This window comes from Ammospiza caudacuta, chromosome 10 (genome assembly GCF_027887145.1).
Source record: "Ammospiza caudacuta isolate bAmmCau1 chromosome 10, bAmmCau1.pri, whole genome shotgun sequence".
Taxonomy (NCBI): Eukaryota; Metazoa; Chordata; class Aves; order Passeriformes; family Passerellidae; genus Ammospiza; species Ammospiza caudacuta.
The window spans coordinates 17396035-17456982 of NC_080602.1; the positions used below are offsets into that span (position 1 = coordinate 17396035).

The following is a 60948-nucleotide window of genomic DNA, read 5'->3' on the forward strand; positions in this document are numbered from 1 at the left end:
TATTAAAGCCAGCATGTTATAAAATCAAGCACAGTATCATCTTTACAATATAAAACGTGTGAATCATTTTTACATTTTTTGCTGTGAAATGTTGTTTGACAATCATTGCATGATAATGAAATGTATAATTAATAATAAAAATGCCAACATCTGTTAGATTGCTATTACAGACTGATTCTAAGTGTACTACTTGGAATATGTCATCATTAACTTAATTAATATTAAAATCCTTTAAATACAATTTGTTTTCATTAGTTGCTAATGTAGGAAGATACAAGGCATACAGAGTAGGTTCTGTTTTTTCACTTTGTCAATAACCAAACTTCACTAATTATTTTCAAACTGTTTAATTAATGTAAATGTCCTATTAGCAGATGAATCCAGCTAGATGAATGTGGTGTGATTGACTCAGCCTTTGCCTTAGCCAGGTTTGTCCTTTTAAGGGGACCCTCTCTCTGGGGGATGTTGTTTTGCCTGATGTGTCCTGCCCAGTAACCTCTCTAATTGCTCTTTTTGCTGCCAAAAGCAGACACGTTTAGGTGCTCGTTCCACTCCTACTGCAATATGCAGGCCCTTGAGCTAATATTATGCAGTTATACAATGCATGTTTATAGCCCTGAGACATTCTGCTCATTGAAGAGAAAAGGTTCTGAGGTCAGGCTCCCCTGGAGGTCTGATCAGCAACTGAAGGAAAAAAAACTCCCCCTAAATGTATGTATGTTACGCGTGTGCGTGTGTACATACATATATATGCACTTACCTGTGTATGTATGTGTCTATCTGCTTGACAAGAGAGTTACTGGGCACTTGGAAGATGGTATGGTGAACAAACAGAGGCTGTTGTGGACAAGAAATTCCCATTTCTTCTATCTTGCCATCTGCAGGGAGGATCTTATCTCTGGGACAAACTGTGAGGGACTGCAGAAAAACAACCCATAAAGCAAGCCTGCCTATCTTTTAACATGCAAATTAAAGTCATCCTCCAGTAGTCTGAGGGCGACCTAGGGATTTGCTGAGGCCATCTGAAAGCTGCAAAGCTGCTCAGTAAAGGGGGTGAAAACATCTGGCCATGGATGAAGATCTCCCAGAAACATCCCATTCTTCTGGTCACAGCTGAGCTGGGAGGCATTTTGTAATTTTTGTGCTTGGAGTCTGATGGTCATGTGTGTCCCTATCATCTCTCTCTGAAAAGCTTCTAAGGCTACTGAAAGCAGTAGATCCACATAGACACATTTCATTTTGATTTATGAAACTGATATCTAAATATTTGTGGTGAGTGATAATTATGTTTAAATAATCCCTACATTTTTGCACTGTTGCAAATTTTCATAGGAACAATGCATACAACAGAGACTGACCACATTGTTCACGTCATGCAATTAAAGCTGTCCACAAAAAATGCCCAGATCTCCATTTCCTGCCTGAGAAAGGATCAAGCTGGAATAAGTGAGAAAATACTTTTTTTCCACATCCTTTTCCTCTTCATCAAATTTTCCATCCACCATTTTGTAGTGATTGCAACAGAAAGCAACTATTGCTGGTTTTGTGGAGTTAAAATAAATATTCATGAGTTGGAATTAACAGATTGTGAAAATACACTAGTTAGGAAATGAAAAAAAGAAAAAAAAGGAAAACCAGCACTTATGCTGACCACAAAGATAAGACAGCTTTCTTCAGTTCACAGTGATGTTACGGAAATTAAAATCATCAGTGAGGCTTTGTTCATAATTTAGCAAGAGTGATGCCATATTTCAATATCAGCTGTAATACTTCAGTCTCCTGGAGTCCCTTCACTTTTGTAGCACTCCTCCATCTGCAGGAAAAAGAGGCACCTTCTCAAATGAACCTTTCCCAGCTAAGCTGGTTCACTAAGATTGGCAGCTGTGTCTGGGAGCTCCCAGGCACAGCTGAGCTGGCTGACCTGAAGGAGCCTCCAGGAGGGGGAAGGAGTGACCTTGGTGATTTGTGCTCAGGGCACCCATCTCTTCCACCAGGACTGGGCTCTGTGTTTCTGTAAAATCCCTGCAGCTGCATGTACCAGTCCAATGCCTGTGGCTGGAGTTTGGTACCTGAGTCACACCTTTTGTCTTCATCACTCATGGGAAGAGTGACTAATTTCTCCTAACCACACTCGGGAGCCAAGAGAATTTTAAGATGCAAGTAATTTGTCACAGCTTTAGTGAACAATAGAGCAAGCAAAATAAGCCAATACTAAGAGCAAACAATAGAAAGGGATGCAAGCAGGAGTTTGCTCTGAGGCTCTGTTTTCACGTGAACAGCTTCCCTGTTGTATGATCTGTGTGGAGCAGTAGGATGGAATAATATTTTCAGGCAGGCTATTAGCAGTGGGTCAGAGATTTGGGGTTGGTTCCACTCCAGAAATTTTTAATAGTGAATTGTAATTCAGCTCTGGATATAAAGACTGCCTGAGTCAATGATTATTGAAGCTATTTACTGTAATGAACTTCAGACTGGATTTTTATGTGAAAATCTGGAGAAGAAAAAAAGTTTTTTGCATTTAGTTTGTTTTTCCATCCTGATTTTTAAAAAGTCACAGTTCTGGGCTCACATTCTCTATAGACTCAGCCTTCTGTTCCAACCCAATTGCAAGTGCTCCAGTGTGCCAGTGGAGCTGCTGTGACAGTGCCTCCCCCTTCCTCTCAGGCAAAGCAAATCCTTGCTGTGCAAAATGTGCAGACTTGGGGGGTTAGAGGTGTGAGCTGACTGTGGAAGAAGCTTAGCTGGTTGATCAGAGTAAGCCATTACCTCTGGAAGCAGGAGTGGAAGCTTGTCCATGTCTAAGTGACCAGACCAGAAGCATGCTGAGGATGTGTGATTCCCCCTGTGCCTAACCCTGTTATTCCCTTTTCCCTCAGTCTCCCCTTCCATCAGTTTATTCAACAGGAGCAGCTTGCTTTGCAGCAGTTGATGTTGGCATTGCTGCTGTTACAGTATATGTGTGCTTTCATTTTAAAAAATGAGAAACTAAGAAATTTGTAAAATCTCTGATGCTGCTAAATGCATGTTTGACGTATTTGAATATATTACCCTTTAAATAGTTCAGCCAATAAGTATGCTCATTTCTAAATAAAGATGAGCACCCTTTAGCTGGCCACATGTTTTATGCAGAGGAGATCAATAGTATTTACTAGCCTGCAAAAATTGGATAAATACAGTATTCTGCAAGCAGAGTGTGCTGGGTCTGCACTCTGATACCACTGAAACCAAAATTAAAATGTACTGATTTTAGTGGGAACAAGTTTCGACTTTGAAAAACAGAAATAAGGACAAAGCCAAATCAATTAGGTATTCTTCAAAGAATAACACTTAATGTAAAGGAAAAAAAATAATATTCCTGCCACAACTGGTCTGTAGTAAGTGTAATATACTAATGCAAATATAATATTTGCATTGGCTCATGTATCCACTTTGTTTCACACATACAAGAATTGCATATGCCTAATAATCTGTGCTTTTAGCATGAGAGAAGCTGGGTGTGGTCTGGCTTCTTTCTTGCAGAAGTGAATCTCTCCACTACACTTCTGCCACTATCATTATTATTTGTCTATCTAATTCCCATCATTAAAAAATGCAAACAAAAGGGCCTCTGATTTCTGCACTCTGTGTACAGAACTGTGTACCCTCTACCCTTTCCCTAGTCCAGGTAAGATTGTTATCTTAGATTGTATTGTTTAATCAGTGATTGAAATGTAAACAAATCCCATTTTCTCTTTGTGCTGGTAATGCTTTTAGTGCATCCTTGCAGCCTGCCTGGGCTTTAGAAGACAATGAGTAGTTTCTGTGCAGAGGGTGAATCTTGCACTTTGTGCACGTACCATTAGCCATTTGAGGGTCTTTTATAAAGCATCCACAAGGTCTGAAGGAGAGAGCCCATCACATGAGGGACTGTAACCAATCAGGTTTCATTTCTGGGTGTTTTGCAAACCTCCTCAAATCCTCAGATTTCAGTTTTGTGGCAGTTCCAGAGTACCTGTATTATCATTTTATTGAAAATAAAATAAAACAGTAACACAATCACTTATACAGTTCTATTATTTGATATTCTCTTCATACATTCTCAAATAACAGAAAAAGTTCAGAAAGCATGCATTTACTAAGAATTCTCCAGATGTCTGATGTTTTGCTAAGAAAATAAACATTCAGGTGAGAAGGGCAAAGTGGACAACAGTGCTATTTAGATACCTGAATTGCTTATTGAGACCAGATTTGATCAGTGCTAGCGAAATACAAACCATTATAGCTGTATAACTCTTCCGTGATCATAGTGATTCCCAATCAATGCTGTAGAATAAAACATACCAATGGGCTTGCAGCTAAAATTAGTAATTTTGAGCGTTCCTTCACCCTGCAGATTGTTTCTGTAAGATTTTCAGGTCTGTCTCCTTTGGAGGCAGGTTTGTATCATGACTTTGGTTCTCCAGCTAAAAGCTGCACAATATTAAAATAAAAGGACCCTAAGTGACCCATTCCTCTCTGGGAATGCCCCATCACCCTATTCCCTTTTTTCCCTCCCAAAGTAGATGTAGTTCATATATTTCTAATGCTGAATATATTTAAAATTATGGCAGCAGTTTTCTAGGGCTTTTAGGATTACCTCTGCTCTGAAAGGAGTCAGATCACTTGCTTAAGTGGCAAAGGTGCAGCTGTTTTGGGAGATGACACCAAGTCCTATAGAGAGGTGGATATGAACACAATCAAGCAAAGAATAGGTACCTCAGTGAGATACACCAGTGCCAAAGTTTCTGTCTGGCATCAGCAGCATGTTTTGCCCCTCAGTATCGGGACTCAATGAATGAATCTTAATTCATCTGGTAACTGAAAGAACCCTCTGATCAAATTTTGAAAACCACAAGCCAGTAACAGCTGTGTGGGTAGATGAGAGGTCAGATGTGCATCAGTGTAAGACTTCTGAGTGTTTTGATACTTCATAACAAAAGCAGCAAGTGTAGCAAACCACATCAAACTCGTACTGTTGAACCAATTAAAAACATCAGCAAGTCATCTGTGCACTGAAGTCCATAAAGGTTAGTGAGATGAATTATTTCCTGCTTAAGGACCACCACGAAGTAGGGGAAACTGCTCAATCTTCCTAAACAGGACACATAATATTTTCTGTCTGACTTGGCATGGCAGCATGGAGCTGAAAGCAGAGGCAGGGAAAAAGGAGTAAAGAGTGTCAGTATTCATCACTGTGGATTTATTTATATTTTTGCTAGGCCAGTGCACACCTTTCTCTTGAAGGTGGTATTAACTGAGGCATGTATTCGTTATCTCCTTTGTTTGACATAAGATATAAAATCTGATCTCAAGATGCTTAAAGGAAATTAATTTTGAGGATTGTGTAAAAAAACCATATTGGTTTGGTTTTCATCAAGGCTGCAGTTCTGGCCACAAATAGCTTAGCAGAAGACCCTTTAATTGGGCTGTAGCTGGCAGCATGTTACACTCCCCTTGCTCCAAAGCTGTCTCGAGCCACTCTCTCCTGATTCTGTCACACATGTTTAGCTCGTGATGGCTGCTGAAAGAGCACATAAAACAGTTACCATCACTGCATTTTTTGACTCTAAACTTTGTGCTTACAGTTTTCCTTGAGAGTAATATTTTCTACGAAAAGTATACTTTACAATGTATTGGAATTTAACTACAAAGATATACACCTTCATAAGTAGAGGCTATTAAAACAATTTACTGGTATGTCAACAAGTAGCGATATGTACATAAAACCAGAATAATTTGGTTTGTTTTAATGCACTGAGCCAATCCAGCAGTGTGCTGTCAAGTGCTATTGAGAATCACTTTGCACTAACAGAATGACATGACTGGAATCACATTCACTGCACATCTTAGTTCTATTGAATGATGCAGAGCTGAAATGAATGACTGACACTTTGTGAATAAAAGAATAAAGCAATTGTGCCGTTCACACTGCATTAAGGGTGAAAATTTACTTTCATTATATTGGGTGTTAAGATTCACTATGTTAGAGTTCATTAAAGTAAATGGGAGAATGGGACTCAGTGAATAATTAACAATAAGTCATTTATCAAGGAAACTAGTTTTTCCTTCCGTTTGTAGAAAATCCATAAATAAATCACAGCTGCTTAAGTGTTTGCTATGCAAACTTATTTTTTTTTAAATTATTTCCCCCCCCCCCCCCCCCCAATTCTTGGCTGTTTGGATTGATTGTAATTTTTTGGTGAGGCTATAAGGTACTTGCTAGTCGTATAGCATTGATTAGCTAGTTTGTCAGAATTCTACATGATTAGCTGTCTTCCTCCTACTTGGATGTGTTTGCCTACTTCTCTAGAGCAAATACCAGCGTGTGCACATGCAAATGTAAATTTTTTCTTCATCACAATCTCAACAATGACACTTTGAAGGCTATTTGCCATGAATGCTGGTGCCAAAAAAGTGACATTTCTTGAATTTCTTTAAAATGTAAACAAAAAAATCTGATGTAGAAGTAAATCAATTTGAATAATGTCAATATTTGCAAAGTACTTATACAATATTTCACTTTCTTTACAAAGTTGTATCTCTGTATATTCAAATTTGAAAGAAACTAGACAAAGAAGACAAATAGTCAAAAATAATTAGTCTGACATACAATATAAGCATCAAATAGCAAACATCTGCATTACAGTGTGCAGTGCTTTGTTACAAAAGGCATATTTTGAATACAGAGACTGTGACAATATTTTTGCCGAAGCTTTTTTGTGTTTATGGCTCCACTGAAGTAATTTTGCCATTAAGTGCAGTGAGATCAGCATGTTACCCAAAACAATTGACCATTGTCCTTTCTAACAGCCCAGTGCACATTTTCTGCAGGCTTCCTCCTTCAAATGATAGGATCCCTCATGTCACAAATTTAACTTTCCTCTAGTAGTAAGTGCCAGTATCTGGTTGAGATCAGTGGATTAAAAGCTTTACAGGAGTGCTGAGAATTATTATTATCTTAGTTATCACTATTTTTCAGAAGTATTCCCCAGGACTGGAGACACTCTAGGCCTCTAGATTGCAGGGTCAGACAATGCTGAGTGCCTGACACTATAATAACAAGAGAATTCATTCAAATAGAAACGGTGGTTTTCTCCTACTAGATCTGATAGCTGTCAGGTAAAGGAAAGATGTCAAAGGATGCATATGGGAGGAGATCTATCTACAACCCAAAGCCATCCATAAAGTCAATAAAATCATTTCTTATTCATGGCTTTTAGAGAAAAAGGTGCATTTACAGTAAAATATAGGTACTGAATCCCATTAGCAAAATAGCACATCTCTTACACTTAAGTATATATAAAGCCCTCTTTGAGTCCCTTTTCAGAGCTCATGTTGCCAGCAGTTATGTCTCAAGTCTTTCATGTGACAAACTTGCCTGCACACCTGGCAGGCAGCGGGCTGTGCTCCCTGATGGGGGAGGATTGGGTTACAGGGGGGCAGTGCCAGGAAAGTCTCAGGAGGGGTGGCTGAATTATTTTTTAAGAAGAAAAGCTTCAAATGGAAAGTGTAACCCAATGCTTTCTAAATGTGGAGGCATGCCTAAAGAGCAGCGCTATTTAGTTTCTCTCTACTTTGGAGAAATTTAAATCCTCGGTAAATAAATCCTGCTCTTCAAGTAGTGAACAAATGAAATTGCCCGATTAAAATTTAGAGAAGCTCCTGCTGCATGTTCTAAAAGCAGGAGGGATGACAAGAGAGTCAGACTTGCTAAAAGGGAGCAAAAGCTCAGCCTCTAGCCCCCAGAGCTAAATTCTGTCCTTGGGTCAACTCAGTGGAGCTGGGATAGCCTGGGTGTAAGCTGAGAGCCCAGCCTCACCTTCCTGGAGGAAGATCACAGCCAAAGTGAAGGCACTCCTGTAGTAGAAACAGCTGCTTTCAGAATAAAAGTCTTGCTCAGTTTGAAGCCTGCAGGCATGACAAGCACAGGTTTAGCAAAAATAGACAAGGGGAGAAAGGCTGGAAAACAGAAGATTATAGGAATTTCTTTAAAGCACCTAATGTACGTGGAGAAATTCTTTCATGTTGGTGTGCGGTTGTGATCTGCAGGCACAGGTGTGAGCACAAACACATTCCCCCACAGAGGAGGCTGCCAGCACGGGAGAGCAGCTAAAGCTGCTCCTGCTGCTGAAATGCTCTTTGATAACACGTGCCTGAGACGTGCTCTCATAATATTTGTGCATGAGTATGAACAGGTCTGTGGCCAGAGAGCAGTGGGGATGTGGTGGGGCTCATTCAGAGCTCACCTGCCCTCTTTCAACAAACAGTTTGGTTTAGAGTTTCTTTTTTTCATAGAAAAATGTCAATCAAGCAAAAGCAATCCCCATGCAGCAATTCAGCTGTGCCTGTTCACTCTGATGAGTCACTGGAGCAGAGACTCAAACCTGCATCATCGACACCAAAGGTGAATGCTCAAACTTGCTGGATTGTAGAATCCATCTCTCATTAAATTGGATAATATTTAATTATTCCTACAAATTGGAACAGCTCAAGAGTGACAGAAAAATCTCCTTTCAAGTGACCAGCTCTTAGTATTTAGAACAGGTATGTGGGATGTAAAAGTTCATGGTTTGAGTCTTTGCTTTGACCCATTCTGAGCAGATTTGAGACCGTGAAGTGAAAGATCCTAACCATGAACTTACTGGGTAACTCATTGTGAGGCCTTCTCTATACTCTTCTAAAAGTGAGAGAAGATGTAGTTCCTCCTTATATAATAGAGAATAATTGGGAATCTCCCTCCCAAACACCTGAGAGAAAACCTTTTATGCTCCCCTTGCTCTAGGCAGGAGCACAAGTACATATTTATATGAGGTACAAGAGGTCCTTCAGGTGCAGGGTAGCTTGGACAAACACAAGGTCCCATCTTGCAGAAGCCACGTTTACACATCTGTGAGGAACTCAGCCTCATGTGGAAAGCTCAGAAAAGGGCTTCTATAGTATTTGTTTCATCTTTTAAGCCAAGTAGGGCATTAACTTTTCACAGTTAGATCTTTTCACCCTATTCCATGACCTATTCTACCTTCACTAGCGATTTTCTTAATTATTTTATCTGCTGTCATTGTTCACGATGAGAGTAGTTGGTATTAAAGCCAGGGAAGAAGATGCAGATGTTTGTAACAGTGGTACAAAACACATGCAAACTAAACCTATTCTGCATCCTCTTATGGCCCTTAAAAGAGTACTGAAAAAGGGCCAAGAGAGGTCCCACAAGACTGAGGGGCCTTCGGTGTATTGTTCATGTTTTTCCCACAGATAATTTGGAAGAAATACAATGTATTTTGCATGCCCCCAAAGTAAAATTACAACCAGCTGATAGAACTATCTCAGCAGCTATGAGAGTCAACTCAGAAAGGCAGGTTTTGTTGCCAAATAACACAGATTGTTTATAATGAATATAAACAATTACACTGCTGACCAGATTCCCAGTACACTTCCATCTACAGAATATACAAAATACTGCTCTGGCACTGGTCTCTCAAATATTTGCCATATATTGAGCACTTTCAATGAATGAAATTCAGTGAAAATGACAAAGAGGGAATTCCACACCACACTATTCTCATTCCCCAGCGTTTTTCATTCCACACATTTATTTTTGCTTATCATATCATAATCCTCCAAAACAAAATGCTTCTTGATACACCATGATCTCCCCCCTGATTCTTTGGTCCCACATTGATTTTCCTCGTCTTCTCATGTAACAGGTTTAACATTTGGCACCAACTGGAAGACAAGGGGAATTGTTGTGGTAACTCTTGCAGGTTTTTTTCTTACCTGTTTCTGTGTCACATCTTGGTGCAGATCTTGACAATATGACCTGTCTTTCCAAAGCTGAGACCAAATGTAAATTGGTGATAGTACAGAAAAAAGGCTTTCCACTGTAGCACCCATACAAGTGTACTGAGCATGGACACTGTCAAGCTTTTATCTGAAAGCAGAAACTTCAGAGGTCTCTAGTGTACTGTAGAATTTTAAACCCTCCTATGGGACAGTATTGAGGGAATAAAGTATTTCCAACAAACAAGAAGAATCTTGCAAAAGAAAACTCTTTCCAAAGGTATAGTGATAGAAATACATTACATATGATGTTAACACAGGTAATTTGCAAGAAAGTTCCATAAATCATAATTTCAATGGATCATGAACTTCAAACTGAGCATTCACCTCAGCAATTTCATTAGAGCAGAATAACCTTATTTCCATACAAAGAGCAGTCATGGTGCTAATTCTAAAGTAACAAATTGTCCTTTTGTTTCAAAACTTATTAGTACTGTCAGTGACAGATACAGGGAAGAAAAAGGAACCAAAACAACTGAGAAAAGCTGGCCTTTTCAATGTTGTCCACAGAGGGGAAGTTGGAGAATGATGAAGACCACAGCACACTCATTGCAGTTTTCTGTTGGAAAGAAATGTGTTTTTCTGGCAGGAGATAAGTTGCTTTAGTTATTACTGGAGTCAAAAGCCAACTTTGTGTATACCAATTTGGAAAACAACTTCTAGCAACTGCTTTCAGATCTCAGTACTGTAGTCCCACATCTTTGGGGGGGTTTTTTCCTGTAGAAAGCCACTAGTCTCCACAATGTTTTTCTTGTAGGAAACAAGAATTACTGTTACACACTTATGCAAGAGATAAAAAAAGGCGTTTTCCTCAAACCACTCCCACCAACTTTATCATGAGTGTTGGGAAGACATCTGGATTGAAGCTGCATCTGACTTTCCAGCAAGCTGTACCTGTGCTGCTGCCCCATTGCCTTATTGCTACCTCTCTCCTTGCCCATTCCCACCTGCCCCCCCCATTGGCAGTCAGCAGCAGGCTTTGAATTTCTGACTCTCATCTCAGCTAAATGCACTCTTAATACTGAACTCACTCTTCATATGTTCAGTTGTGAACTTAGTAAAGCTCATGGCGCTGACATTGACTATCAAAAACAGGGCTGGGTCTGTGATGCTGTGAATGAAGTTTCAGGTGAAAATACAAACTCTCTTGAAAACAATGAACTGCCATATAGTATTAAGTGCCAACAGACAAGTTATTTTCTTGGCTTCCTATAAAATTGCAGGGCCTTGAGTGTAGCAAGTACGAGAAAAATAATGATAAAGTATGATACATTTCAGTCTGGCCTTGAAAAGCTGCAGTTACTGCAGCTGTGGTGCCTTACACTAACTACATCCTGTTTATAAACAGCCAGCACAAAAATGTCACTTTTCTGATTTGAAGCCATTTGCTGTAGCCAAATATGCATTTCATGAAAACAAAAGTGTCTTAGCCAGTTAGAACTCATTTCTCTCCCCTCAAATAAACAGCAATCAGCTCACCCATTGGTGGTGGTGGCTCAGTTTGTGTGTGCTGCTCCTGCTCTCAATACGCAGATCTCCCCACTCTCATTAGTTACTGAAGTGCCTCTGTTCACCCTTCCTGCTGTAGCTGGTGTTTCTGAGCTGATTGGATGACAATACCACAGCTAAAGACAAGGATAACTTTAAAATGTATATAAAAGTATAAAAGCATACTGTCACAAATCAAACTGACTGGTGAATAATACTGAGAAATACTAAGAAAGAGTGGTAGGAAAACCGCTCTTGCAGATGGAAGGACCTTATCTGTAAGGACTGGATCAGGCAGGATCTTTCTGCCATGCCAGTAAACCTGGTGGGAGCGTGTTTGCAGGGCTAGGTCTGAGTATGGCACATCTCAGAAATGAAGTTTATTCAACGTATATGCTCTTGCTCTGAATATAATAGTCTGCCTTCTCAGCACTGGCTGGTGCTATGCTTTCAATGTTGTTCTAGTTTATTTTTTAATAAAAGAGAGTTTAGAAGGCTGCATCATGTTCCAAAACTTAAATTCCAAAAAATATGATTTTGTTATTAAGAAAACCCTGAATCAGCAACTCCTTGTAGGCTTATACACAAGCTGCATGAGCAGGTTTGTGAAGGGTGTGTACATGCTGATCTTGCAGAGATTTACATCTGAGGGTAACCCATCTCTCTCTTCCCCCCCCTTGCCCAGTAGTCTCAGAAAAGTGGTTGTGAACCCACAATATCAGTTAACAAACCCTTCCTGTGGTTAAGGCATCACTGCTTCACTTTTCCCAGCTACCAGTCGAGTGTCAGAAATTCCCCCACTTTTATTCAGCAGAATGGTCTCCAAGACCATCCCTGTTTTTCTGCTAGGCTGTTATGGCTTTGAAACTACATGAGGTTTAAATAGTTTAGCAGGTGGTTAAGCTGCCTGCCTGATTTTGCCCAGAGAGCACAGGGAAGAGGCACGTGCTGTGTTCTGCCAGCAGTTATGGGGAGCAATTGCTTGGCAGAGGGGCAGTAAAAAGCAGCTGGGCCTGGAAATGAGCATCAGCACGTGGGAGGGAATGTGTGTGCTCAGCCTGAGCACCTGGGCCTGCCCTGGTTCTGGCAGACTCCTCTGCCCCAGCAGAACCTCAGGGCTGCCCAGCACACTTGGGGAAGTCTTGTGGCTCATGTGAAAACTGCTCACTCTGTGTCAGTGGTCCTTGAGTGCATGTTCATGGCACAGCCACCTGCAGATGGAAGGGAACATCCAGGGAATTCAGCTAAGCCACAGCACATCACCCTGAAGCAGCTACCAAGGGCTCACACACCCTGCTCCATCCACCCCTTGGTGGGACACAGTGTGTGACAAGCAGGTGGTAACAAACAGCTTGAGGAAAGCTGCATCTGCTTTGTTAAGTGAGCATGTGTCTGAGCCCTGAACCCATCTTTCAATCAAGTCTTTAATAGGCAACTGTAATCCTGAAAGTTATATTTCTGAATAGGACCCAGTAAGGAATAGATGCACGTTTATATATGGTTTTGAGTGAGATCAAACCAAAATATTCAAGTGCTATTAACAGGTCCCATGGTGCTGAAAGCAATCACAGTTACACCAATCAATTATGAAGTTTGAAACTGGCCAATCTCCTTGGGGAGAAAAATCTTGGGGAATCATGTATCCAGTGTTTGCATTTCCAGCCCTTGCACTGGGCTATGATAAAGGAGAGACTAGAAAAATACGGATTGTAAAATACAATCTTATCTTGCTACTCCCCTTTTAAGATTGATGAGTTATAAAAGCAATTATCCAGAAATGTTTTTAAAACTTGTCAAATACATTATTTGACAAATATATTAATAAATCATGTATCTAGTAACAAACTGCATGAGCTCTGAAAACTACCTCATCATTTTAAAACAACTTGAAAATCTCATTTCATCCATTGATGAATCACCTGCCCACATTAGCAATAAACTGGCACAAGTAGGACAGAGACATTTTTATCTTTCAAATCATATTAAGTGCATTTCAGGACACTTTACTAAATTTAAGCAAAAGCAAAAGAAGGCACATGTGTATGTGTTTTGAGATAGTGGAGGCACACACATAGATTTGGGGCAATTCTGCACACCTGTGCAAACTGCCACTCTGGTTTCTCTGCAGGGACTCTCATCTGCACAGGGAGTGGTGGAGGTCCACAGCTCAATCTCTCTGAAATGATCCCCAGCCCACCTGCAACTTCTGAACTGGGAAAAAAACCCAGTCCATTAGGCACTCAGAAAAAGAAGTTACTGTAGGTCAAACTTTACATTCTTATCAGCAACTTCAGTCTCAAGCAGTCAGGTAGCTCCATGCAGACAGCTCGTGCAAAGATTCTGTGTCACCTCCAGTATAAACCATGGGATGTCCCCTTCCTCCCTCTGGCTGAGGTCTTGCCAACAGCTGAATTTGATAAAAATGAGAAATTTAAAATCCATATTTATTTAACTGTGTGTGTAATTGCAAAAGTTCTTGTCCTGCATGTTTAACTTGCAGTGGCTTTCATACCTGGATGCTTCATCTGGCAACTCTTTTTTGCCTCGTACACTGCTCAGGATGCATTGTCCCTTAATTGGGTTGAAATAAAATTAGCAGAACCAATCCAATTTTCCAAGGTTACGGACTCCTAGCTGTGTCCTGGACTGTAGCACCAGGTTGCTTTGAACTGCCAGGGGAGGTACATTGTGTGCTTGGTTTGCTGCCTGAGCAGTGTGCACTGAGCTCCTGCTGGCTTCTCAGGGAGTTCCTCAGCTGTGGCCAAAGCCAGCTTCACCAGGTACCTCTCCAAAAGAAAAGATAAATTCTCAGTTCCTTGCTAAAATACAGCCATTCATGGTGCATCTCCAAATCATGGTCAGCTCATTTTGCTCCTGTTTTCCACTGTGAGTAAGCTCATCATACTGCTGTGCTCTTTTTCTGCCATGTACTCAGACATTTGCAGATGGGATGGCTGCAAGTATGATGTCTTGGTGAGGGAGAAACAGTTCAGAGGGCCACAGTGGTTATCACAAAAGTTTCATCTGGAAAAGATTTGAACTAGTAAGAAGGGAAAGAGTAAAAGAAAAAAAGAAAAAGTCCTTTATTCAAAATTAAATACCCAAAAGCATGGCTTTTGGTGAAGAGATGAGTGGGAACCCACTACTTAGTTTCTCAGAAGTTTCTGCAAAATAGAAGTATTGCCTGCTGGATCATTTTCTCCATTTCAGTCCGAATGTCAGCTCTTACCTGAAAAAGGAGCACAAATCTTGGGGTCAAGGTGCATATTCTCTTGCTTTTCCCTGAGCATTGTTCCAGCTCATCTCTAGTCACTCACAAGAAGCCATACCATATATTAATAGACAACTTGGCCTTGGAATTTATTTTGCAGGTTGCGTTATTGTCTCATAAACACAGAGATTCTTTAAATTGTATTCTAATTGTAATTGTGTTCTTCTTTAAAATATATTCATCAAAATACATCACGGTAAAATTACTGAAGCAATAGAAGAAAAAACCTACACAACTGCTACCCCAGATTCTACTTTAAGTATTGTGCTGCTCTTCTGTGAAATTCAGTGTTCTTGCAGGGATTTAACAGCTTTTCCATATTCTTTCACTGATGTAGGTAGTCCAAAAGAAGCAATCACACCTTTAGTAAAAGTTGATTTAATTTCCATGGGACCGTGGGCTCCAATCTGCTAGGACCATCTTAACTCTTTTTAGTGCAGCCAGCACTAACTGCTGTTCTTTGCTACTTTTCACCTTAGACAGACATTTCTAGCTGAGTAAAGTGGCTGTAATTTATATCTGAGCAAAGCAGGCCTCTCTTGATTTGGAGCACTTTCCATGGGTGTAAATGACAAGCCCAAGGCAGCAGCAAATCCAGCCCAGGAGATACAGTTAGTCCTTTCCAGGGAGCTGGGGGAATGAAACCTTGATTACTGGGATGTGTGCTGGGTAGATGTTGCAGGCTGTGTGACACTTTGCAGGAGAGGAGAAGTTTGGTTTTGCTGAGCCATTCAGTGCCTCATTTCCCACACCTGGCGTGTGACAGGGACACCAGGCAGGGATCCCTGTGCTGCCCTGCCCTGGGTGGGAGCCTTTCCACAAGACTTCCTGCACCTCACTTTGGGGAGGGCTTTGGGAACCCCCAGATGTACAGACACAGATGATGTTAGGATACAATCACTGTGGAGCTCGGTAAATAAACTCCTGGGAAATGGCAGTACCCAATTCGATGGCAGTAAAGATTTTGTTGTTTCAGTTTTATGCGTGTTTTAAGACAAAATCTGTGATGAACTGCATTGTGTATGCTTGCACCAAAATGAAGAGGATAGCACGGCATATAAATAAGTTTAGCATTAGACCGGTATCTTTTTCAAATTATGACTCACTAACAGAATTTTACAGCAATTTGATTACAATTTTACTGCATGGAGGACTCTTTTGCATCTGTTTCACTGATATCCACCTTTTAAATTTTATTTAATTTGTACTGATTTTTCCTGCACTTTCATAAGCAGGCATCACACATCTGAGCACACACAAAAATGATTACTTAAGTGATGATTTTTAAAAAATGGATGTACATTAGCACATGAATGATTAATTCTTTTTTGTGAGTACAAGCATCCAGGCTATGGCTGAGTAAAATATTGATGGTACAAAGGAAATGAGCTGTTTCTTAATTTAGTTTTGTTCTGGTAATGTGTAACTAATGTTGTTCCCTTCTAGCAGTATGCATTTAGTGACCCTTTTAAATTTTAATACCAAGTGATAGCTAAACTAATAGTTTCATGGGACATATAAGACGAGATTTTGAAAAGATGCAGATAGAGTTTACATGCTTTAATTTGAGACTCTGTGAGACATATAACACAAACAGGTACCACAGAAGAACCTAGATAAAGTCTCCACACACAGGCTGGCATTTCACTAGAAAGAAGAGGCTTTTTCTGGTACAAGACACATTGAAAGGTAGAGACTTCATTGTCATATCAGTCTCACGAGGCTGTGGCATATGAATCCCAGTTCATCGAGGCCAGATGCTCTTGTGAGGCACTTGAGAGTGTGGGGATTTCTGAGGCTGGAACAGAGTGAGACTGCAGCACTGCTCTCTCCACCTGGCACGTGGGCACCTGTTTACTCTAAATGTAGGGGCACTGGAGCACTGTGATTAACCTCTGCTGGACTCCTGCAGCTCCACTCAGAGGTACCTGCATTGTGGTTTTTCACTGTTCCACACCTGTTGAGGTCTTTCTGGAAGTTTTTGCCTTGACTACAGCACCCTGAGGTGTTCTCCCATGTATTTGCTACTAAATGCCACAGTGGGGAGAAAGGCACTGAAAGCCAAGCACTGCTCAGATGGTCCTGCCCACACCTTCATTGCAGAGCATGGCAGGCCAGGCTCACCCGTCCCAAACCTAAACCTGGTGCCAGTGAACAGAGCAAGATGGGCTGCAAATCAAACAGAAACCTTTCAAATACTGCATAGATGTGTGTGAGCAGCAAGGTGTGTAAGGACACAGGTTAAGGTAGAGCACAGCTCCAGGCTTCGACATCCTCAGATGGGAATACAACCTTGTTACTCAAGGTTGATATCCAGACTGGATTGCTGGCACTGCCTACCCCTGCCCATCTGCTGGAATGGCACTTTGCCCACAGCGTGGTGACATGCCAGGTTTCATCTGAAGTAGGTGTCTTCTAACAATGGGTTTAGAAAGCAGCCTGTTGAAGACAGCAACTGACACTTCTTTCTTCAGCAGGCTATTTTTGGAGTGGGAACACTTGCTGGCAGCAAGTGCAAAGGGCCTAAATCAGTTTCTGCTAGTCAGCTGCAAAAAAGAAAAATCTCATTTGCTACAGTAACAGAAGGTTTGGGCTAAAAAGTAAAGTGATTGCTTCCATTTGCTCTTGCTGGCCTCACATGGGAGTGTTTATTGTGGATACCTAATCCCACTTTATCAAACTGCATGGCAATTGCAAGTGAGAAGGGAAAAAGAGGAAGAGGAATAGTATTGCTTTTGAGACAAGAAAGGGTGCTGCTTTGTTTAATTTTAAGCCATGATCCTTTGATATTTTCCACTGCTGCAATGGATATTATATGGTAATCCTGCCAGGACATTTTATATGTGAGGAAGAGTTTGAGGGTTGGCTTCCCAGGATGACATTTGAAAAGTACAGTTCATATTTTTTTTCTTTTGGCATCTGAGAGAACAGAGGGATCTTCACTCAGTCCCAACAAAAAAATCAAGAGGCTTTCTGTCATCAGGTCTGTTTGAAAGGTTTTTGAAGATCCTAGGGAAAACACAGACTTAGTCACTGTCAAAAGTTCATGAAGGGGTGTAGATCAGAGAGCAAGTTAACACATGCAGCTCTCCCGAGTGCCATTCTGGATACAGGATGCCTGAAACGTGGGCAGGGTGTAAAACCACATGGCTTTAAGAGCAGCCCAGATGGCCAACAACCCCAGGAACACATGCACATGTGCTATCCTGATCCTTCTAGGAAGGATTTGGAATCTAAATTGTCAGCCTGATATCAGTGCCATGACATTACTGATGGGCAGGACTGATAGATGATTCACCTTGCAGAGAGCTCCTTGCTTGGGTCTGTAGTAAGAAGTCATATGGCCTCTTCTGACATGTCCAAAGCTCATCTGAGCCTGAGTCCTGGCAGTGTGATGTGATGGGAGGCCAGGGCTGGCCATGGCCCTGATCTGCTCTGCAAATCCCCAGTCAGCTGGCTGAGCATAGACAGCCTGCTCTCTCCCCTTTCCTGTCTCCCCCTCTCTCCACTCCCCTCCTGCCCTGGCAGTGCCTGGGGCAGAGCAGGGGCTGGCCAGGTGGCAGGGAGCCTGCTAAGCCTGTGCCTCATGCAGCTGGTCTCACATATGGAGGGTGTTTCTGCATGGTCTGGCTACACTCAGGGGGAGACCTTTCCATCCCTCTCTGGTTTGGTGCTGAGCTCTTGGCCTGGTGCACATTCATGGGTAATAATGGCAGGGAGAGAAATTACCAGCTAGGCATTCTCTGCCAGCATGCAAAGTACATATGCACAAAATAAACAATCACTGAGATTTTTCTCAACGTGGGAAGCTGTTCAGGCAGCATCTGAAGTACTCAGATAAAATATCCAAGTCTGAAACAGCTTTTGATAAGAAAGATGAGAATAACCTGTAGTTATCTTTGGCCAGTGGACAGACTTTATTATAAAATTATTTATTTGCTGTAACATGGCTGCTAAATCCTGGCACCCTGTTATGCAACTAATAAAAAAAAAAGTCAAATCTATAAAAGGAGCTGGAAAACTTCGACTGGAACCACAAATACTGTTTCTTCCATTGCTTCCCAAGTAGTGAACCACTTTTCATGCCCTCCTCTTCCCCACAAAGACACAGAAGAGAGGAGATCTGTAGCTAACAGCGACAGCAGCTACGACTGCATCACTCCAAGCAGCAGAGGGAACAGAGTGCCTGCAGCAGTCTCTGTGATTTGCCAAGAATGGAGATGTCACAGCTTACTCTTTTTTCCAGCTATGTCAGATAATAGTGTTGGCATTCCTACCTGAGCCTGTTTTTCCAAGTCAAGCACCATCCAGAGTATTTAGTTATAACTTGATTATTACTGGCTGTTGTTTTGTTGTATGGTTTTGCAATGTTAATTCTTCCAGCATGTGATGCAAATAGGAGATTTTGTAGGATAGAATAGGTGCCATGGCTAATTTATATTGCCTTGGATCCAAAGTGCTTTCTACACTTTTGACCCCACACACCCCCCTCTCCTAGAGCAAGCCTCCTCCCTTGACAGCTCCTTTGCATGACTGTTTCCTGCATGAGTTGTCACAGACAATGGTATTTCCCCAGACTCTGTGGAGCTTTGCATCACTCAAGATTAGTGGGCTGACATGCACAGTCATACAAGCAGCTGGCATACTGTGATCAGTGAGACAATGTGGGGCTGAAATGGGCCACCTATCTCATTGTCACCTGCTGTCACCTCAAAGGTGAAAATGTGTCATCTTGCATTCTCCAAAGGAAAGCAGTAGGATATGTCCCTGGATCAGTGACTTTAGACACTGTGAACATTTCAAATGTTGATGGGGGGAAGGAGCAACTCCAAAGGATCAAACAATCTGCACTCACTTCTGCCTCTTACTATAGAGAATAGCAGCACAGAGAACATATAGAGAGAATATATAACATACAGAGAATAGTATGAGAATATATACAGAGAATAGTGTGTGTGCTCACCTTCCATAAGTGGAAATTTTTCTTCTGCAGAAACATGCAGCACAGAACAGAAGAAAGGAAAGGTTTCATGGATGGCTCTGTTACAGCTACTCAACAGAAAGGATTTTGCAGCCCACAGCCAGCACACTAGAAGGAACACTGAGGTACATCAAAGCTAGGAGTCATTTTTTTCAAACAAACAGTAATGTTAGACAAGGCTGTAAGTGTCGAAAGACTAATTAAAGGTAATCACCTATGTCTCAAGAACAAAATATCCTGGGCTGAAGTCAGATACTGAGATGTCAAGGGGCACACACTAAGCAGAAACTCAGAGTAATATGCCACAGGCAGCAGCTCCTGTCATTACTGAATGGGGGCCATGGACTTTACTGTGGATCACAGAGGTAAAAGTAAAGAGTTTGATCATCTTTCTTATTACCTAGGATAAGAGTCTACCCTCTTGCTGGATAGGAATACCATGTGGTAAGGCTTTATTTCAGAATTCATTCAGATACAAATTTGCAAGCAGTTTGTTTACCTTTCTATTCTTAGTAATTACTGGTATTAACTATTTTCTAAGCACCCTCCCTACCTCATCCAAGGATAATGTCTGTCTGATCCCTTACAACTGTTTCACTGCCACCCAAATGAGGCAGGGTTTTGGCTCCTGAGTCAGTGCTAGGCTGGACAGCTGCTGAGCTGTGACAGCCCAAGGAGCTCCCTCAGGCTTGCCCAAGGGGGACTCAGACTGTACTAAATTACATTCTTAGAGGCTTATTTAAGGCCTTAATCCATGGAGTTATATTTGGTGGGACAGTGAAGGAGCAAGGTTTATGTGTGTCTGTGTGTGTCTGTCTGCACATGCACACATGTCCAATTACTTGTTTTCTGTAATACTAAAACCTCCATGACTATAAAATGTCATGAGCTGCTGCTACCTGTGGACTCACCTTTGTGTAGGATGTGATTGTTTGTGTATGAAGTCAAGCTGATTCATGTTGGATTTTATGGACTCTGGAATGAGTAACATGATACAGATCTATAGATAAACTAATCTGCTGGTATTTATAACCAGTGAGCAATTGCTTCATACCTTTGCAAGTTTTGAGATGTGACAGTTACAGTAGAAAGTAGCTTTACTGTAGCTCTGAGCTGTTTGAGAACGTGTATGATTGGCTACATTTCTGTGGGAATATTTGATTTACCTTAAAGAAAACATCAATCATGTCTTTGGTCATTCTTACTGATAGGGAGTAATTCTTCTTCTTCTTCTTGGTCAAGTCATAAAACACTTAGAATTCTGAGCCCAGTGAAGTAAATAAACAGATAAAAACATCTGCTCTCATCCTATATATTCTTGTAATTTACACATTAAAAAAACAGTGAAATAATGGAATGTTTTCAGGCCTGTGCCTGTTCTGAAGGTCAATGGGTCTCCACAGGACAACAGGGACTCATCACACAGAATCAATTACAGGATTAGGTAATCCCCTAAAATGGGAATGAAGAGTGATTTTGTGTAACAGAAGTTGCTATACATAATATATAAATAGATAACATTAAGTGTCTTGTCATCTTGTGATTATATGCCATGAACACAGATTTGTTACTAATACATCTTTTCATCTGTCTATGCCTGGAAAAGACAGCACATTTTACTACTAGTGAGGAAAAGTGTAGGTAAACACTGGGATGGTGAATCTGTACTGAGTAGCAGTATGACAAATGAAATTTTGGAAATTAAAATTGTAGGCTGTGAGGAAGATCACCTATTAATCCTGGAAGTGTGCCATTAAATCTAATTACAGTATTTTGATGATATTACCTTAGATGTTTTGAATTAATTCCCCATCAAGAGATGGGTGCTGTAATACACCAAACTGAAAAGCTAATAATTGTACAGAAAATGGAGTTTGTTTTGCTTTCAATCATTCCTGCAGACATTTAAAGTGCTGAGGGGAGTGAGCAATACACAGCTCTGTACCTGGACCCAAAGGGCACCATGGCAATGCCTTCAGCTTGGCTTTGGTGTTGGCAGCTCTCTGCCCTGTACAGCTGCCCCTCACTGGGATTATTTTACAAAATGATTCTTTTGCAAGGACCAGGAATTAATCATGTTTTACTATTGCAGTGATCCTTGCAAGAACCACTGGCCTGAAAGAGTTGGTTTTTCAAAGTTAAGCCTGATGGGGAGCTTACAGGCAGGAATGACCAGTTTTACAGGACTGTGCCCAGTTATGTTTATTGCTTGAATCCCTTTTATTGGCTTTGACATACGGTCATCCAGATTTCACTCCAAGCACATTTCATCCAGATTTCACTCTAGGCACATTTCAAGTTGTGAAATACACAGGACAACACGTTGCAAACATTGGGTCTGTGTCTCTTCTGCCTTTGCTGACATGGGGTTCTCTCCACAGCCTCAGCAGAGGAGGAGTCTCTGGCTTTCCACTGTCTCAGGTTCATCTGCACAGGACCCTGCAGGATCCCTGCTGGCTGACCCATGCAGCATACTGACAAGGCTTTAAAAAAATTATTTGTTTTCCAGTTATTTTTATTCATTGCTGGCACATCTCCCCTGCCTCCCCAGAGTACAGATGGGGGAATTGGAGAGCCAACACACTGAATTTGAGGTGGACCTTTGCCTGAGAGCAGCTATTAGATTTATCACTTAAATATTCAATATAGAGGTAGTTCTGTGGGCTTCTCAAGGCAAACTGATGTCAGATCATGGTGGGTGGTCATGAATAACAGTGTGAGCCCATTTCTTCCACCAGCCAGGAAGCTAAATCACAGGAATGAAAGCACATGCACATGCTGGTCCTTTACAGAGACAGGACAAAGTTGCCAAGTTGGGGTGCACAGCCCAGTATCAGTGTTGGCAAAAAAATTATCACTACACCTTCAAGTGACAGGCATACAGCCTGAGATTTCTGCACATCCCTCTAAATGAGGAGGAAGATTAGAAAAATATTTAAAAGGGAACAATGATGTTGCTAATGGTTGGACTCAGTGATCTTAAAGGTCTTTTCTAACCTAAATGATTCTATGTTAAAGTGAATTCTTGACAGTCAGAAATGTTTTAAACATGACTCTCAATACAGCACCCAATAAGATGCTATAAAAAAGTGCTGGAGTTGTTTTCTCTCCTCCCTATATTTTACAAAATGGTAATTGCTTAAAAGCACCTCCTATAATTTTCTGACAGCTGTCAAGGGTGAAAAGAGGGGTCTCCCATCATTTGGAAAATATGAGAAAATTATCTTCTCTCTTTTAAGCATTATAAAGAACTACCCTCATGTGATACCTTGGATACTATTTACACTATTTAATAAATTTATTACATCTTTTCTTAAACTTACCCCTCTTTAAATAAAACTTGACTTATGAACAATTATTTGTCTGTATCAACACAGCACAGGCTTGTTATATTAGCAATTTGCTATTTTTAGCCACTTGGTGTAAATCATGAGCAACAGTGTTCTGAAATGTCTCACTTCTGACTTGCATTGATACTGCTACAAGCTCAGGACTCAGAGAAGGAAAATGGTTGGCTCAGCTATATTGCTTTGCCAGCCAAACACTGGGATTTTCACCAATATCCCCCCTGGCAACAAGGTTTAGGGTGATTGAACAGGGATATGATTTAAATGCACTCGAGGCAGATCAAAGACCCTTCTCAGGATCTAAGCCATGGGGAATGAGTGGCTAAAGAAGGGCAAAACCTACAGAAAGGGTTCATGGAGATGGGGTGCTAAAGCCAGGAATGGTTGGCATCCCTCTCACAGAGGTGAGCAATAGGAAACATGGAATTCTGCATTGTGCAGGCTGACACCATAATGGGTTATCAGTTTCAGCTTATGTGGCTTTAACCCTGTTCTGGTCATGAGCTGTGAGGCATTAAAGCTTGATCTTCCTATTTTCTTCATTTATGTTCTTAAAAGTCCAAAGGAGAGAATTCTCCACCAATCAATAGAGATAAAAAGCCTGTTTTTCTTGGAAATTGTCTTACATTTATTCACGTATTATACATGCCTGCCCTGCCCCATGCAATGGCTCCCAGGATATTGAGAAGACAAGAAGACGCATAAAACCAGAGCTGCATGAAAATAACTTTTCTAGGCTGTTAATACGAACAACTATTATCAGGCAGACAAATGTTTACCCTTTCTATGGGAGCATTACTCATTGAATGGCACCTTAAATTGTCCAACTAATTTTATTCACTCATAATAAATAAATTCTATTCTCTTTTACTATCAAACTTAATTACAGTAAAGGTAAGTCATAACATCGCACTTTGCAATTGAGATTTAAGGATAGTGAATATAAAAACTGCATGTCTACTTCATCAGGAATTATGTATCGATCCATATTAAATTACCTCCCAGTTCCTCTATGCAATGCCTTGCAGTAGGCAGATGTCTGTATGCGCTGGCAAAAAAGGGAGGAAGAAAATATTTAGCTAAAACAAAATGACTCTTAGGGTAAAACATCATCACTTCTTGGCACTGCTGTGATTTGACCATCCCCCTGTAAATGACATTTGCTGTTTTTATTGGAAATGACGCAGCTTAAATGAACGTGTCCTCAAAATATGAGTTTGATATTTCATTCAGAAACCATTGTGTCCGTGCGTTTGCATGCTGAGTCACTGATGGAGCTCTGGCTCGGCCAGGGGTAAATTGTCAATTCCATTTCCCTCAGTACTTGGTATTTCCTGGGGATGTGCCATTTGAGCTAACTCTTCCTGAGCTACCATGATCTGAAGGTGTTTTCCCAAACTTGCTAACTGCCCTGCACTGTGCACTGGCACTTCCTCACCAAATCACCATGTGGCTGAATTGGTGATGTCAATCAACACACCTGCTTGCTGAAATCAGTTCACCTTTGGTTATGAACCCAGTGGACGCATTCAAACAGAATGACATGCCTGATTTAAAACCAGTTTAGTATTATCCATATTTTAATAAATAAAAAAATAGGAATGTTGTTCTAACACAGGGTGCTTCTGTTACCAGTAGGTAAATTATTAACACTTTGCTTATATTTTCAAATTCATGAATAAGAGTGGCTCAAGTCTGTAAAGCACTTAGAGGGTGAAAAGTCCTTTGGACAGTAGGAATCACCTGTACACCCTACCCATGAGACCAGGTGGGTCAGTGCTCTGTTGCCACCTGGGACACAGGGACAGTCTCATTGAAGCCAAAGCTGGTCCCTGGGCATTCCAGGCTCTTGGGCTAACACTCAGTCCATTTTATTCTGCCTCTGTACTTTCAGATCCTGCTGATGTGTTTCTTTTGCAAATCAATCATTCTAGGGGTAATTAACATTTAAAAGCCAGGTTTCTTTTAATTCCATTAGTATATTTGTGACAAGAAATGTGTTGGCAGAATCTAAAGGTTAAGAGTTACAATGAAGAACAAGTTTTAGGATAAATGAAAGTTAAGGCCTAAAATAGCCTGACAATACCCCATTAATCTGCACACTATTGACACAATAGTGGTCTGTGGTGTCAATGAGGATTTAAGAAGCTTTGCAGCACATGTTACTGATAGTTTATCATATCAATAGGAGCCTGCATATATTTGTGTTTAAAAACCTGTGGCTGTGTAATTCCCTGACTGCAAACATATTGTAAATGCACATACTTTAAATCCTTACATAAAGTGGTTCCTAGCCATGCAGCAAATTTTGAAATTATAATAAACTACCATATATAAGTGTAGACACAAGGTATTAGTCTTGGCTGTACCAAAATCCTCTAAAATGCTGTACTTCTAGCTGAAACCCTTTGCCCTACGGGAATGCGATCTCACTCTCAACATTGTGTCACCTGCCTAATTGAAGCAGAAGGAGATTTAAACCATATTAATCTTTCATCCTGATATATGGAAACCTTGAGTGAGCTTGTGGCTCGGAGGTATGGCAGGGAAGAAAGGTCCCTTCCCACAGGCTGCCCTTGTCAGAGCAGAGGGGAGCACACAGCCACAGCCCCAGCAGTGCCAAGGGCTGGGCACGCGATACCTCCCCAGCAGGGACAGCAGAACAACATCGAGGAGTAATTTCTACACAGCAGTCACAAAAGGGGTGCATTGAATGAAAATATGAGTGGCTCTTCCAGCACTGCAGTTTTCCTGGCTAACACTACCATCAGGAGTTTCAAAAGCCAGGGAGCAAATTCCACATTTTTAATGTCCTGGTGTGGGTAGCTTACACCTAGGCACCCATCCATACCCAGCACAAATCCCCACCACAATGGGTCTGCTCTGGGTATCTCACTTCCAGTGCAAAGGCCACAGAGCTATTCTGTGAAACAAATCCTTCTTTTGGAAGCACTTTCAGCTTTGTTCTCCTGAGGTTGTGATTCAATTCTTAACCAAGCGAGTGGTCTCTATCATGGCATTTTCATGCACTGTGCAAATTTTTATGCTTTTCAGATTAGGGCTGTTCATCAGAAAGAGAAAATAATGTCCTTACACCTTTAACCAGGCAGCAGCTCCTGGGGTGCCACATAGCTGTGCTGTGTTCGCTGTGAGGAAGCCCATAATGATCTTGCCTTTAGCCTGTCACCACTAGGAAACATCAGAGAGAGACAGCCAAGGGGGACTGAGTTGCCAAAAACGTCCTATTCCCATGGCTGGGAGATTTTGTTGGCACCATCTCTAAAGAGAATTTACTATGGGCCAAATCCTGGCACCCTTACTTAGATGAATCAGTTCTCAAGAGGCAACGCTCCTGCTGTGAGTGGTGCGCGTGTAAAAACCTGCCAGATCAACCCAAATGCTGCTTGGGAGTATCAGTGCTTGTCTTCCAGAGGGCTAGGAGAGCTGTGGGAAGCAACCAGCCCAAGGCTTTACTGTGGAGCCAGTGCTCAGCTAAGGGACAGGAATTTGGGAAATGCACGTATATATTCCCCAGCAAAAATCTCTGAATTACTTTTACTTGGATTTTTTTCTTATTTTCCATTAAAAAAACATAGATGAAACAGTTTGGCAAGTAATCCTTTTTTTTTTCCCTTGCAGGGGCATCCAAAATACTCCATGGTACTTTAAGCCTTAATTAATTTATCTTTCATGTGAAGAAAAATGAATTAGTGACAGCTATTTCCTGGACTTCATTTCTGGGATTAAACCCTTTGTTTCTGGAATATCTGAGGGGATTTTGGACAGGCATTTAAAAAGATGTCATTTCAAGGACATCCCCCCAGCACCACACGCAAAGTACTCGTTTGCAAAATCGAGTCTCATTAGCTCGCAAAATTGCATTGCTCGCAATGACTTTTTCTTCCCAAATAGAAATGAAAATTTCTGTCTTAAGAAGCGAAGGTGGCGTCGACGATGAACAAAACAAATTCTCGATGGCTTCGCTCCAGCTGTTTACCTCGGCGGCCTCGGGGCGGGGGCAGGTTTGCCGAGGTGGGCTGGGAGGGGTAAAACTACGGCCGAAGTTTGCCGGAGCCCCGCACAGCCGGCGGGGCCGGCGTCGGTGTCGGGGCGGCGCCCGGCGCTGCCCGCGGCGGGGGAGGCGGAGGCGGAGGGCAGCGGCCGGGGCGGTGCCGGTCCCGCCCGCCATGGCGCGACTGGCCGAGCTCCGCCGGCGGCCGCGGGCCGCGCTCCCGCTGCGGTGAGCCCGAAAAGTTGTGCGCTGCCGGGGCGCGGGCCGGGGGCCGCCGCGGTGCGAGGCGCGGGCGAGAATAAATCCATTGGCGGGAGGTGGAGCGGGGGTGGGCTCTGCCGGGCGCGCCTCCCCCGCGCCGCCCCGGCTCCCAGCGCAGCGCCGGGATGGGGCGCCCGGCGGGGGACGGCGGGCGGAGCGGGCCCCGCCGGCGGGCGGCGGCCGCGGGCAGCGGCGCGGCGGCTGCAGGTACCGGGGAGAGCGGCCGGAGCGCGGCGGCGCTGCCGAGCGGAGCGGGCGGGAGCCGGCGCCGGCCGCAGACGGGGCAGCCGAAGCGGAGCTGTCGGGTTTATCCCCGGCGAAGTCGCCCCGGGGCGCTTGGGGTGAGTCGGGGCTGGCGCCGCGTCGGGGGCTGAGCCGGGCCGGGCCGGGGCTCGGCGCTGCCGGCGGGGCGGGGAGCCTGGCGAGCCGTGATTTACGGGCTCCCCGGCAGCAGCCGGGCGCTGGGAGGCAGAGGGAGCCGCGTTTCCAGCTCCCCATCAATAATGGATGGAAACAAATACTGGAGTCAGTTCTGAATTATCCCCGTGCCGCGGCAGGGGCAGCTCCGCGCCCGCCCTCCTGTCGAAAACAATGCTCAGGTGCCGAGCGGGGAAACTTTGGTTTTTTTTTTTTCTGGGGGGGTGGGGGCGTTTCATCTGCAGAAACCGATACAGCTGCTTTCAAGGAGTAATTAGAAAGGGTTTAAAGCCTTCTTTATTATTTATAAGGATGAATGGAAATGAAAGGTCACACAGATATATCTAGGTGGCTATTACGCCTGTATTTTAAAGGGCTGTGGGGTGGTTGTGGAGGGTTGTTTTTTTTTTTTTTTTTTTATGGTTGTTGTGTTTTTATCTTGTGAGTTGAAAAATTGGATTAACTGCTTTAGGTTGATGTGTTGAAAAAATTGTAGTTCCGGTGGAAATCCCACTTGTTAGCATGAATATAACTGGTCTTAAATTAGTGGGCTTCTGCCAATCTCACGGTTTTTAATTACTTCTGGTCAAGATTATGTCTGTAGCACAAGCATTAGCCTGTGAGTAATTTGAGCAAAATTCAGCCCTCAGTGTGTAAAGTCATTTGTATTTGTATTTGTGTGTGGCTTAGAATACATTTACTTTTGAGCATAGCAGCAGCAATGATGGTTCATAATGCTCACATATGTGGCACTTGCTGTACAGATGGTATTGTAGCTTATCCATGTACACACACACACACGCTTCACACATAATGTGCAGGAATTGCAGCAAACTTCCTCCAGAATACTGTTCAGTGCTCTGTAAATGTGTGGCATTTTTTTCTCCTGGTTATTCCCTTTGGGGGAAAAAAAAAACATGCATCTTTACTGGGATACCTTTGTGCTTCAAGTTGTTGGTCTTACTAATGTTCCCTAAATATTATTTGAAGAAACAGCTTCCTACTGTCTTAGAGGCATTTACTGCTGGTCTGTTGCTCTCACATACAAATACTTTCACAGAGAATTTTCTGAGGTTCTCTCCTTTTCCCAAGTCCAACAGGAAGCTCATTGTAAAGCTTTGCAATTACTTTTGTGGCAAAAGAGAATAGACGTTTTCCCTGCTTTATTCACACTATAAAATTCTGTGCACCTCTGAAGTCTACTTGAGTTCCTTTCAGTAAATTAAGCTGTATGGAATCATGTTTAATGTTGTAAGTGACGGGCATATTTTGTTATGTTGGCAGATATTGTATAAACATTTACTCTGGCTTAGATAAAAACAAATTGCCAGCTTAGTGCTCTGATTTCTTCTCTATATAATTATGAACTTCAGCAGTTTTTGTGTTAACTAATATAAAGCTCAGGGTTTTTTTAAATCGGGAAGGAAAAGTTTGTAGTAAGAATTTATTAGGATTCTGAATTATGTAGCTCAGATTTGTTTTCAGAAAGGCAGCCAAAAAAGTATAACCCAGAGGCTCTACGTTGGTTTATTTAACCAGCTTCTCACTTTCATCTGCACCTTTCGTTACAGTGAACCTTCCTCCCCCATATCCTGCAGTCTGTCACTACCTGCTCTCCTTTATGGTGAGATGCAACAGAGATAACATCATTTTCTAAATGTGCTTTGTGTGATGCAGGAGTGTGTGCCAGGAATACAGTGATGGCCCTGTCAGAGCTCCACAAACCAGCTGTGTGGCTGCGGGTTTTCCCCCCAGCCTCCCGCGCCCTTTGAGCTGGACCATCTGAACGTTTCTGGGAATGCCTGAGCTGAGCTGACTGTTAGAGCAGATATTTCAGCCCCTGGAACCGCCATAACTTTGCTGTCTATTTATGAAGAGCACATTTACATGGAATGCTTAATTATAGATGCAATTCACTCGCAGTTGATCTTTGAGCCAGTCAGTCCTGTCATGAGAGGACAGGACCGACTGTGTGAAGGAAAAGTCCACCTTGGAAGTTCAGTTCAAAGTGTATATTAGGCATTTGTAATAGTGTATCTTCTGGTCTAAGTACAGTTGGTCACATTCAGATTTCAGTTCTGAATTTTTATAGGTTTTTAATTCTTTCAAAACATTAGTGCACTTAACACAGGACTCAGTGTCCCCTGAAGTCAGCTGTAGCCACTTAGATGGACAGAACCTGCATGGAAATGTTGAAATGCTATGCTTGTTTGTCCTTCTGAAAAATAAAAAGCAGTTTGAAATCTGAAGTCAAGTAGAGATTAGGGGTGAATATGGTCAGTTTTCATCAGGTGTGGAAAAGTGGTATGACGGAGACTCTTTCAGTTCTAGTCTTTTTTGGTAAGACAAAGGAAACAGGTACTTCAACAGCTTCTGTGCCTGTATAAGCTTATGTGGAGCTTACTTATGTTGCAGTCTCTGATATTTTTCAAGGTTTAGTCTGTGTGTTTGCTAACTGAACAGAGGAGATGATGGTTGATTACATACTCATATGTTAAACATACCTCCAATTCCAGATTGATAAAATCAGATACCTTTCCACTTGATAAAGTAACAATTTGCTCCACAAGTAATTAAGAAAAGATGGAATAAGGCATATTACTGGCATTGAGTAGCACAAGTTATTTTCAGTCTTAGCAACTCTGTATGTAATTAAAACAGTTCAAATGTTGCTTTCGTCAAAACTGCTGCTCGAACAGATGATCCCTTCTTATGCATCCGATAAGCTACTGCAGTTACTGTTAAAATCCATCTAAGCCATTTTATTAAGCTGTTATTTGTTCTGTGAATAGCTGCCAGCCTTGAGTTCAAAAGAAAGTGGGTTGTGATTTGTTCCCATGTCACATGGAAGAGGTGTGCAGTGAGAACAGTGTTACTGCCCTTTCCATGCTGTTTGTGGAGCTCCGTGTGTTGTTGCCATAGCCTGATTTCCCTCGTCGTGGCTTGACAGTAATTACAGTACAGCTAATATCAGAAGTTGGTTCAGTTTATTCAGACAGGATGACTGTTGAATTGTCCCACTTCCAAAGTCAAATGTTTGTGTTAACCACAGAAATCAAATCTGCCGTGCATATATACAACATATGAGTAGTATTGATTTCCCTAACTTTTCTTTTCCATTCAGCTTTTGTTAAGTAGCCCAGATTAGCATTTTAACAACCCTGAAGTGAACTTCTGCCATTCTCCCTGCTTGGACAGTGTGTGTAGACCATCCATCATCCTGTCCTTGGCCACAACAGGCTACTGGCTCCATAACCATTTGGAGCTACACAGAAACCACCCGACTGTGAACAGCACAGCTGGCTACAGCAATTTTTTCTTCCACGCCACTGGCAGCATTGTCTGGCTCTGGTAACTAAAGTTAACATCCAGAACGTGAAGTTTCTTTCATTCTGGTGCCCCTGCCCAGCCCCACTGCAGCTCGGTGTGCACACCTGCAGAAGGAAGGGCTGGAGAATAGCTGGGAGGAGTGAGGCAACTGCTGGACTCTTGCTTTTCAAGGCTCCAGTTTGGAGACAGCAACCTGTTGTTTGGAGTGGGACGACATTAACTCTGTCCATACTCGAGAGGGAGCTTGCTGGCTGCATCCTGTGTGTGCTCAGTGTGCAGGCTGGGGTGAGCTTGGGAAGTGCCAGCTACAGAAACAGAACTTGCCACTTTAACTTAGCCACACAAACTGCCAAGGAGCACAGAAAGAAATGGAGAATTTCGGCTGTGTATTTCACACATTCTTGTAGAAGCCTTTTTAGTTCCACAACGGAAACCATGTGATTTCACAGGATCTGTGCCCAGACTCTAATACTTGCTACAGATGCTTTCCTTGGTTTGTTTTGCAGATCTATGAATGCAATAGGAAAGAAGTTGTTACGGCATTTGTTGTTTTAATTCTGACGTGTGCTTTGAATGGCAGGTAACCAGCAGGTGAATGTACTTGTGACTCTATGCTAATTTTACTTGTTGAGATTTTTGCATAATTTAAATAAATTGGCCTAGCATGGCTGTCTGTCATGTGTGAGCCACTGCTTTCTTGCTAGAAGAGAACTTTTGCTTTCAAGAGCAAAGGAGGTCAAGAGGTATTAGTGGGAAGGGAGGGGCTTGGTGGGAGTGGAGGAGCAAAGAAGTGGCGGTGGAAGAGGAGGAGCAAGGAGCTCAGGCAAGCAAGTAACATTTGTTATGTCCAGAATGGTTACAAACCTTTGTAAACGAAATCAGTCCCTGGACAGCTTTGATTTATATTCTCACACAGCAGATTGGCCTTGGTCTGCCTGACCTTGGTAACATAACAGAGGTCGTATTTGCACACAGAGACGCTCCCTGCAGAAAGGTTTGTTGTTGCCGTTACTTTTTTTTAACCGTTACATCTAAGAGCCAAATCGCAGCCCAGTTTCTAATTGGATGGGCACTGGGGAAAACACAGAATGAAAGGGATGGATCCTGTTCCCACAGTGGATGGTTTAAAAGAAGAGATGGCAGACGGGTACAGTCGGGCAGTGGCCTCTGGAAGCAGGAGAGCCGTGCTGACCTGCATAATCAGCGGCTGTGCTGGGGCAGAGCCACCTAAACACAGCCGAGCTGCGTGTGTCGGGGACAGGGGGCACACGGGCTCTGGCATCAGAGGCAAAGGGGAGCTTTGAAGAGAGCCTGGGATGAGAATGAGGAGTTAATTGGCAGATGCCTGCTAGGGGGCTCTTCAAGTGTGTGAGGGACAGCAGGGAGGCAAGCACAGAGTTGCTCATCTAGAAGAGTAACGAGTGACTGTTGGGGAGCAGCATCACAGACTGGCTGCCCACCAGCGGTGGGAGTGAAACCTCAGAAGAGATGAGAGCTGATCAGCCGGTCACTCAGCTCAGCTATTACTGCAACAATAGGCTTTTCTTAATGTGAGCTACACAGTTCATCTTTATTTTACCAAATGGTCATGGCAGCTGGGACTCTCTTTCTCAAGCAGTGGTAAAGAACCAGCTCACACCTATGTTGGGTAGAGCCCTCCTCAGAGCTTTATTGTGGTGTGAAACAAAAGGTATTTCCCTCAAGTGCTGCTGCCTCTCTTCCCGGGCGCTGGGGGTGGGCAGGGACTGCAGCACCAGCACAAAGTGTTGCTGCTATTTCTGTGTCTGTCTGTCATGACAGATGCACTTTGGGGTTGGAAGAAAATCTTCATGCTTGTATGTCAAGCCCTTGTTTATGCTGTACCTCCATTTAGGTACCCCCTTCCCATGTTGTACACCTTCATGCCCCATCGGGCTGTGTAACCATTGTGTTTTGGGAGACCACAGAGAAGAAAAATGTGTATTTAATTTTAAAAAAGCCTCCATGTATAGTTAAGGCTAAGTATTGCAATTTTAGATGGCCCTTGAACGTAGCCCAGAGTGAGGGAGCGTGGCTCTGCCTGTTGGTGAGGTGGTAGCCAGAGCAGGAAAGGGCAGTGCGGGTGTTCCCTGAGCAGTGCAGCTCCAGGGGTGAAATGCCAGAGCACTGCCTGGTGGGTCAGGGCCCTGGGGAAACAACTTGAAGCAGCCAACCTGGAAGGCAGGAGAGGGCCCTCTGGCTCTTCAATGGCTGTCCAAGAGCCAGCTTTGGCACCCCTTGCAAATATAGCTCTTTTGTGTATTGCCACCTGGGGACGAGTGCTGAAGAGAAGGGAGCAGATAACAGAGGAAAAGCAGTAGTGGGAAAGCTGTCAACAGTGTGTGAACAATATCCCCAGGTGTCTCATGAAAGGAGTAATAAGGGAGGGGGGAAATAATCTTGCAGAGTTGAATGGTTTCCTTCAATTTGCAAACTTCTCTCTGTGACACTTTCTTTAACCCAGCACGTGTTTATCAAAGATTAACACCGAAAAGCCAGTAATTTGTTTTTGCTCAGTAAATCATATTTTCTTCATAAAGTAAAAGCTGTGTGGATATTTTTAGCATTATGTAATTTTTTTCCTTGATGATAACCTCAGACAAAAATAATCAAATCTCATGCTTTGGGGATTAATCTGATTTCCTGCAAGAGTATGGATAGAAATTTTTTGTCTTGCATACCACTGTACAGGTTTTACTGTGAGAGTGGATTATGGCTTTTCCTCCCCCTAAAGCATCAGGTTTTCATCCTCACCAAAAACATAACAAACGCTGCTCATGGCTGAACAGTGCTCTTCAGCAGCAAGCTGTGCCAGCACAAACCTAAATATTTGGCACAGAGGGGTAAGAAAAATAGACCTGCCGACGTAAATAGTGTGGGGGATAGGTATGGTTATCTTGTCGTGTTGTTACACTGGCTAATATTCCTTGTGACAACCCAAGGATTTAAGGAAACATTGTAATTGTATTGGGGATCTGGGGAGGCCAATGTGGAAGAGAGAATGGAACAGGCTGTAATAGAAAGCTTTAAAGCCCTAAGTCTCATTCCCTGATTTGGCAGAGATTTCCTTCTGACCTTAATTCAAGCACCATCAGTCCATGTGTTACTGATTTGAATATATATTTTTTAACATTTTACTCTGAAAGGTCTGATCTGTGACTTCTCTGTGGCTCACAAGTCAAAATGCCAAAGTATTGTGATGCAAATATTTCCCTGTCTTGCAGAGTGAATGTTGTCATGAGGTGATGGAGCCCAAGTAAAGCAGAGAGGGGGGAGAGCTGAGCCCAGCATGGCTGCATCCAGCTGCAAACACTGCCATGGATGGGCTCTGCAGGTTGTGCTTGCTCTGTGCACAATGGGCAGTTCTGTGGTGCAGAGTTCCCCAAATCAGCACAGGGATGTGCCCAAGCTTGGGACCCAGAGCAGGGAGAGCCATGGCACACATTTCACAGTCCTGTCTCCAGCCCCAAACTGGCAACAAATAGGTGCAGTTTACCTTAGTGCATTTATATCAGTGTAATAACTTCAACAGAATGCAGGGCCAGGAATCTGCCAGATCAAATGCTGCACTAATACATCTGATTTTTAAATACACAAAAATAAATTTTTCCCTACCGCTCTGTGTTTCTGGTAAGCCAGATACCCCCAAGAGACCCTCAGCACAGGCACCTCTCAAGGTGTGTCCCTGTCCCTCTGACCATCCCCAGGGTGTCAAATGAGCACGGTGTTCCCCCCTCCCCTGTGAATATGTATATACATACACACACAAATACACACTTGGAGACTACAAAGGCAGCAAATGTGATAATGTGATCCAACTGTTCACTGCTAGGCTAGAAAGAAGTATTTTTCTGCCATTATGTGAAAATTTAGCGTGACTGGAACAGAGTCTGCATTTGATTAGGCAATTTAAGAAATGGAAGAGACTTCATACTGTAGGGCAGTGCTGCAAAACAATTGCTCGGAACATGTTCTAAAATTGGTTTGCCTTCACCAGATTTCCATGTGTTTCTGCACGACATCTCAAATGAAAGTATGAGCAGTCACGTGGCAAGTGACAACATTTTGGTGTTATGGTAAATAAAAGCAGCCCTTTTTAATAATTACTCTAAATCCTGAGAAGACTTTGAGATAAAGAAAAAAAAATAGAACCAAGAAAACGAAACTCTCTATTTACTGTAAGCCTGGGAAAGACATTTCATAACACATCCTTTTACTGGCATAGTTAATCTTTAATCCTAACAAGATAATAGCAATTGTTAACTTCAAGCTCAAGGTTCCTCCAGGTTTTCATGCCTATGTTTTGTGCATGTAATTGATGGTGCCCAGAAAAGGGGCAGAGCACATGCTTTGCATATATAAATAGGTAACTGGGTGGCCTGCTACCAGATTTGTCCGTGCAGAAAAGGCAAGGCTAGTTAAAAGCACGTTGTTCCCCAGTCTCTGTGGGCAGTATTCCTGCAGACAAGGCTGGCTGACTGTTCCAGCCCTGAGAATGGCACTCAGAGAATACCAGCACAGTGTTTAAGATCTCTCACGTGCCTCTTGCCGGTGGAGTCCTCTCCTGTCTCTCCCTTTGCATTTTCCGCAGCCATTTACCTTCTCTCTGGAGTGAGAGCAGTGACATGCAGCAGCCTTTCCCCAGCAGCAGCAACTCAAGCCAGCAATGCTCCAGCAAGGCACGGTGTTGAGATGCTGGAGGGGTGTTTGTAGCAGGGGAGAAGGGTGGGTGGAAAGAAGTGACGCTTTCTGGAGTGAGGTTGACAGCAACATTGTCTGAGGCACAGCCTGTTGAACAGCAGATGTGCCCTTTCCACAGTGCAAATCCCTTTTTTCTCCATCTGCCCTGCTTGTTGGTGCATATTCCTTCCCCCAAACCTCCCTTCCATTTCAAAACATCCCATTCACTTCATGCAGTAGGCAAACCCTGACCTCCTGGGCTCCAGCCAGGCCTCAGATGGGCAGCACTTATCTCAGGATGGGGCTGCAGCCCTGCTCAGGGGAAGGCTGCTTTGGCTGCTTAGACTGCTTTCTGCGGGGCTGGTTCACAGCAGGGCTGGGACACAGCAGGCCCAGGGTGCTGCCAGCAACTCCCTGGGCTGTGGCGTCAGCTGGACTTGTGCAAGTTGTGCCTGAGACCTTTGTTGTGTCCTCACCTGCAAGTACTGGTTTATTCCTGTCTCAGAGTTACCTTATCAGATGATGCCTAACCATGCTGAAATGAGTGGCAGTTTTGCTATGTAAATCATGATCTGCAGGCTTACAGGAAGAACACTGACTTCCTTCACTTACAGCACTGACCCACACTTGCAGCCAACCCTCCTAGAGGGGGGAAAAGTGATACTTTGGTCAGGTTTTAGGCTTTTGTTTCAGGCCAAGGGAGGTAGTTTGAGTGTTACTGAACCTACATCCAAGCCTGTGTGTACTTCAGGAGATAATTAGGTCTTTGCCATTATGGTTTAAAGGTTCTCCCTAGTTTTCAGGATAAAAGTATTTGGTCTAAAACACATTAATCAAAAGCATCAGACACCTCTGACACAACTGGAAGCTGGAGGTGCTCAGGACTTCACCTTGATGAGCCACAGCTGCTCTCCCCAGCAGGGTGGCTTTGCTTTTCTGGGGTTGGGGTCAGGGCAGGGGTAGGAATTCCTGCTGCCCATGGCCAGGAATTAATGGAGGATCAGTGCCCAGAGTATGGAACAGAGGTCACTGTACTGACATTCTCTGCACCAGTCTGTGGACACCTCCACGAATAAATTTAGTATATCCTAGGGCAGTCCCAGCTGGGCATGAACAGTTTGAATTAATGAAATGCAGGTCTGCTAAAATGGTGGATCCAGAGCACTGCTGGAGTTAAAGCACCTTGCACTCCATCACTGATAGCCCAGCCCTGGCAAGCTTGTAGGAAAAGCATGTCCTGCAGGAGCTCTGCAAAACAGAACAGATGTGACCATAGTTGTTAGCTGAAATCCAAGGTTGGTTTCAGGTGCAGGACTTCCATGTCAACCTTGTAAGAGAAGGTAGTTAACATTCAGTCTCAAAAATTAACTTAAAATAACCATAATTGAGGCAATCACTTACAGTTTGCTTAGCATTTTATTTCCTTTCCTGCTGAAACTATCTGGTGTTCAAGTAAATTTCTGATCACAAGAGAATTTAGCCCTCAAAGTGCTTCTAATCAACCACTAAACACTTGCATCATTAAAAGTCACCCCAGCCATTTTGCAAGTTCTGTCAACTCGTTCTAGAGCAAGAGGGGTGCGCTTGCTGCAACGTTCAAAGCCTGCAAACAACTGAAGTGTAGCTGGCAGTGCCATAAGCCAATTAAGATGAAAGCTGTGATACTCACTGGTAGAGTTTCATCACTTTAATATTAAACTATCTTTTTTTACTTAGGCATAGATCAAGAGGTGTTAATGCAGAATCCTTAAAAGAAGTCAAGTATTATCTTAAAATAACAGACCTGTTATTTGCACTTTCATGCTCAATTAATATCTCAGCTCTAAATATCCTAATTTTTTTTTCCTCAGAGCTGCAGACTTTAAAGTTGTTATAAAAAGTAAGGATGGCTGCATACTGCAAGTTTACATTTGGGTGTATAGGACAGAAAGAGTTATTTCCTATTCATTCATACAAAATCATGCCTCATGTTCCTGAAAGGGACTGCAAGAATTCAGTACCTTTCTTTCATTATAGCCACAAATATTTTCCTGTGTTATTTGATAATTAACTGAAATAATCTGTCACCAAATTCCACAACATGGATTTATCACATCATAGAGAATCTCTGAGATTTGAATTTACTGTAAACCTCTGTGTCAGGCATTGCCTTCAGGAACTTTATTGAAGTCAGCCTTCATTAGGAGAAACACATACTGGAATGACATTAAAAAGAAGACATTATAAAGAAAATCACACTTGCATTGATGTTGTTGTATCCCTGTTTTGGGAGGACTTACCACACTATAATGCAATTGCATCACTGGAAAACCTATGTATAGATATGACCTAAAATGGGAATCTAATCCCCTGCCTTTCCTATCAGAAATACTGATACAGATTTTTAAGGCAAATGTTGCATTCTATGTGGAATACTTTCTGGCTTGTAAGCAAATGACTCATCATACACATTTCACACAGTAAGACATTAAAAAAAAAGACTAAGACCAAAAAATAGAGATAGGAAAAAGAATTGTTGGCTCCCTCTCTAGAGTTTGAAACACCAGACCCTGGGCCATGCTGGTTTTATATTTCAACTCAGATGGTACAAAAAGGCTCCATTTTCCTATTTTGATTACTAAAACACACTTTTGCCTGGTTCCCCCAGTGCGTGGCTCTGCTCTGGAGTTATTTTACTCCAGTCACAGTAGGGATGAGGTGCTATTCTGGGTGGATGTTCTGGTGCATCTCTGGTTGCCAATGTGTATATTTCTACAAGTCTAGGGTGCCCCTGAAGACAGCCTGTACCACCTTCATGTATTTTCTTCTAAACATTTTGTCTTCTGAAAGGATTGACCTGGTTGACAATCTGAAATTGAGCAGCACTCCCTTTCTGTACTCTGCACTCACTGGTGAGCTGTGTTCTCTCTGCAGCTGGCTCAAGTTGAACTTCCCCCCCCAGCCGCAGTTACCATCAGCAAGTAAAGTAAACTCAGGTGCAAATCCTTAGCCCCCCTAAGCAGAGTCACTGCCTGCAGGCTTTTACCTTCATGAAGCCCAGAACTTGAACCATACCCTTTCCAGGTAGTGTTTTTTAACTGCTGTAGACTATAAGTGATTTGTACATCAAAAGATAATCCCTGATAATCCCTGAGACTGCACTAAACAAGATTTTTATCCTTTCTGCACTAGTCCTTTGCATCCAAAATAAAGGGGAGAGGTGCTAAACACAAGTGACTTCCCATTCAGCCTTTGTTTGGGTGCAGGTGGAATCTGTGATTTGCTCTAGCCTGGCCAATAGATCTTTGTTATTGGAGTGTTCTTCTGGTTGAAGAGCTGCAAAGTGCTGCTTTGGCCAAGGGCTCAGGGCCTGAAGCCACTGTCCAGGGCTGCCCTGAGCCCCTCAGCAGGGCTTGTTTCAGTGGAGGTTGCTGGGTTTTGCACAAGATCAGCTTCACTCTGCATCAGGGACTGAAGTCTCAGCTGTAGGCCCTCAGAAACTTGTTGAACATCTGTGAACAAGCAGCAGTAAAAAAAAAATTTTGTTTTGGCTTAACTTTTATTATTAGAGTGGTTTCATGCTCAAAATTTCAGAAGGTGCCATCTGAGAAAGACACTAATCAGTGCCTTTGCACTAATTAGTGCCGTCAGGGAGCCATTTGCATGCAGGAAGAAACAGAGGACAGCAGGGATTTCCTGATTTGTCCAAGTCCAGTCAGCTGGGATTGTGGGAAACCACATCAACATAAATTGACTAAGCTCAGCATATTACTAATCAATTCTGCCTGTCCCCCCTCAACATTACGGCCAACTTGTACTACAAGCACAGAGGGGATCCTTGGTCTCACCCAACAGCCTGGGTCTGGTGGAGCAGGAAGGTGATGTACTCATTTAGTCAGCTTTTATTATTGCAACCCTTTCCTCCATTCCTTGCCAAACTCTCCACACTTTTAGGATGTATCTTTTGCTCTGACCTGTCTTGAACTTGAGCCTGGGTTTGCTGTACTGCACTCCTGTCTGTGCTTAGCATTTTGGGAAGCATTTATCGTGTTAAGAAGATTTTTAAGATTTTTTTTTTCCCAGTAAGTAGAAAATATTGCATCAGTCTGGTTTGGAGCCATTTTATATTTTGCTTCTCCCCAGCTGGCTGAATGCCCTTTCCCTTCCCCCTTCTCTTTTACGTGGCAGTGCACAGAAAGATGATTGATGGAGCGTCACCAGCACGTTGTCAAAGGCTGGAATAGATTAATGGGCAAGAAACACCAGCCTGTTCCCCTTCGTGTGTGATTGTTTGAAGGCAGGCTCATATTTTAACAGGAATTATATCCTGCTTCTCTGGATTCCCCCAATCAGGAATTGAAGGATGGGATTTCTATCTGAGATTGAAAGGTGGCAGCCACAAAGAGCCAGTTTATTACTTGGGACAACTGCCTGCCTCCCATCTGACCAACAGCATCTCCCTGAGGCCTGTCTCAGGCAGGTTGCTCTCCTCCTTAACAAGGTGGATTTTTGCCACCAGTTAACATTTACACCTCTAGTTCTTTCTCCTTGCAGACACAACTCATTATGGCACAGGCCACGTGGCCAGAGGAGCTCTGATCTGTAACCCCATTTTCACCTGAGGGACACTGCTCAGTGTGCCCATGCTGCAGGGAAGGGGCACATCTGACCCCAAGCAGCTCAGAACCTTTGAAAAAGCTTTTTTGGTGCTTGGCCTGGGCCACAAACTCAGCCTTGATCTGTGCCTCAATTCCCCAGCTGCAAAACAAGGATAGCAATATGGTAATTTCCAAACATTGTACTTGCCATGGATTGTTTTCTAGCAGAAATGCTAGGAATGAGATTTATAAGAGAAATTAATCAAAGACTGGGCTGAATCCTGGCAGGGGAAAATAATCAAACCCAGAGTATGAATGTTTTCTGCATTTTCTTGAAGGTAGACATTGCCAGCATTTCGTAATCAGCTATTTCAGGCCTAACAGATATTTCAGCATTGTTATTTGTAGTCCCCAGTAGTGGCCTCCACTGAAAGGTTTGAATGTGGCAGGAATTACGTCTTTCAGACCAATCTATCTGTGTCTACCAGAAGGCTACACCTGGCTGTCATAAACCCCTGCTCCAAGGGCTAGATGGAGCCCATTTTTCTGATTATCCAGGAAACAGCTGCTCTTCCCAGTTTATTCTCTCTGCAGTGGTTCTGATCTCGAGCCTGTGTCCAACCAGATAAAAGCTGCATTTAAGAGCCTCTTGAAGCAGGTGAATTTTCTTTTCATATGTAGCTGGAAAGCAGAGCTACTGTTAATATTCTTTTAGTAATTTTCCAAGCAAAATAATAAAGAAATCTCTACTTGTTGCCTGGCTGGTGAGAAGTGATTACCTGTGGTTTGCTGATCCAGTGCAACTCTCTGTCTGCTTTTCTGTCTTCTTGTGACCAAGGTCTGTTCTTCATGTCAGTATTTTCTTTGATAAAGATTTGCAACAGATGATGTTTAGTTAGAAAAGATTGCTGAACATAACTATTCCTGTCCTGTGTGTTCTCAGGGTTCATCTCTGGAGTACCCTGAGATGTTTGAGGGTTTTTGGGGGAATGTGAGTTTGTTTCTGCTCTGGATGCAACCTCTGGGGAAACACATCCTCTGGATTTACATTTACAAAACTTTGCATTCTTTTAGTGAGTTTGATACCCTGCCTGAAATTTAAATCTGTTTGAAAGAACTGATACTTTATTTACCTGGCATTTCAGTTGTTTCCTGTTTGCTTTTGTGACAGTTTGCTGCATATTGGCCATGATAATCATGACCTAAAAACAAGTTGCCCTTTGACAATTGTGACCTAAAAACAAATATAAGTTGCCCTTTTTTCTGCAGCCATTTCCTGGAGTCCAGAAGTCAGTATCTGCCTCTGTAAGGCAGGTTACATGGAAGATTTGTGATTGTCACCCCAGTCTATTCTTCCCAGATGGAACACTGGAAGGGAAAAGAAGCTTCCTGTTACATGCCCCTGCTTGGTACAGGTGGAACTTGTACAATTTGCAAGTTGTGTGCAGTTTGAAGCTGGGCCAGGGTCTCTTTGAGTCATGATGTGGGCCACAAGCAGCCTCATCTTCTATGCTGACTGCAGCCTACATGTCTGGGAGAGCTTCTTGCTCTTTGGCAATTTGTATTCATTTGTTCTCCAAGAAAACAAGGCTTCAGGGAAGACTTTTACTAAGCACCTTATAGATGTTACTGTGCACCAACTCAACGTGCAGTTTATGTGTCTCCCCTTTGTCTTTCACTGGAAAAGGAATGGGCTGGATCTTTGGAGCCTGCTTTTCCTTACAAAAAGCCCCCCAAAAAAAAAAGATTGTGCAAGCATTAATGATTTGTTATTGTGTCTGGGAGCCACAGTGCTGCAGGACTTTGCTCTAATGGTGCTTTCACAAGAAAGAACTAATTTGACTAACTTTATTAATTCCAGTTTGTTTTAAGTTTGCTCATTAGTAATTTAACGCGAGATGCTTCAGCTGAAGAGGCCATGTCAGGACAAGGAAGAGCAGAGGGAAAGTGCCAGGAATCATTAGTGTTTATTAACCACTGCACTCATCAATCTTGACTAAGAGCACAGCCCATTCGTTCTGGACTGGTGGACTGAGATACAGAAATATCATTAACAGTGAAAATGCTTCTTTCCAGGTCAGTCTGTAATGGGCAGGCATCCAGACAACACCCCCACCCCATCCCCAAATGTTCCCAGCCGTTCAGCTGCTCTCCTCACAGTGCAGCCCAAACTGACAGCTCAGCAGCCTCTGGAAGGAGGAAGCCCTGCCCCTAGCCAGCCATAGGATCAATTAACAAATACAGCATTTTCGTCCCCCATAAGCATTACTGAAAGGCTAAGTGTTGTTATGAAGAGGGTTTTTAATTGCTTTTCAAATTATTAAATGAATAATACTTTTGTGCTTTGCTGGATCAGGTCTGGCACTTTGTGTTGGCAACATATTCTTCTCACTGAAAGTGTTAAAACATTAAAATGGAAAGGTTTGGGGTTTTTTTCTGTTTAGACAAAGCATTTAATAACCAATTTCAGCAACTGCAAGGCACTGAGCTGATGACTCAGAGCTCTGACCTGTGAGTCGGGGCTGAATGAATGCCTCCAAAAGGTTGGAGGAGGGAATAATACTACATTGCCAGGTTTCTAATGAGAAATATGACCCCTGCCCAGTCCACTTGCAGTCATTAAGGATCACATTTCACTTTGAGATGAGTTTTCTTGCATCCTACCCAAATTGCAACTTGAGTAGTTACATTCTGCTCACTGAAATATCCCTGTGGTTTAATTGAAGAAGTTATGTTTCCCTTCCCCTCTTAAAAGCTTTGTTGTGTAATGTTGTGGTGCTGTCATGATCTGTGCTGTCTGATCTGCAGAGCACACACACACAACCCCCAGGTGAAAGCCTCTGAAGCCTTTGACAGTAGGAGATAGAGTGAGGGGGAAAGTGGGATCTTGGGAAGGTGGTTCAGCATTGCATCCCCATTTGAGTCTCTTGCCACCCTTGTGAAGTGTGTGACAACGCTGTCACACTGCAGGGGCAGCATTTTGCATTTACTTTACTTTTACTTTACTTGCACAGGTGTAAGTTGCTGCACAAGGCAGAGCATCAGGTGCCTGCTCCTGGACATCAGGTCTGTGACAATGGGACATTGGGCTGAGCACTGAGATGGCACAGCCTGGAAACAAACAATGACATTAAACGCAGCAGGGATGTTCAGACACATTGTGTGTGTCATGACGCTTTGTGGATGAGATTTAGGTGCTGCATGGGAAAAGGGTGTGTTGGATGACATTTGGTGATTGAGAGGATGGAAAGAGATTGCAGTTTAATTAAAATTCTAATCCCAAGTTTGACAATATTTCTTGCCAGGTCAGCAGCCTGTATGTTCTATTTCCGATTCTGTGAATTAAATGGGCTGACAGTTGTCATTTCTTTGGAAATGCCTGCAAATCCAGCCAAGAATTAGCGACCATCAATGGTTCAGAGCAGCCTGGAGCAGGGCCGTGTCACGCAGCAGTTTCCCAGCAGTGTCCCCTGCTGCCAGTGTCCCATGCTGCCGCAGCCTCACCGCTGTGTCCCTGTCCTGTGTGCAGGTAGTTGAGCAGTGCTGTCACCTGTCCCCAGCCATGAGGCTCCCCGTGCTCTGTGCCTTGGTGACACTGCTGAGCCTGTCCCCGTGCCGGGCCGTCAGCTTCCCCGAAGACGAGGACCCCATCAACGTCGTGGACTACCACTGTAAGTAATCTGCATAAAGTGCTGATAAGCACCAGGGAAAAAGTTCTAATGTTGATTTTATTTTTTTTTCCTTGCCCCCCACCATGGGAAATTAAAAAAAAATCTGATTCCTTTCAAATTGAAATGTGTTTACTGGCTTTGTATCTTTAATAGAACACTTAATCATTTTCTTAAAAAAGCAATCAGAAATACAGCAATAATTTCAGGAAAAAGAACATTTGCTGACATTAGCCATCTTTTCCTCATTTATATTCAAGACATTACTCAAGGAATTTAGTTTAAACCCTTCTACACCTAGTATATACAGCTAATCAATGCCATATATTGATTCTTTAGCTCTATAATCCTGAGTGATGGTGTAGCCCATTTTTACTTGCAGATTCAAGGCAATATCCAGTATTTAGAGGACGCCCTTCAGGCAATGAATCTCAGCACAGACTGGACTTCCAACTAATGTTGAAAATTCGAGACACACTTTATATCACTGGCAGGTAATTTTCCTTCACTCAGTTCATTAGATTAAAATTCTTTTCTCTTCTGGTTTTGCATTTATGTGTAAAATTCATTTAGAAAAATGTGCAGAATACGATAAAAATTAGAATTGGGGCAGAATTTCCCAGAGAAATATACCATATCTATGGCCAGTGCATGAAAATTGGATTTGAAGGCTGCAGTTACTGTAGTTAAGCTTAAACCAATGATCAAATGCTCTTTTCCCTCTTTTATATTACTGCCCTGCCTGATAAAAACCTCTCCTGATAATTTTAAACTTGGACTGACACGTCAGGGCTGTAGGAAGTGAGGATAACACACTTACATATTTACAGCCCGGGTTAGTCCTCAGCAGAATGGGCAGACCGGGATGGACAGCTGGACACTGCAGGTGCTATGTCAGGACCACAGCAATAAAAATCAAAGCCACCCCATGTTACACATGAACAACCTTCTTCCATTTACATTAAACACACAATTCTATTTCATAGAAGTTGCTGGTCTAACATAACATTTTAAAAATAGATTTGGCTTATCAAATATAGAGGCACGGAATTAATGAATTTACTGCTGTCTTTTTACTCTGCAAACAGGGACCAGGTTTATACTGTAAACTTAAATGAAGTTCCGAAATCAGAAGTTATCCCAAGCAAGGTGAGTAGATGCCTGCTGGAAAGGGAGAGGTGTTTTCTTTCATTTTAATGGGTTGTTTTAAGAATTTGCTGTGGCAAGGAATTCAAATGTTCCATTTCCTTTCAGAAATTAACGTGGAGATCAAAGCAGCAGGACAGAGAGAACTGTGCTATGAAAGGCAAACACAAAGTAAGTTTATCACATTATAGAAAAATGACACTAGTATTTATTATATACATGGAGTTTGTGATTAATACATTTTACTCTCTTTTCAGGATGAATGCCATAACTTCATTAAAGTCTTTGTTCCAAGAAATGATGAGATGGTGTTTGTCTGTGGAACAAATGCATTTAACCCTATGTGCAGATACTATCGGGTAAGAGTACTGAAGATGTCGTTAATCTGTTACTGGTTTTGCTTGCACTGGTTATACCATAGCCAGGCACCAGTGTGCCTGGAGAGTGCTTCAAGGTGAAATAAAAACAGACAGAAGCCAATGTGCTGAATTAAGTTTTGTGGAAAGACAATGTTTTGCTTTTGTGCCAGTGCACAAAATAGAAATGACACTATCACCCATTTATTTTTCTTCTCTAGTTGAATACATTAGAGTATGATGGGGAGGAAATTAGTGGTTTGGCAAGATGCCCATTTGATGCCAGACAAACCAATGTCGCCCTCTTTGCTGGTAAGAACTTTTACTTGTAATGAGTCTAAATGATTAATGACACCAAAGGAGACAGAGAGCTTTTAAAGCAAGCACAGGAAAGCTAAAGGTGTCATGGTGCCCCCGCTCTTAAATTTTTTAAAGGGCCTCCAAAGGATTAGAAGCTGACCTGTTAATAAATAGGTTACAGCAGTCTGGGGAAGTGTGACAGTAAAGAAATGGGGAAAAATACAGGCTGGTCAGAATTCTCTAGATTATTAAAGGCCTCTTAATACCATGTTTTCAACTTCCATTTTAGATGGAAAATTGTATTCGGCAACAGTAGCAGATTTCCTGGCAAGTGATGCTGTTATTTATCGCAGCATGGGGGATGGATCTGCCTTAAGAACAATAAAGTATGACTCCAAATGGATAAAAGGTAATTTGGGGAGTATTTTCCCATACACATGGCAAATGTCATTTCAGGGGCACAGAAGGTCAGGTTATTCACAGTCAGCCTGGTTTACACATGCTACAATGTCAGCATGTATGAGGCTTTCAGAATATTAAAAAGCTGCATAATGCAAAAAAAACCAGACAAAATTTTTGTTAAATCCTTCAACAAATGAATTTGTAGTAACAAAATACCTTAGTTGTAATACAATTTCTGTGGGGCCTTGTTACAGTACATTAGCCAATGCTAAAGACTTGAAGTTAATTTGAACTCCAGTGCAGCTGTACATGGACATCCCGAAGTACCTGTAGGACTGGAGCTCCCCTTGGCTGGTGTGGACCTGGGCAGGAGCTGCCAAGTCTCACAGTGTCACTGTCATGTGCCCATTGAGCAGTTCTTTGAAGTAACTTCTCCTTGCTCTTTCTTGCAGAGCCACACTTCCTCCATGCCATAGAATATGGGAACTATGTTTATTTCTTCTTCCGAGAAATTGCTGTAGAGCACAACACTTTAGGCAAGGTCAGTATCAGCACCGTGAGCGTTGAGTCACAGCAGAAGGAGTTCATCCTAAAACAGCATCAGAAACAAGTACAGTTCATAATATGAAGAAGGAACTAGGACAAAGCTTGCACAGTTTTACCATGGTTATAATTTACAGGGAGGGGAGAAAAGGCAAACTAGAGCAGTGCATTCTTCAACCAAAAAGCTGTTTCTGTTCTCACTGTCAGTGAGCTCGCTACAGGTGTCTTTCAATGTGCTGTTGCCTCAGTGCTGCTGTTGCCTTAACTCTTGTGCCAAGTACTGGAAAAGCTGAGGGTGTTTTCATGCTTATTAAAGAAACAAAAGAAAACAACACAAAAGGAGAGCTTCAAAGAAGTTTCTCTAATGTCCCTGGATATTGAATAATTCAGTCATGCCAGTACAGAGTATAATACTCATGCCTCACCATGGAAGGATATTCTACAATAAATTATTAAATCCCTTACACATGGTTAATTAAAGTCTTTAAATCTCACTAACAATATGATTTTGAAGGTGAAAAGGGTGGGAGCAAACTGTGGAGATGCATTTGCTTGGTGATACATTAAGATGCCTGTGCACTACGAGCTGAACACCATTTGCTTTCATCATCTCTGTGCAGATAAATGGCAGCTTCCTGTTAACAACATTATCTTGGTGTTTTATTAAGAGTTCAGAAACAAGCACTGTTTCCCTAGCATCTCTCAAGCCTCTCTCCCTTTTTCCTTCTCTTTTCCTTTTACAGGCTGTGTATTCCCGTGTGGCACGCATCTGCAAAAATGACATGGGGGGCTCCCAAAGGGTCCTGGAGAAGCACTGGACATCCTTTCTGAAAGCTCGGCTCAACTGCTCAGTTCCTGGGGATTCTTTCTTCTACTTTGATGTTCTGCAGTCCATCACGGACATCATAGAAATCAATGGAGTGCCCACTGTTGTGGGTGTATTCACCACACAGCTCAACAGGTAAGAAATGAGCAACCTTTCATCAAAGGCAGATCTCAGGTTCTCTCTTACACTGAGATTGGTGCCATTGTAATCTGAGTTCTTGAAACTATTTTTCAAATTTTACAGCATCCCTGGTTCAGCAGTGTGTGCTTTCAGCATGGATGACATTGAGAAAGTCTTCAAAGGAAGATTTAAAGAACAAAAGACTCCTGACTCTGTTTGGACAGCTGTACCTGAAGACAAAGTACCAAAGCCAAGGTAAAAGGTTCTTAACTCACAATGTCATAACATTGTCCCTGTAAAGAACTACCTTAAATCAGCTGCACTCTTGAGTGCCTTGCTGGGTAAAACCCAAAGCAGAGCTTGATGCTTCAGCCATAAGGATGCTCATTAACCGGCTGCCTTCTCTCATTAACTAAAATATCAAGAGGAAAACAATATTGTTCTCATTTCAGACCTGGCTGCTGTGCAAAACATGGCCTAGCAGAGGCTTACAAAACCTCCATTGATTTCCCAGACGAAACGCTCTCCTTCATCAAATCTCATCCATTGATGGACTCAGCTGTTCCCTCAGTCACTGAGGAGCCCTGGTTTACCAAAACACGTGTCAGGTATGACAGTTCAAAAGTAACACCTGTGAAAACGAAAACAAGACAACTTGCTGATAATTATGTGCCTTCTGGTCTTGCTAGATACAGATTGACAGCAATTGCTGTAGACCACGCTGCTGGACCCTACCAGAACTACACTGTCATATTTGTTGGCTCCGAAGCAGGAGTAGTACTTAAAATCTTGGCAAAGACCAGGCCTTTTTCTTTGAATGACAGCATATTACTGGAAGAGATTGAAGCATATAATCATGCAAAGTAAGTATTACCAGAACATCTAAGCTCTTCATCTAGTCCTTGGAACCTAGCTAAAAAAGATTATGGTAAACTAGCTCATTATCACCAACATCACCACTTATTTGTCATTTCATCATGTTCCTCATGTTGAATAACCTGAAAGTATTTGGTCACTTGCCATTTTGCATGGGTTGAATGAACAATCTAATTCCTCTCCAGTGACGTCAGTGACATGGTCTAATTCTCCCGCAAATACTTCTGAAACATCAGAAGTCTTTGGTGATGTTAAAAAGAAATGATCTGTGCTTATCTTGAGGGTTGCTCAAGAGTGGCTGATAGTGTATAACCAATATCTGATCATTTTAAAGTTGTTTATTTTTTGGCACAAAGAATTTGGGAGTGGAAGCATTCCAGTTAAACTCTACAGCCATCCAATACAGGACTCCTCTTCTGCTCTCTCATGATACTTATGCTGACTGAGAAAACAAAGAAAATGGATTTGGATTTTTTTTTCCTACATAGCTCTGCAAACTTCTCACCTAGATGTTAGCAGGAGGCAGAATCCAGCATTTGATAACTCAGAGGTTTGTTTAGCAATGTCTCAGCAAAGAGTCACAGGTTACATTTATGTATGTGAGAAGTTTCTGTTCAGTAGCTACACAGACAATAAATAAAATGTTTAGTGCACAAAGTACTACAGTCACTAAAGCAGTGGCCTGCTCTTGTTTTTGCCGACCAGGTGTAATGCAGAAAGTGAGGAGGACAGAAGAGTCATTTCCCTCCAGCTGGACAGAGACCACCATGCTCTGTTCGTGGCATTCTCCAGCTGCGTCGTTAGAATTCCCCTGAGTCGGTGTGAGCGTCACGGGTCATGTAAAAAGTATGGCTCCCTTCCTGATCCCCCCTAAAGCAAGGGCACCAACATTTTTTTGGAAGGAAGTTAAAAATGCATGATCTTTTGGGGTTTTTCTCTTGCAAGGGCGTGTATTGCTTCACGGGACCCGTACTGTGGCTGGTTAGACCATGAGGCATGTGGAAGAGTGACACCAGGCATGCTGTAAGTACTCCTTTCTAAGTTAGCCCAGCATCTCTAAATATGCTTTACATGAGCTCATGCCCTGTGCTCTTCCCTTGCACACAGTTACTAAATCTCTGTTTTTTTAAAGATTTTTTTTCCCAGTGGACTGTATCTGTAAGAGAACTGAATGCTAAGTCTGGCCTAATTCTGGAACCACTGGGTGAAGACTTGCATTCAGTAGGAGTTTTAGATGTGTAGGAGGACAGGCAGACCTGTAGGAAGAGCAGTTGGAAGCAGGAAGGCAAGAAATTGCAGCATGCAAACCTGAGCAGCTCCAAGAGGACAGGACACAGTATCCCCTCCCAGACATGCTCGTGGTCAGGGCACAGGCAGTTGCAAATATGAAAGCACAGGATTCACAGTGGGAAGAGCAAGGTTATGCCTCTGCAGTGGAGCTGGGGTGTTATATATGCATACCAAAGGCATTTTGCACAAATCAAGTCTGTAATATATGGTGCACTAGCAGCTGTATCTTAAAAAGAGGCCTTTGTAGCAGGCCAGTGCAAATTTTAACTGGTATAATTGGAGGGTTGTATGTAAACCCAAGAGCATGCCCAATGGAGAAGACATGATGTAGTTGTTAAAAAATGGGATTGTTTTTCTTCTCTTTCCTGGCATAAGCACACAGAGATAGTTTTAAAGCCAGACTATCCCCTGTACATTTTGTACAATCCTTTGGGCCATACACTGGCTGTTGTGTATGTTTCCATCTGCCGCTTCCAGGAAAAAAAAAATCTCCATTTGTATCCTTACTAATACTGTTAATTGCAGGTTCTCTTTGTTTGTTTCATACAACCACAGCACTGGAGGATACGTCCAAGATGTCGAATATGGCAACACGGCGCAGCTTGGGGACTGCCATGGTAAGGGACAGTCACTGCTGCTCCTTTGGAATGTCTCACCATAGTCTGTGGCCACACCTCACTGTGGATGTTAAATTTCTGATGAGCTTTTCAGTAACATGATGAACACATCACCTGGTGTTACTGTGAATGTTCACAAAGCTGAGCTTTTTAGTCCTGGGTGGCAGAGTTTTTCTCTTTCCTTCACCAGTTTATAGCTATTTGGGGTCTACAGCAAAGTATTGAAGAATTTATTTTTTGTAACCAGTGATATTTTAGTTTTTATTTTCCATTACTCAGGTTTGAGATCTTTTGCTTTCTTTTTGTTACTTTTTACTGATTACTTGTTCCTTTAATTCTTTTAGAAATTTTGCCTACTACAGCTACACCAGATTACAAAATATTTGGCGACCCAACATCTGGTTAGTTTTTTTTAATTTTTTTGAATTAATGACCTTTACTTTCCTTCAGTTCAGCATTTTCAGCCCTTTTTTCCTTCCTTTTGCACAGTTGGCAATCCTCCATTTTTGTGCTTTTACTCATGTTCCCACTGATGGTAAAGATAGTCAGACTCTTCTCACTCAGCACTTCACCCTGTGTAGCCGCATGTTAACAGCTCATTATTTATTGAGACATCTTTTATTAAAGAGCCTGATTAACATAGATGACATCTTCACTGCACGAAGTCCACTAAGCTTTACTCTTGATCCCCAGCCATGTGTTTGTGAATGCCCCTCTTGGTCATCTCTAGTAGATGAATGGCAGAACTTCATCATCTTCCCCCTTACCTCTCCTTTTCTCTTTTCCTTCCTTCCCAGCAAGCTTTTTGCACAAATACACATTTTCTAAAATGTGTATTTCTTTATTTTTGAAATGCTTTAAGTAGTTTGTGCTAGTGGAAAAAAATTTAACATCGCAAACTGTGTAGCTGAATGAGAAATTGTGTAGACAAAAGTGGCTTCAAAAAAATGTTGTGCATTGTTGTCAGATGGACTTTTGCATCCTTTTCTCCTCCAGTGATTTTTCTAATAAGGTGTTCACCACCAGCCCTGGTGTTCAGGGACACCCAGTGCTCCTCTGTTGAACTCAAGAGCAGCACCTGTGTTGACTTCAACAGGAGCAAGACTCAGGCCTTACTTTCCAGTCTTTGCTTTTGGAACTTGGGCCTTCGCTTTCAAACCAAGGGCAAATTTCTGACTGACAAATAAGACAATAATCTATTTGTATGTTAAATTTGTAAGAGTGCCACAAGAACATTATTGGTGGTTTGATTTCTGACATTTTCACTTCTGTAACTTGACAAGAAGTAATGTTTGAGACAAATATTTTCCAGATCTATTTACCCACAATGCAAGTTAGAGGCTCACTTAAGGAAACAAAACAAAACTGTCACACAGAAATGCTGCCTGGCTTTATGAGTGCTTATCAACTGAATTTTGAAAGTGGTATTTTATGACACAGATACAATTGAACCTTATTTTTCAGTCCTGAATGAGTGTGCTTTTGAAGTACATTTCTCAAGTCTGATCTCAAGCCATAGACTTTCCTGCCTAAACCTACTGGGACAGTGAACACAAAATACTCAAGGGTGCAAATGAGACTGGACTGTAAACACAATTTTATGAGTTTCCTCTTCTGTGCATTTTCACATAGGCTGTGGTGGGTCTGTTCAGCAAACATATTACAGAGGAGCCAGAATCTCTGCAGGATTGTTCCTTAGGAACCATTACAAAATAGGGGTTAAAAACATTCCTTTTATCCCCACCTGCAGAAATGGCTCATTCAGCAGTTCCTGGTATACCATAATAGCAGTAATGGAGCTGATCTGGTTTCTCAGGCATAACCTGTCATGAGTGTGCATCGTTCCAAGTAACTTCTTTTTTTTTTGATGTTTAAAAGGCAGCCAAGTATGTTGTCTCCAGTGAAGAATATAGCAATTAAGTAGACTAAGTTGTGCTTTTTACCCCCACAGTTGCTTGCTTTAACTTTTGCACTGCTTTCACAGTTGACTTCTCTGGCTTTTTGGCTAGCAGCTGTTGAAGTGTAAATGTACTATTTTCATACTTCCAGTTTTGAAGTAATTGATTTTAATCAGCCATCTGTACTTCTGCAGAGTGTAGGGGGGGGGTCACATTTTGCTCTGACATGTAACTCCCATAAAATACTGTGTCCAGCTATAGCTTAGATGTGCCATGAAACACATTAATAAAAATCTGTTTGCCACCACAGACATGGAGTTCTCCTCAGCTTCCATTACCACAATGGCAAGTATCCCAGTTATATCACCTAAAGTGATTGGTTCCTGGAAACCTAAAGTGACTGGCTCTCGGAAATTTGTAGTTCAAGATGACCCAAACACTTCTGATTATTCTGATCCATTATCAGGTGTCCCAAAGGGTAAGGCCTTACCAGGGAATACATTTCAGCTGAATGGAAACCTGATAGTCTCAACATTGTCTAAGGCTTAAGTTAAATGTAAGAGCTATGATTGTTGGGCTCTATTTTACACCCATTTCCTGTGAATATGCAGACAGTGCAATCATGTTTTTCATACCTACTTATCCCATGGACAAAGTGCTGCTTAGAGCTTATAATGGGAAACACAGATTCTAAGCTCAGTTTTTTAATCCTAGAGTGGTCCAAAACTCCCCTTGAAATCAATGGCAGTTCTGGATACATTAAAAAATTACCTTCTGCACCTTCATTTATTGTTTTCAAACTGTTTAAGCAGTAATTTAAACACTGGTTTAGACTGTTAGTCCTCATGAATGGTTGCTTATGTTTTGGGTTTGTTTCATTTGGGTTGAGGGTGGTGGCAAAACAGAACACAAAGCAGAGCTCCATGAGACATCTGTGTGTTAAATGGGGCATATCCCAACCTCTACTTGCTGGAACATGGTCCTGAACAAGAGTCAGAGTAGGAAACTGCTGAATTTTTATCCTCTGGATATGAGCATCAGTTTAGAAATGATCTCAGTACATACTGAGACATCCAGAGGTTTTAAGCTGAACACAAGAAACCTAATCTCCCTGCAGTTCATCTTTCTCTAGCCATTCTTTCAGCTAAGTGAGCCTTTGATTAGGTTCTTATGGCAATGAGACTTTAATTCAATAGGACTACTGCAGTCAACCACAGGATTGAGAAGCTTCCAATCCCCTAACCAAAATTTACCACAAGTCTCTCTCAGTGCATAGCACAACAAGGTGACAGACATGTTTGCACAATTCTGTACTTACTGAAAAAATCTCACCAGCCAAAAACCATTTCTGTTTTATTACCATTCACAAAACATATCAGGTTTCCTATCAGCCATTATGGCCGTGCATTTGTCATTTTAATTTGTTGCAGTTATTTTCTGTTTTGTTTTTTTATTATCATCTGCTCTTGGTTTTGAATCACATTTTGTGTCATAGCTATTAGTGAACTTTACTCATATTTTCCTTCTGCCTCTGCACAGTGCCATTAAAACCTGTAACCCTGAACATTAACAATATTCAAAGGCCTTGCCTCTAACAAAAAGTGACTCTGTTCCTTCCCTCTTGCTCTTTCATTTTAACATCTCTTGGGATAGCAACAGAATTACTTTCATTAAAAACTAACATTGTCTTTGCTGCAAGATGTCTGTGGTTGCTTTAAAAAATCTAAAAAAAAATCAAAGGGAGCTTGTTAATACGCAAATAAAAAAAATTAATCAAGTATTCAATTTCTTGGTCTAAGCTAAAAGTTTTAACATTCTCTAATAATTTAACCTAAGTTGTTTTTATAATGTTATGCAAGTATTATGTTTGTTATTGGTAAAAAATAAAAGTCAGTGCTCTAAAACAGAATCACATTATCTATCTTCAAACTTGGACATGTATAATGAGTGCAGGTGTGCCACTCCAGGACCAGCAGCCTGGGAGTGGAATAGTTTACAAGTTTTCTACTGTATTCCATAAGCGTGGCTGTAACAATGCAGTACATATGTTATACATTTTTACACAACATTTGCATAATCCTGTCTCTCCTTCGATACTGATTTATGAGTTGGGCAGGAAAGTGAGAGAGAAATCCATCCATGAGTTATTAATTGCTGTCTGGCCCAGTAGGACCTTCTAACCTCAATTTTCCAGCAGAAATCATTAATGTTAATAACATAAGGCCCCTATTTGTGAGCCTTAAAGGAAATTTGGGGACAGGCTAAACAAAACATAATGTAAGGAGAGAAACTGCGACAAGCATTCCTCATTACAGAGAAAATGGACAGTCTTCGTTTAGCCTTGTCAGTGCACACACAGTCATTTTATAATTTTTATAAAATTATTTGCATTCACCAGTGGCGTAGATTGCAGGATCCTACTGAGTTACAGCAAGACCACATCCAGAGCACTTAAAAACACTTAACAGACACTTCCATGAGGAAGTGTGCCTTCTTCTGAAATGTGTCAGTATGAAATAGCTGTGGATTTATGATATCCTGCCTGTCTTTTGCAGGTGTGAGGTGGGAAGTACAATCAGGAGAGTCCAACCAAATGGTGCATATGAATGTCCTAATCACTTGTGTCTTTGCCGCGTTTGTCCTGGGAGCCTTTATTGCGGGAGTGGCCGTTTACTGTTACCGGGATATATTTGTGCGGAAATCCAGGAAAATACACAAAGATGCGGAATCGGCTCAGTCCTGCACTGACTCCAGCGGGAGCTTTGCCAAACTGAATGGGCTGTTTGACAGCCCTGTCAAGGAGTATCAGCAGAACATTGATTCACCCAAACTGTACACAAACCTGCTGACCAGCAGGAAGGAGTTGCCTCCAAACAGCGATACCAAGTCCATGATGATGGACCACAGGGGACAGCCTCCAGAATTAGCTGCACTTCCAACTCCTGAATCTACTCCAGTTCTCCAACAAAAGACTCTGCAGGCTATGAAGAGTCAGTCGGACAAAGCGCACGGTAACCTCAATGCTTCACGAAAGGAAACCCCCCTAAAAAGCCCTCAGTTTTTTCCTTCTAGTCCTCCACCCCACTCTCCTCTAAGTCATGGACATATTCCCAGTGCTATTGTTCTTCCCAATGCTACCCATGACTACAACACATCTTTCTCAAATTCTAATGCGCACAAGACAGACAAAAAGATGCAACATATTGATCATCCACTTACAAAATCATCCAGCAAAAGAGACCACAGGAGATCTGTTGATTCCAGGAACACCCTGAATGATTTTCTGAAACACTTAAATGAAACTACTAATAATCCCAAAGCAATTATGGGAGATATTCAAGTGGCCCACCAGACTTTAATGCTGGATCCAATGGGCAATATGTCTGAGATCCCACCTAAGGTTCCCAACAGGGAGGCGTCTTTATACTCTCCTCCATCGACTCTGCCAAGAAACAGTCCCACAAAACGAGTGGATGTTCCCACCACTCCTGGAGTACCAATGACCTCTTTGGAAAGGCAGAGGGGTTATCACAAAAATTCTTCACAGAGGCACTCAATATCTGCCCTTCCTAAAAACTTGAACTCACCAAATGGTGTTTTGTTATCCAGACAGCCAAGTATTAATCGTGGGGGGTACATAGCTCCCACAGCAGGCACTAAGATGGACTACATGCAAGGGACGCCTGTCAGCGTTCACCTCCAGCCTTCCTTGTCCAGGCAAAGCAGCTACACGAGCAATGGCACCCTGCCTCGCACAGGAGTAAAGAGGACACCCTCCCTAAAACCTGACGTGCCACCAAAACCCTCATTCGTCCCTCAGACGACACCAGTCAGACCACTGAACAAATACAGCTACTAGGACATGTCTGTGCTGAAATGAGTGTGGCACTGACCTGTACAGGTTCTGAAATGATGTTGTGGTAGACACATAAGGCAGAGACTTGCTTGTTAATAAGGAGAACAAAGTGGCCAAAGAAACTGTCTTTACTTGAGCAACATCTGTGTCTTGCCACATGTAGCTGTAGCAAGACTTCATGTACTTGCTACAAGCAAACACAAAAAAAACAAAGGAAAGTGCTGGTCATTACATTTCTTTTGTTTGGAGCTAAGGAGACATGTAGCACAATGGGGTGGGGGCTACGTTACTGTTCTAAATAGCTAAACAACAGTTGTTGGGAAAAAATCAGTAAGCAAATACTTGAAAAATGGGTTCCATTTTAGACTGCCATTAAGTGTGGTCATTCCCATTAAATGTGAACATTTTACTATGTATGCATTCACCTTGCCTCTTGCACAAATGTCAGAAAATGGTAATGTCTCAATGAATAGCTGGGTTAATAATCAATTTGCTGGAATTAAGTCTCTGGCCCAACTGTAGCATTATTTTTTTCTCTCCATGTGTGTGGCATTTTGTTTTTGCCACAGATAAAGCTGTGCGTGTGTGTGGATGTGTGTGTGTACTGTACACACTAGGATGTACTTAGATTCCCATTGCATCTCTTATGCTATGGAATTGTTTACATTGAGCATGACTGAACAAACAGATGACTCTGCCTTCTGCAGCCCGCTGGGCTCAGCTGGAGCCAGCTACGGATGAACTGCGCATCTCTGACAGCCTTCCGAGGGGAACGCCTGCATCAAAGAGCCACCCAGTCAAAGAGTGCAGATATGGTTAATTCTTCATAATTCTGTTATGCTGCTATTGATTCAGAGCTGTGCATTTCAAATCTAGTGTTTTGGGCTGGAACGGGGGAGTTTTGCTGTGTTTCCACAGTGCCTCCATCCAATACCTGGCCACTGTGAACTCGAGCCCCTGTACTTCTCACTGAGGGCAGCTAATTGTCAGTTCACTTGGCAAACGCCGGTGTAACTGGAGAAGGTCACGTTTTTGTTGCATTTAATAACGCCCTACACGCTGATAGACTCTTGTCAATAAAAAAGGAGAAACATTAATTGGCCTGGCAGAAGCAGTCTGTGAAAACTCAACAGTAGTGCAATCAATTTGTTTTTGTTGTGTAAAGTAAGGTTTGTTTTTTTCCAAAGTCATGCAGGTAATGACAATATTCTGTAAATATTATGTGTGAGTTTACCTGAATCTGTGCATTTTGTGCCTTATTCATGCAAATGATAAAAGTACTAAAAAAAAATTAAATCTGTCAAGTGTTCTCACTATAGCACATATCTCCCGAGTGCCAGTTGTAAAACCTCTCAACAGCACCCAAAAAAAAAAAAAAAGATAAAACACAAGAATAATTAATGGTAACTAAAGGCAGCCTACAGTCCAAGAAGACAGCAGCATTAAATCACCTTACCATGATAAACATTCCACTCCAGCTCTCTGAAGGATCAAACAGTTATAATGTGAAATCAAATGAGGTTTCTAGGGTAATGGAACACCTGCTAAAGTTGTGTAAGCTATTTAGTAGGGTTTACAGTATCCACTTGCAGCTGATGTTCAACACAGATGGCTATTTTAGCTTGCAAACTACACACTACCACATTGTTTATTGAACATAACTATAGAAATAACCATGGCAGAGGAATATTCATGAATTAGTGGGACAAATAACTGCACCGGGTTTCAGAGACGGTGGAGATTTATGTTATGTGTTCAAAGGGGAGAAAAGGTTAGTCACTAAAAACTGGATCTCTGTTACAGAACAAAGAATAAAGGATAGAAGTAGTCATTTTTTTCTTGTAAGGCTGTAAGGGACATTTATTTCCTGAGACCTCTGGATCCAAAAATCAATGATCTTTCTTCCTAAACACTTCTGTCTTGCAACTAAAAAACTACAGATTAATAACTATTAAAATGTACTCAGTTGTCAGAAGACACAAACTGATCCGAATTCACTTTACAAATATTAATACAGACTTGTGTGACCCGGAAGATAAATGTATGTGAACCCTGATAACCTCCTGTAACATTGTGCTGCCTTGTAGATGGTAATGTGAGTTCTCTCAGTATTTATGTTGAAATTTCTAACATTCAACCTAGTCCTTATTCTGTTAATTTAATAATAAAAGATGCTTTATCCATTTGTGCAAAGGTAAACGCAGATTGTATCTTTTTTAATGGTACGGCATAAAAAAAGTAACCCTTAAATGAAGCTGCTCTATTACTATAGAGTACTTTAACATGTATAGATATCTTGTAAACTTGTATTGTGGATGTGTAAATAATACGTTCTTTGGGTTTTTAACACCGCATGTAAAGTCAAAATAAAATATTCCCATGTACTGAGTGTGTAATTTCATTATTGGTGCAGATGTGCTGTGGGATTACTGTGGGGGAAATCTCTGTTGGCCTGCAGCAGCTCTGCCAGGAGGGCTCAGCCGCTCCCTGGCTGCAGGACTTGCAAAGGCTGGGGTGACACACCAGGGTCCTGTGTGTCCTCTTCAGCCACTCTGAGCTCTGTGTCCCTGGGGCAGAGTCAGGGTCTGTCAGTGACCTTTGGCCCCCTGAGGTGAATACAAAAATCAGAGTAACCAGCATGTGGGGGCAGAGCTCAGTACAGAGTCAAGGCTGCCCACACAACACCAACACCACGCACTAAAGTTAATCCCTGGGGCTCCGTCCACGTTCCAGCTGGGCTCTAGTTCCTGCAAACCTTTCTTATTAAGGTCAAAAAAATACCAATTTTGTGCAAATATATACGATTCTGAAAGGAGGTAGTGTGTTCCTTCTACAATGTAGATTACCAAAGTCAGAGCTAATTCCTGACCAAATTAATTGCTAACTCACATAGCAGGACATTCCTAAATACTTATTAACTCACATTTCAGGCAGACAGTTAAAGCCCAACAGAAAAATAGATGCTGTATATTTAGTATGTGCCAAGATCCCACACAATTTTAAAATAATCAAGGTAATTTAGTATCAGAAAACAAATATAACATTCTTTTAATTAAAAGTTAATTTTAGCTAGTGGATAAAAACGATTTTTTTACAAGATTATGCTGTCAAGGTATTAATCATTTGAAATTGCTGTGCATGTTATAACACTATAACAGCACCTAGTTGTATCTTATCAAAAAAATCGGAAGGAAAAAGAAATATGGTGCTTAAAAAGTTCCAAAGCTATAATGGCGCAATATATATTTTCTAGTACCAAAGAAAAAATTCTCTTTTTTATTAGCATAGGGTTTTCTTCATTGGATGTCTTCTTATATGAAATGAAACATCAGACACACACAGCTCTCACAACATGCTGCTTTCCCACTTTAAAATCAGCCATGCCTTTGGCACCAGTGTCAGCAGTGTGGCTAAAGGCTTTCCCTCTGGAGGGGCTGTACCTGCCTGAGTCATCTTCAGCCAGGCATTAAAGGTCATCATAAAAAAATTACAAATAGCTGTTTTAGTGCATCTGCAGCACAAATCCTGGGATAATTTTTGTTCAGAAAATGTCTCTGTTTTATCTAAAATATGTCAATTGACCATTTTCTGGGGTTCCATGGTTTGGTCTGTGTTGAACCAGCCTTCCCTTAACCAGTGCTGTGCTGGCTGGATGGGTGCAGCCAGACCATCATCTCCCAGCATGCTCTGTTGGGCTACATAGTGCATGCAAATACCATGTTTTATTTATTTATTTTTATTTTTAAATACCTGAAAATAAATATTTAGAATTTGTTAGAAAAATACATACAAGAAAACTCTCCCTTCACTAACAGAGATGGCTTGTATCCAATGATAGTAAAGCAGCCACCTACAGCAGCCCCATTCTGAAAAGGAACTTCAGCAATAAGGATAAGTTTGGCAAGAAAAGAGAGTTTTTCTCCTCCAATGCTTTCCTGGGTGACCCAGTTGGTTTTAAGCATCCTAAGGTCTCTCTTGAGGAACAATACGAAGCCACAGGTGATAAAGGAGCACATGAAGGGTGCTTGTTGCTCCTGGGGTCACCCCAGCAAGGGGAGGTCCCAGCACTGAGGGATGTGGGGCAGGGCAGCTGTGGACACGGGAGGGAAGAGGAGAGGCTCCTGCTCAGCTCTGGCTTGCTTTGGGTTTTGTAGAAAAAAATAGTTTTGAACAGAGCACAGACAAAACACCAAAGGACTGCAGGCCCGTGCTAGTGAGATGATTGCAAGAAAACCAATTTGTAAAGCTGTGAGCAGTTATCTCTATGACTGCACTGCCAGAACAAACCTATGGCCTTTTAAATTGGGGTCTTAAAGTAATCACAGTAGTTAGAAAAATCAGGATGCCTCTGTCTTAATGCTGTCTTGCTAATGACTCACTCTGTGACCCTGGGAAGATTATGCAGGGTTTATGCAGTAAATGGCTCCTCAGAATGCAGTGGGTTTAGTGCAGTTGGTGTGTTCTGTACAGTTTTCTTCTAATGCTTGCTTCTCTCTCTGTGATTCTGAGCACTAGCAAGGACATCTTGCAGGTAAATAAAGGGAAAGAGAAATACCTTCCCATCTGGGAAAGGTTAGTATTTGCAGGAGTAGGGAAGAGTTGGTTGGTATTTCCCCAGGTGCCTATTAATTTCATGGCATGGAAAAATATTTTTTAAAAATTGAGCACGACAAAATACTTCATAAATGCAGCATCTGGACTTCAGCTGGGATGTGCAAGTTTTTCATATAAAAAGTACTACCAGGAGACCAACATACCAAGACTGCATTTGTTGTTCAAATGTCATCACATCACAGTATGAAAGAGCAAGAAA

At 42.2% G+C, this 60948-nt stretch overlaps 1 protein-coding gene across 2 annotated transcripts; it reads left to right on the forward strand.

Moving 5' to 3' along the window:
- Window positions 1–27442: 27442 nt before the first annotated feature.
- Window positions 27443–58509, forward strand: SEMA6D (semaphorin 6D). Of its 2 annotated transcripts, XM_058811041.1 has the most exons (19): window positions 27443–27556; window positions 43767–43908; window positions 44288–44399; window positions 44994–45054; window positions 45160–45222; window positions 45309–45410; window positions 45629–45719; window positions 45997–46116; window positions 46562–46650; window positions 47396–47613; window positions 47722–47853; window positions 48051–48206; window positions 48288–48461; window positions 49180–49320; window positions 49420–49497; window positions 50290–50381; window positions 50726–50782; window positions 52590–52757; window positions 54835–58509. In XM_058811041.1, exons 2-19 carry the CDS (start codon window positions 43800–43802, stop codon window positions 56136–56138), a joined length of 3267 nt encoding a protein of 1088 aa, XP_058667024.1. In that variant the 5' UTR covers window positions 27443–27556; window positions 43767–43799; the 3' UTR covers window positions 56139–58509. The 2 variants fall into 2 exon arrangements, with proteins under 2 accessions (XP_058667024.1, XP_058667023.1); XM_058811040.1 differs by having other exon boundaries at window positions 48051–48461.
- The last annotated feature ends 2439 nt before the right edge of the window (window positions 58510–60948 follow it).

Bases quoted from the DNA above. Each gene is read 5' to 3' on its own strand.
- SEMA6D (XM_058811040.1), top strand. From the start codon at position 43,800: ATGAGGCTCCCCGTGCTCTGTGCCTTGGTGACACTGCTGAGCCTGTCC. The intron at 47,614-47,721 runs GTAAGAAATGAG...CAAATTTTACAG, and splicing joins TTCACCACACAGCTCAACAG to CATCCCTGGTTCAGCAGTGT. The intron at 50,783-52,589 runs GTTAGTTTTTTT...TTGCCACCACAG, and splicing joins ATTTGGCGACCCAACATCTG to ACATGGAGTTCTCCTCAGCT.